The sequence below is a fragment of the Nicotiana sylvestris genome, chromosome 1 (genome assembly GCF_000393655.2).
Source record: "Nicotiana sylvestris chromosome 1, ASM39365v2, whole genome shotgun sequence".
Taxonomy (NCBI): domain Eukaryota; kingdom Viridiplantae; phylum Streptophyta; class Magnoliopsida; order Solanales; family Solanaceae; genus Nicotiana; species Nicotiana sylvestris.
The window spans coordinates 139,883,087-139,955,175 of NC_091057.1; the positions used below are offsets into that span (position 1 = coordinate 139,883,087).

At 36.2% G+C, this 72,089-nt stretch overlaps 3 protein-coding genes across 3 annotated transcripts; 1 reads left to right on the forward strand and 2 right to left on the reverse strand.

The window, feature by feature from the left end:
- The first annotated feature begins 5,542 nt into the window (after positions 1-5,542).
- On the forward strand, positions 5,543-12,909 carry LOC104233086 (serine--tRNA ligase). The gene is made up of 9 exons (XM_009786390.2): positions 5,543-5,841; positions 6,557-6,627; positions 8,290-8,451; positions 8,534-8,639; positions 9,832-10,025; positions 10,608-10,711; positions 10,849-11,032; positions 12,076-12,255; positions 12,456-12,909. Exons 1-9 carry the CDS (start codon positions 5,709-5,711, stop codon positions 12,663-12,665), a joined length of 1,344 nt encoding a protein of 447 aa, XP_009784692.1. The 5' UTR covers positions 5,543-5,708; the 3' UTR covers positions 12,666-12,909.
- A 4,553-nt stretch (positions 12,910-17,462) lies between these two features.
- LOC104233087 (uncharacterized) lies at positions 17,463-21,565 on the reverse strand. Its single transcript, XM_009786391.2, has 6 exons — positions 21,303-21,565; positions 21,170-21,212; positions 20,991-21,071; positions 19,790-19,976; positions 17,956-18,223; positions 17,463-17,826 (listed from the first exon to the last, which is right to left on the reverse strand). The coding sequence occupies exons 1-6, from the start codon at positions 21,357-21,359 to the stop codon at positions 17,620-17,622; spliced, it is 843 nt and encodes a 280-aa protein (XP_009784693.1). The 5' UTR covers positions 21,360-21,565; the 3' UTR covers positions 17,463-17,619.
- A 17,974-nt stretch (positions 21,566-39,539) lies between these two features.
- Positions 39,540-44,201, reverse strand: LOC104224081 (peroxisomal adenine nucleotide carrier 1). Its single transcript, XM_009775647.2, has 5 exons — positions 43,868-44,201; positions 41,489-41,720; positions 40,597-40,743; positions 40,248-40,405; positions 39,540-40,167 (listed from the first exon to the last, which is right to left on the reverse strand). The coding sequence occupies exons 1-5, from the start codon at positions 44,008-44,010 to the stop codon at positions 39,897-39,899; spliced, it is 951 nt and encodes a 316-aa protein (XP_009773949.1). The 5' UTR covers positions 44,011-44,201; the 3' UTR covers positions 39,540-39,896.
- Between the last annotated feature and the right edge of the window lie 27,888 nt (positions 44,202-72,089).

The window sequence follows — 72,089 nt, forward strand, 5'->3', positions numbered from 1 at the left end:
TTTTATAGCTTTTTTATTTTAAAATAATTTAAAAACTCCAACTTGAAACTACTCCCCAATTTGAATTGATAATTTATTATTTTTTAAATTTTATTTTTTATTTTAAATCTCACATTTGAAACTACTCCCGATTTGGATGGATAGTTTTTCTTCTCTTTTTTTCGTTTTTTATAGCTTTTTTTTTGCTTTTTAAAAAAAATAATTTAAAACCTCCAACTTGAAAATACTCCCATCCAATTTGAATGGGTAGTTATTTTTTTATATATTTATATTTTCGTTTTTATATATCTATATATATATATATATATATGGTAGTTTTGTATTTGTTTTATTTTCGTTTTTTATATATATTTAAATTCAAAAATAATAACCAATAACTAATTATTAGTTAAAAATAACTACCAATATGAATGGGTAGTTATTTTCTTATATATTTATATTTTTATTTTTTCTTATTATAGTTAATTATAAGATATCTCTTTTTATTTTTAATTATTTTAAAACTCCAACTTGAAACTATTTTCCGGTTTGAATGAGTAGTTTTTCTTCTGTTTTTTTCTGTAGTTTATAGCTTTTTTTTTTTTTGCGTTTTGATTTTAAAATAATTTAAAAATTCCAACTTGAAACTACTCCCACCCAATTTGAATGGGTAGTTATTTTTTTATATATTTTATTTTTATTTTTTTATTATAGTTAATTATAAGAAATCCATATTTATTAATATATATATATTTAAATTAAAAAGAATAACCAATAACTAATTTAATAACTAATTATGCTATGTGTCATTCTATTGTTCTGCCATTTGGCTTCATGAGGTGCTTTTGTCTTCTGCTTTTAATTTTATATATATACAATATATATACACACACACACACATATATATATATATATGGTAGTTTTGTATTTTTTTTATTTTTGTTTTTTATATATATTTAAATTCAAAAATAATAACCAATAACTAATTATTAATTAAAAATAACTACCAATTTGAATGGGTAGTTATTTTCTTATATATTTGTATTTCATTTTTTATTATAGTTAATTATAAGATATCTTTTTTTATTTTAATTATTTTAAAACTACAACTTGAAACTATTCCCCGATTTGAATGGGTAGTTTTTCTTCTGTTTTTTCCGTTTTTATAGCTTTATTTTTTTTTTGCTTTTTGATTTTAAAATAATTTAAAAATTCCAACTTGAAACTACTCCCACCCAATTTGAATGGGTAGTTATTTTTTTATATATTTTATTTATTTTTTTTTTATAGTTAATTATTAATATAGATATAGATAAGAAATCTATATTTATTAATATAGATATATTTAAATTAAAAAGAATAACCAATAACTAATTTAATAACTAATTATTCCATGTGTCATTCTATTGTTCTCCTATTTGGCTTCATGAGGTGCTTTTGTCTTCTGCTTTTAATTATAGATAGATAAGAAATCTATTAATATAGATATATTTAAATTATAAAGAATAACCAATAACTAATTATGTCATGTGTCATTCTATTGTTCTGCCATTTGGCTTCATGAGGTGCTTCTGTCTTCTGCTTTTAATTATAGATAGATTTTTATTTTTTTATTATAGTTAATTATTAATATAGATATAGATAAGAAATCTATATTTATTAATATAGATATATTTAAATTAAAAAAGAATAACCAATAACTAATTTAATAACTAATTATGTCATGTATCATTCTATTGTTCTGCCATTTGGCTTCATGAGGTGCTTTTGTCTTCTGCTTTTAATTATAGATAAGAAATCTATTAATATAGATATATTTAAATTAAAAAGAATAACCAATAACTAATTTAATAACTAATTATGCCATGTGTCATTCTATTATTCTGCCATTTGGCTTCATGAGGTGCTTTTGTCTTCTGCTTTTAATTATAGATAGATTTTTTTGGATGTAGGAATTTTTTTGTAGATATATATACAATTGGTTAGAGACTCGTGCTAATAACGTGTTATGAAATATAACTCAAAGTAACAATATGGAACAAGGAAATAAAAGCGATTTAGTAAAACATGAACAAGAAATGGAGACAGAGAGAAGGAAGAGATTTTCTTCTTCAATTGTGTGTATTTTCCTATCTATTACAAAACCTTTATATAGGCATGAAAAGTGAAGAAAATATGTCATAAAATATAGAAAATATGTCATTGAATATGTCATTAAGCATTTGAGATGAAGATCATAGAAGAAGAGTAGACATCCACCATATGATATTTATCATAACAGTTCAGACATGTTTGTTTAAATTTTATCGTTTAAGAATGTCTTTCAAAAATTATCTGAACAAAAGAGTTCGGGGCACGAGTGCCAAATTTTCTAAAGTTTCGGTCTTAATTAGGAAATTAATATTTTAATCTTTCTTAAATAATTGTAAACTAGATAAAATAAATAAAATTTCTATATGTTACAACATACTAGCACTAAATATTAAGAAATATATATGAAAAAATTATGATAAACGTAAGAAGTTATTTGATTGGTCAAATCATAATAACAATGTGGAGTATAAAGTAATTTTTTAGTGGTCGTTTGTTACGATGGATACGTAAAAATAATTTTGTAATAAAAACTTAGTATCGCCTTATCCCTTATTTGGTTACTAATCGTGAAGTAAGTTATCCCAAGATATATATATTATATATATATATATATATATATATATATACATTAAAGCTAGAAAGTTATTATATATAATTGACATTATGGTTAAGCCAAGTGGCAAGCTAATAAATATCAATAGTATATGGTAACTTTATTCTAAATTTGATTATTTTAGTTAAATACATACATATATATATATATATAAATTAAAAGATAATTTTGGATTTATAGATGAAGTTCTAAAATTCGAATTTAAATTAAAAATAAAATTTATCTTTTTTATTATGTTATTATACTTAATTTGGTTAATGATCATATGCAACCATGTTAGGAACTTTTGTTATTTTTTATAACTATTTAAATACTACTTCGCCTCTAGCAAAAAAAAAAGTACTGCATATAACTATAAAACTCTTTCACATTTAAAATCCTATATGTATAGTTCTTTGAAACACTGTAGCTAGATTTGAATAAAACGAAATTCTTTTAAAATAAATGTAATATATAGGATACACTTCTATGTTTATCTAAATAACAAAAAATTTACAAAACCAAATAAAACTTTACTTACATATATAATAAAGTAAACATACATGCTAGAGAAAGAAACATCACAAAATCAGTCAATATTAAAAAGAAAAGTTATTTCTTTTTTCTTCTTGAAGAATATTTGTTTGAAGAGTCAATTTGCATAAATGGACATCAAGCAAATAACAAAACTTTGGCTATACAATTGCTATTATTAATTTCAATTTAGCACATTCAAAGACTTGAAGGGTATAAGCTGAAACCCCTTCATTTAGTTGTAGTCAAGCCAATATTGCAAGAGTATAATATTTTTTTCGTTGAAGAATATTAGTTTTGAATCATTAGATTATGTGAAAGTTTTTTTTTTCAAACTCAACAAGAGATTAATTGGTTTCTAATTGATAATTTCTATAGCGACTTTTAAGTGTAACAAAGAGTATATATAAAGAAAAAATTGGTATGACGTGATTTTTTTTTAAATGTAAACAAATTATTTCTAAAAAACTCTTTACTTTTTTATTCAAAGATAAGATATTTTTGAACATTAGTAGAGAGTTTTAAAATTATTATAACAGAAGTTATATCATGGATAAACTCAAAAAACCGAAATCTTATGGAATATATATATAATATCTGGCCATATTTATTATTTACTTGTTATAATATAAATAGATGATATACCGACAATACACGATTATAAATATATTATATATGGATTATATATAAATTACACATCATTTAATTTTTTAATTTAAGCGGTCGAGTGAGCACCTATTTAGGCTGATTAGATAAAGCCAAAAGAAAAATATGAAATAATTTCAATCAAAGACTAAAAATATACTTAAAGTTCATATGTAGACAACTTTTATTAAAACTCATCCTTTTATAGTGAAATAAATTAATTTTTTGTAACAAACGAAATAATGTCATAAAAAATAAAATAAAAGAAAAAAAATATTGAAAAAAAATATTAGAAAGATCTAAAAACGAGTAATAAAATATGAAAACAAATTTCTTCTTATGTTTCATCTTTGTTGAGTACATAGATTATAAGACAAGGATATTTTCGAATATTTTTGTTTAATTTACTTTATGTGTCGTTTTTAAAAATCACTATTACTAACAAACTGATATGACATTCGAATTTGAATTGGAATGCAATTTGAGTAGTTTGCATTGAAGTTAAGCCAAGTATGGTGTCGAAAAATAAACTACTTGACAATTTTAAGACAATATATACAATGTTTTATAGTAATAATAATAAACTAATTTAACATTTAATGATTCAAAGAACAAATTTTTTGTATATATAGGGTATTAAAAATTCAAATTTTTAGGCTAGAGATATCGTTAAACTTAAAGTGAAGTCATACTTAAATAAATTCGGCCAAAGATTTAAATTTTTAAATAGCCGATTAAAGTGAATTTTAAATTAAGGATAATATCTTCACTTGTATCATTATAAAGATAATCATTATTATAATATATATAAAGTTTTAGAAATTGAAATTTCAAAATAGAAATAATTTTTGAAAGATAAAATCATACCAAATAAGAGTTCAAGTCGTAGTATAAGAGTCACGTCGTAATCAAAGAATCATTTATATCGTGTCAACCTTTGTGCTTTGCCATAAATATGTGTTATTATTCTACTTTGTGACTATTTTTAGGTTCCAATGACACTTATGAGAATAGTGCAAAAATAAAATTATCACTACGAGAATTGAGAAAATGTTAGTCTTTTTTCATGTAGTGTTTCTTAATTAATATCTAACGATTATCTATAATTATTTAGAAGGTTTAAATGTTAAGATTATTTACATATAATTCAAATAACTCAGATATTTAACATGATTAATGTCAAATATCAAAATGGAGTAAACAAAATTCACTAGCTAAAGAATTCTTTTATATTTTTAGATAGCCAACTAAAATGAGTTTTGAATTAAGAAAAATATTTTCAATTACATTATTATAAAAATAATTATTATTGAAAAATAATGTTTTAGAAACTGAATTTAAGAAAGAAATATTTTAAAGAGATATCAACACACCAAATAAGAGTTCAAGTAGTGGTAAAAGAGTTAAATCTTATTCAAAGAGTCATTCATTGTCTCAACATTTGATTATTTTTCAATAAATATGAGTTATTATTTTGCTTTCTGACTATTTTTAGGATCCAATGATACCGGCAAAAATGGTATCAAAAAAATAATAGAAGAAATGATTAATTTTTTTTCATATAGTTAATATACAATGATTATCTATATTTATCGAGAAAGTGAAAATTTTAAGATTATTTACATACAATCCAAATAACTTAAATATTTGACATGATTAGTGTCAAATATCTGTAAAATAGTAATACATTATTCCAGCATAAAATATACTACTGAAAGAGTTAAACCTGTAGGCTCTAACCCTCCATTTTGGATTTTGTCAAAGCTCAAAACCCAAGCCCACTGCTACGCCGTCACTCCCCAAGTATCAGCTTAGCTTTTACCCTTCACGCTCTCATCGCTCTTCACTTGTAGGCAAGAAGAAGATGTTGGACATAAATCTGTTCAGAGAAGATAAGGGACATAATCCCGAGATCATTCGTGAATCTCAACGTCGTCGTTTTGCCGACGTCGGTCTCGTCGATCAGGTCATTCAACTCGACAAAGAATGGCGTCAGCGTAATCCATCTGTCCCTCTCTCTTTTCCACTTTGCACTTCGCGATCCAGAAATTTTTTGTGTATCATTTGCTTCTTCGTTTTTCAGTTTGTAGTACAATGTTTTCTAGTGTTTGGTTGGTGAGAGAAAAGTATTACCCGGAGAAAGTATAGTATTAAAGATTAACAGAAATATTAACAAATCGGATAGAGTTTTGATGAAATTTTAATGTCTAAGTGTTGGTTGGAGGAAATTAAAAGTTAAGATAGTTGCAAAGAAAATAAATACCTTCGTGCCAAACACATAATAACCATTTAGTTTTTCCCTTAAAGTTGTTTGGTGCTTGGCTTGTTTAATTAGGAACCCTTTTTTAACCTCAATTTTGTGGTCTCACTGCTTCATATATCCTATAAATAAATTGATGCTTTGTTTGTGTAGTTTGGAGTAAATCCCTTTTCTTAATCTCAATTTGATGTCGATTCTGCTTTGACTCCAAGCGACTTTTTTTGTTTTTTTTTGCTCCACTTTGGCTCAGCCCAGTGTTAAGTTTTGTGCCAATGATCTTAGTTTTATTGTCATATCATTTAGTTTTGAAGTAATATTGCATTTTTTTCTTACTGACACCAAGTGCTGCAAGGACTTGCAAAATATTTTTGTACTTGCTACTGAGATTTAACCGGATAGAGGGATACCCAGTCTACATGCATGATTTTGATGAAGATTTGTGTATTTTTCAGGCCAATTTGAGCTTGATAACTTGAGGAAAGATTTCAACAAGATCAACAAAGAAGTTGCCAGGCTAAAGATTGTGAGTGTTCTATTCGGTTGTTGAATCCAATTGTCCTATCCGTCTGCCATATATTCTTTTCACGTCTTTTAGTGTCTTGTAATAAGAACTTTTAGCACACCTACCGACCTGACTTATGTCTACCATGCGTCATGATTATTATAGTTTGTTATATCATGTATGTTGGACCTAATTGAAAGGAGAACCTAAGAAAATGATCAACTGCAAGTGTAAGCGTGCTTGTTACTGTACCAATTAGACAAATGGTAAGTCTCAAAGATATAGAAGTTTAGATGGTACAATAATCTGTAATATTTACGTCTTGTTAATGTTTATGAGTCGCCAATGACTGTAAAATCCTGTCCCAATGTTAGGCTTGGTCCTTTTTTTTAAGCAAGGTAACTGGTATTTTATTAACAATTAAAGTAGTCCTTAGCACAAAGGTTCTGCTAAGGGAGAAACAAAGTTACAGGACCCCCAAAAGAAAAAAGAAACAAAAAGATAGTCCTGTACTAGTTACAAAGATCCCAAGATGTCAACTACAGAATCTACATCTCCTACTAGAGCTTCTTTGCAACAAAAATGAAACAGAAATATACAATTCATGATGATCTTGTGCTCAGAATTTGCTATCCAAGGCTTGGTCCTTTTCTAACTAAGAAGAGTGTTACTGTCTGAAAATAAAAGCCAATATTATCTTAACCTTCTTTTTTATATGAACAGAATTGTGGAGGGTAAAACTTAATTTCCATGCTAAAAAAGAAAGAGGTTTAATTTAGATTCAGTAGTCAAAAGCAGAAGTGTTAGACAAGCTTTAGCTTTAAGGCTGCAAGATGAGGAAAGAATTCAGAAAGTTATAGAATACTCTCTTTTATGCATTTTGGACAGTCTGGCTAGAAAGCAATCATAGGTGTTTTGAAAATAAAGTAGATTTCTCTTATAAAATATAGATGCTTATATAATTTAATGTGCTGGGGGAAAGGCTATGATATAAACGTTGTAGATAATCTCCACCTTTTTGTATACTTTTGTACTTATCAGTACCTCCTTGGTACTGATTTTGTTAATAAAATTTTATCTTACCTTTCAAAAAAAGTCTACCTTCTTTAGAGCAGTAGACCATCCCTCCTTTGGGTTTGGGGGGGGGGACTTTAAGAGATGGTACATAAGTGATGATTCATGATGTTATGGCTATTTTTATTTTTATGCTGGCTATCAACCTGCCATAGTTCTCCTCCTTTAATAGCACTTACGGCTTTGGGTGAAACTTAAAGGGGTGAAATAGAGCTAAATTGGTTTGAATAGAACTAAAGGGCTTTAAGGATTCATATAGCCGTCCTGACTAGTTTGGGATTTTGGGTAGTAGTTCTGTTTGTCCATATGGTGCAATTAGAGCTTTATGTTTCGTGATGAAAATTTATTTGGGAGGAAATTCTTCTGTTATTCTTGAATATTGTTTGATGTAATGAATGGTTCCAAAATAGTGTATAGACTTTATTATCACCCTATCAAATGATTATGCACCAACCTTTTGGGTTCTTGATTCTTGAGCAATTAAAATTTCTATCTCTTGGATTGGCAACTGATCTTGTTTACTTTTTGTTTATTGCCAAGCATGCGTGTTTTTTTCAAGTTTAATGTTGAAGTTGAAATTGAATCATGTTTTTTTTCCCTTTTGTAAAGTCTGGTGAGGATGCAAGTCACAAGATTAAGGACACTGAAGAGAACAAGCAACTAACTGCAAAGAAAGAGGCAGAAGTGCAGGAGGCTCGAGCCGCTTTATATTCAAAGTTGGAAATCATTGGAAACCTTGTGCACGATTCAGTGCCAGTTAGTAATGATGAGGTATGTAAAGTGTGCTGCCTTTTTTTAGTGACATAGGTTATCTTAAAATGAAACTTCTCCTTTAACCAAAGTTTATTTGTAGGCAAATAATGCTATAGTTCGATCTTGGGGAGAGAAGCGGACTGAGAAGGGTCTTAAAAATCATGTTGATCTCGTTGAGCTTCTTGGAATTGCAGACATTAAAAAGGGTAAGTGCTATATTGAGCTTACAGAACTAGGCCTCTTACTTTTCTTAAGTGCGCTTGTTTTTAGGGTTGTCTTTCTGCATGTTATTTTAAATGACTAGGAAACTTTCCTGGACTCTAGGTAGTAACTGCCTAATTGGCAATCCCCTCGCTAGCTAATCCAGATTATACACTCAATAGCTAACACATTCTAGTAGGAGTGATACCAATGCTGTGGAGAATTGTCTTAATACTGAAAAGCTAATTGTTTCATGTCGTGTTTTTTATATAATGCACTACTGAAGTTCCTATCGTTAAGATAGTTCTGAAAGAGGAAACCAGGTACTATGAGAAGTAGAAGTGGTGGATATTAAGGATTTTTTATGGTGAATTTCTTACTTGTTGCTAGCTATGGCTACATGTCCACATTCCTATTTTTAAATCACAAAGTTTTTTCTCTTAGTTTCTCTATAATTTCTATTTTCATTTTCTGAAAATCCCCCCTGCCAATGCAAGCCTGGAATAAATAAATTAATATTGAATCTTGCGTCTAAGAATACATTACCAAGGCAAATTTGTAGTTAACAGAATAAACGGGACGTCGAGAGTTTTTCATGTACTCTCTCTGTTTCAATTTAAATGGGGTAGTTTGACTCGGCACGCAGTTTAAGAAAAAAAAAAGACTTTTGAAACTTGTAGTCGTAAAAGCTTAAGGGGTAAAAACTTTGTGGGGCCATGACATTTGTGTGGTTATAAAAGCTTCTCATTAAGGGTAAAATGGGTAAGATGAAGAGTTTAAAGTTTAATTATTTCCAAATTTAAGTGTCATTTATTTTGAACAGACTAAAAAGGAAAGTACCTCATCTAATTTGAAACGGAGGGAATATTAAATAAACCATAACAAAAGACTCTTTGGTTGTCTGCTTATTAAAATCTTGATGCTGACTGCTGAGCTGCTCTTCCCCCCCTCTCTCTCTCTCATCTCACTTTTCTATTTTGCCTTTCCCCATTCTACGTTTTCATTTTCTTGGTCTTATTTAGTTATTTTGTGTCTGCGAATTGTTTTTCCATCCTTATTTTTCTGTTAACCCACTATATTCAGGTTAAATTGTTCCTTTTACCCTTTTCCTTTCTGAAAATTTTGTAGTTCGTTTTGTATTCTTTTGTCATTTGTATATGAGTTGCTAGTTAATGCAAGGATATCTGAAATATATAGGTGCAAATGTTGCTGGAGGAAGAGGTTACTATTTGAAAGGGGATGGTGTACTTCTTAATCAAGCTTTAATTAATTTTGCTCTTAATTTCCTAAGGAAGAGGGGATATAATCCATTGCAGACACCATTCTTCATGAGGAAAGAAATCATGGCAAAGTGTGCTCAGTTAGCTCAGTTTGATGAAGAACTTTACAAGGTAATCTCTCATATGTTTTGGTACATGAAGCTGAATGGATTTAATAGACACTGATAGTGCAGTTCGTTCCATGGATTAGCTGCTGTAACTGCAGCAGAAGGCCTTTGATAACAATGTTGGTTTATTTGGCAGGATCTTTCCCGCTGTGTCAGAAGGAAATTTCTCCAGTTTACCGTTTATTAGTGACAGTAACTCTTCATCTTTTAATAGGTTAAAGATATTTCATTAAATAGACAAGATAGTCCCAAAAATATGTACATCAGAATAGAACTTCCTCATCCCGGATGCAGTGGCGAAACCAGGGATTTTCCTAGGGTGTTCAAACCTAAAGAAATGTAAAGATTCTCCTACGAAGGATGTTCAATATATGTTATATACCTCTAAAACCTAATATTTTACTAGTGTAATTTTTCGAAGAAGGACCACCTTTAGGACAATGTGGCTTTGCCCCTGCCTGGATGATTGGAAAAAACATGAATAATACATTCATGCTGTTTTTCTTACAAGATTACAGATGTTTCATGCTTCCTGATTTAAAATTGATGGTGGCAAGACATACCTCACTTATCTTATGTTTGATAGGTCACTGGTGAGGGAGATGACAAATATCTGATTGCCACTGCTGAACAACCTCTATGTGCTTATCATTTGGATGACTGGATTCATCCTTCACAGCTTCCGTTAAGGTATTGTAACACAATTTGGCACCACAGTGTCCTCTATTCCCTCAGTTTCAGTGGTGGTAGAAGTTTTCTTCTCTTCATGGAGAAAAAGAAGAATTCTAGTTGGCCTTTTATGGACTAACATCTATGCCTTTCACCAGGTATGCTGGATACTCGTCATGCTTCCGCAAAGAAGCTGGTTCACATGGACGAGATACTCTGGGAATTTTCAGAGTACATCAATTTGAGAAAGTGGAACAGTTTTGTTTGACCAGTCCAAATGGCAATGACTCCTGGGACATGCATGAGGAGATGATTAAAAATTCGGAGGAATTCTTTCAACTGGTAGGTTTGATTTTCTCTTCCATTTTCTGAGATATTGCCTTCTGCTAGCAGTATCTTTGAAGCTGCTTAAGCAATGTTGATAGGCATGTGATGATTTACTACTCAGTTGCTGTAACAATAGACCTTCTATAAGAGTGCTACACCTCTTCAGACTAATGTACGCCAATTAGAGTATAGCAGCTACTCCTTGGAATCAGATGTCACTTTGTGTTTGTGCCTGTGTGAACATACCACTCGCGCATTATCACATTTAGCCCATGAAGAGTTCTCTTAAAATAATCTTATCTAGTCCAACATCCCGATATATTTGTTAATTGTTTAATGAAATATTATTCTTCATTTAGCTACTTTAACATTGAAGTTGTTTTTATAAGCGACTCTTTCTATCAATCTTCAATGTGATTAAAAATATAATATGAACGAATAAATGAGTAGCTAATTGATCCAGCAACTCTAGAATGAAATTCTTTTGGAGTTTCTGATTCCTAGAGTCCCATCATCTGTTGTGCTGGATAGTCTTTTTTAATCTGGGCCTACGTGCACACAACTTGACTAATTAACCTGAACTTTGTCCACCAAGGTTTAGGCAGATGATAAGAATTCACCTTTTGGTCGCCTTTACTCGGATTGGTTCCTAAGGATGCTATTCCAACTCTTTGATCCCTAGACCACCTGCTTAGGGGCTGTTGGGCTGTAGATTATTAATGGATCAGCGACTTCTCATCTCGTGGTTTAGACCACTCACATTTAAGTCATTTTATGGCGACTTCACTATCAAATAAGTTATGCAAAAAAAAGCTATGAGAGAATAATTGAAGTTGCTTAACCAACAGACCACATCAACAGCTCTCCCCATATAGGGAATTTGGACTTCTGCAGCTCAGGAATGCATTCTGGTTCACTGCATCTTTTAGATGGAGTACTAGATTATACTTGGCATTTACTATTATTTGATCATATTATTTATCATTAGACTTATTTCAATCTTGGCTTGGCATACCCTGGATGCAAGGAAATCTAAACATAGTTCTTTCTTTTCACAGCTAAAGATTCCTTACCAAATTGTATCTATTGTTTCTGGCGCACTGAATGATGCAGCAGCAAAGAAGTATGATCTAGAAGGTTGGTATCCTGCATCTTCGACTTACAGAGAGCTTGTGTCCTGCTCAAACTGCACAGACTATCAGTCGAGGAAATTGGAAATTCGGTTTGGACAGAAGAAGGTATTGTGATCTGCCCCTTCATTCAAATTTATCGCTACAAAAGAAGATATCTCTATTGAAATACTAAGCCAATAATTGTGGATTTATTGCCATCCACTGGTATTCGTTCAGACAATTCAACTTAAGTATCCAATGTTTGTTTTAGATATTTTACTTCACACAAATCTCAACTGCTATTCTGACATAATTGTTTCCTTTAGGGTAATGAGCAAGCAAAACAATACGTGCATTTGTTGAACTCCACTCTTACAGCGACAGAGAGGACTATCTGTTGTATACTTGAGAACTACCAGAGGGAAGATGGAGTTGAGATTCCTGAAGTTCTACGTCCATACATGGATGGGGTGACATTCATGCCTTTCCAGACCCCTCCAGCAAAAGAAGCTAAAGGAAAGAAGTCAAAGGCATGATTATTTTAAGAAACTTGAATATCCATTGTGAAAGAGCTGAAGCATGTATTTTCTTGAACTTGGACCCTCCTTTTAAGGAGCCCGAAGAGGAAGAAGGCAGCGGCGACTAATTTTGAATTTTTAAGTGTAGCAAACAAATTAGAAACAGCTTATTAGGTGGGATCATTGACATAGAAATGCAGATTGCTATTTCCCACTTGATTCCATTATTGGTTTAAGTTAATAGATTGCTTTTGGACTCCTATTTCTGTATTAGCACTTCTTTGAATTTCTCTCCTAATTTTTTTTGTGTGTGTGATCCCTGCTATAGATGCAATTGTCAGTAATGATTTTCTGAACCCAAGGATTTTACAGTATTGGAATGGTTAGTAGTATGAGATATCTCAGGACTATCTTAACCATTATGGTGGCATAGTGTGTGCCTGTTCATTTTCTCAATTGCTTTCAAAGGATTTTGACTTGTTAATCGAAAATGGTTTTAATTGGTCAAACAACTTATTTTTGTAACTTGTTAAAGCAAATGCATATGTTCACTTATTGGAAACTCTATTCACTCATCAGCTAAATTAGTACCGAATTCACCTTTGTTTATTGATCAGAAATTCTAACGACAGTCTGCTAATTGTTGCACTTTGTGGTGGCTTTACATTGCCTTCTTGGACATAGGAGTGAATTTTTCTTCTTAAGCAATAGCTTTTTAAGGATACAACGACATCTTTTTTCCAGAATGTGCATTTATACATGTCCTATCAAATCCTTGGTTCTACCAGTTTTCAGATGGCAAATTATTATACGCAAGGGAGCTAAGCCTAACGTAGAATGTCAGAAAAGTGAGAAACGAACTAATTAACTCAAAGTTGCTTTTTGAAATAATTCAACATAGGACCTAAACTTAACTACTTTAGTCCTTAATCAATGTGATAAAAGGGACCCACAAGTGAGGTTGATTTTAACGCGTGGGCATAATAACCTTTTCTAAAGACTTTGTCATATATCCCCATGGAAATAACATTCATGGACTGCAATTAGTCAAATTAATGAGGAAAAATGGCAATTATATATGTATTACTGAAGTCAATAAATTAAAGGATGCTTTAGACTTATTCTGCAAGCTTCAAAGTCTCATTCAATGTTCATCCATCCATGCACTCCACTAATTAGCCTTCGTATAGGGGCAGAGCTACCAGGTACGGGTTCGACCAATCAATAACTTTAATTTAAATATTTTATTTGTATTAAAAATTCTTTAAATATGTGCAAAAGTTAGATTCATACCTTAGTTACAAACACTTATGCTAGTACTCATAAAACTCAAATCCTGACCCCGCCTCCGCTTGTAACAACAGTGCAACTAAACTTAAACCCATACACATGTGTAAACTACTTCCAACGCAAAGAAAAGCAAGAACGAAGTTGCTACTCCATAAAAGTAGAGTTCAGATTAAAAATTATGTACTCACTATAATATAAAATTTTCGGAAATTCTGTATACTTTTCACTATTGTTAACCTTCACTTGTTTTCTGGCAGTTCACTTTCTTCTTTCCCAATTTTCTTTGCAGTGGCCTGGTTTTTACTATACTGGAGAAAAAAATTAACACTCTGATTTTACCAAACCACAAAGAAAAATAATAGTAGTATATTCTACTGCACAAATGGAACATATATTCTTATGAGTTATGAGTGCCAGAGAAATGGAAGTTGATGTGAATTTAAAAGGAAACGGAAGTGGGTTTCACTAGTCAACGAATGAAAGAATATTACAAAAACGAGAACTGAAACATCTAGGGTTTTCCAGAACTGTTGATTACAGAAAATCAGAAAAAAGAAAAGTAAAATAAGCATTAGAAAAAAAAATAGACATAGGGTTTTCACCATTATTAGCAGAATGACAATGTTGTAGGATTACAAATGTTTCACAACCCCTTCCAGAGCAATGGTTTTTTTCTACCTTTCATGCAAGGGATTGTGAAGCATCTTAATCATACCATTCCTTTTTTCTAACATACAAACGTAAGGATAGCTGCTGGTGGACAAAGTTAACCGATATGTTTGTTGGTGGAAGGCAACATAAGTGAAATAGCCGAAGTGCATGCAAACGAACGAGACCTTATGATTAAAAAGCTTTAGCTTTAGTGATCTATGTACAACTATCTTCTGATATATGTTCTTCCTTGCTCACCAATTAATTGTGCAAGGGATCAGGAGAAGAGGGCACTTCTCTATTGACATATGCAACAAAACCTTCATCCCCATGGCTGCTTCTTCTACTTCCACTTGTAGCGGTAGGACTTTGTGCATTTTCCATGTTTTTATCTTGCAGGTCCCGAGCTCCCAAAGCTTCTTGTTGTACGGATGAAAATGTCAGAAAGATCAACAAAAGACACCATATAATATATACTAATATACTTCTTTTGGCAGGCATGGCCCCTTTCTTCTCACTGTTTAATTCTCTCTTGCCTTTTCTCTAATCTTTTCCAAGAAAAGATTGCTTGATTTTGTGCGAGGTATTGAGAAAAAGATATATATGCCTACTGAACCAAGAGGAAGAAGAATAAATGCTTTGACGGAGCTGAAATAAGTTGCATGGTAGCTAATTTTAAGGTGTGTGCTGAACAGACAAATACTGTTCTCTTTCTCTTCCAGAGTATTTGTGTGTGAAAAGTGAAAAGTTAGTCAATAGAAAGGGCTTTCGGTTTTGTGGGGTTTTTTTTCGCGCGGGGGGGGGGGGGGAGGTGTGGGTTCGGCATTTGGTTGGAAATTGATTTAATAATAATTTTAAAGAAGTAAAAACCTTGGAGAAGTATATATGGAAATATGGATGATGACAAAGTGTAATGTCAGCCAAACAGTGATGTCTAAAATTCTTAGAAATTTCTACCAATAAGCTTTTTTAGGTGAAAAGCCACATACCTTAAATTCAGGATCTAACCTTTGACTCTAGCTTAGGCTGTTTCTGCCTTATTAATCTTTCTGTCTTTCCCTCAAGTCTAAAAAGGACTAAAACCCTAATGTTTGTGCAAATATCTAGGTACCGTACAACTTGGTTTAGCTCTTGTGTTGACTGTGACCTAATTTATGTACAATATATATGGCTTTGATTTCATAATCAAAAGGGTTCTTCCCTTTGAAGAAACAGCACATTTTTCATAAAGGCATCTTTAGTATTTTGTTTTGTTTTATTTTGAGTTAGACTTCTTCCTTGATATAATACTATCTTTGTTTCTTCTTTTGTTCTTACTTGTGGCACCTCTCTTAAAAGTAGAGATCTCTACTTTAATTATATTTGTCTTTGCTTAATTTGAGGCATCCCTTTCTCTCTCTCTCACACACACACTATAAAATCTTGTGACATTGTTTAATTATAAAACGAGTTATTAGTACTGTTTCTTTTGCATCATGTTGATTATGCTTTTCTTTGCAAAAGCTTAACTCTCCAATAGGTCAATTAATTAGCAGAGTACTAAGTTCTTGATAGTTTCTGACTTATATATGAGTACATAGCATTTTCACTTAAAAGTTAACAGACAAAGCTTTCTTGATTTAACATATGAATTTGAGTGTAGTAGATGAAATAAAGAAAAGATATCCTCTAAATTTAAAATTTGAATAGTTAAATGAATTTGGACTCTTAAAAGTTATAAACGTTATATGAAATTCCTGTTAAACCCTTGTCTACTTTCACGATTTTATTACTTGGTGGTCTTGAAAACTGTGGATTCTCAATTTCTCATTTGGAAATAGCTCTACCAAAAGGAATATATACGTCACGGAATTATAAGCGGCAAAACACAACATGTTTTTTCCTATTTCTAATGTCTAATTTTCTTAAAAAGCAAACTAATATCTCTAATGCACTAAATTAAGTATTGGAAAATGAGCACTTAGCCGCCCTCTTGGTTTTTGAAAATCCTGTATACTTTTGAAATATACCTTGAGAAAAATGTCCTTTCTCCTTCCACCCTCGTTGTTTTATTCCCCAATAAAAAAAGAACCTTGACTGTTATATATGTAATGAAGACATCAAATATATATTAGAGCTGTAGCAATTACATGGCCATGGCAATTGCTTTTTCAATGACAAGTATTTCATTTTCCAACAATGACGCTTTATTTGAACTCTAAGATACGATTATTACACGTGTTGTTGCGTTGTGATCTTCGTATATGCTAACTCATAATTTGCTTGCAACAGTCGTTTCCTTCGTTTTAGCCGACTTGGTAATTTACATAGCAAAGCTCCAGAACGAGGATATTTTAAATTCGTCCTACTAATTTGGTTTTCTCAAACATATATTGGCTAATGAAAAACTAATATATTGAATTTGCATTTCAAATAAAAAGAAACTAGCAAAGTCGTAAAACCCAATGTAGAAAACTGAACCACACCACTATAATTTTCTTGCTTTGGTCTGTGCATCTGCCTCTTATACTCACAAGGAATGATCTGAGTATGAAAAGAAGTAGAATAAAGGAGTGCAGCCGCAAGGGTTGAGAAAATTGTAATTAATCATCACAATTTTATTTTGATCGCCAATGGAGCAGGCAAAATAAGAATAGGTAGATACCGAGTTGAAAATTAGGTCATTCAGGGTCATCATGGCAAGCAAAAGTATTTCCGCATGGTTTGATTATCTTCTAAGTGGACTTGTAAGAATTTGCTAACCAATCTTGACACTACAATTAAATCCCCACTAAACACAAATGTTTGAGTAAATCATCGACCCCTGGAACTCGCAGACCACTATTAAAGCTCAAAAGTGTGACATTCTAAAAAAGAAGACACAAGCTGAGAACCTTTTGATGAAACTATATTATTGTATATCGTCAAAAATGAATGAATACAGTTCCGTTTCAATGACCAAGCACACTTACAGTCAAGTTGATACGAAGAACAGTGTCCTTTCTCTGTGATTATATGACATGTGCCTAGTCACATTCCAATAATTTTGTAGTTATACTGTGACGTTGAACAAGTAAACCCTCAGTACCAAAGCAAGTGCAAGTTGCAACAGGAAGATAGCAGCCACAATGAAGAACCACCTTTCACCAGCCGATGCTATGTGGTGTTTCAGATTAAGAGCCACAAATGTGGCAGACATGAAGCCAGCTACACCAGCAACTACCCATCTCACTATCTCCCAGGGAACAAGAGACAGACACTGTAAGCAGGTAATCATAGATTTTAGTATGGATCCTAATGGCAAACTTAAAAATGATAGTGAAAGGATTCATCAAGCAACAGCTTTCCCAAAAGTTCAACAAAGTATACTGCAATTAAATAAACTTACCAATGCCGGAATGAAGACGAAAAGGGAATAGCCGTAAAGGCACAGCAGCTGAACGAGGCCAGATGGTGCAGAGAAGTACTTGAGGACTAGAAACAAGCAAAGAGGAACAATAGTGGAATAACCATAAAATAAACCCGCAGACCAAGTGACAAGGTTGATGTCGTAGTTCCACTCCTTTTTCTGTAGCTTGTGTGCTATATACGTAACAAATGTGCCAATGGAAGCTGCAACAAATACCAAGGTACTGCATATCCAGAACGGGCCATACCTGAAAAGAAAAAATTGAGTAATTACGGTAGAGAAGTTCGCTAATATGGAAATAATTGAAACATACACTCATGACATCTTAAGGGACAAAGAAGTCTAGACACCATCCAGTACAGATAATGGCTGCATAAGCATCTAGCAATAGTTTAAGTTTAGATGCAACGTTTGCAGACATCATATCTGTTCCTGCACTGCAACCTTAAGCAAAACTTCCCTGCAGCCAAGTTCTGAACAAGCTTCTTCTTACTCAGAGAGCATGTAAAGCTGGGCTAAAGATGTACAGAGGGGCAGCAGTGGCAAAACTTCACTTGCTACTAACTGTTCTTTTCTTTTTCAAATTCTTTTAGTAGGTTGTTTGATGATTATTACTTTTTTGTCCTTGAAGGTACAGTTGAAATTTCATATGCGCAGTTCCAACTCCACAAACCAAACCAAGTGTCAATCAAGTTAAAAAAGAGCAAGGACTTAAAAAGCAGTCATAATGTATCATAAGCCCAACAACTGAAATAACTTTTCATGAAACAAATATGCCAATAATCACCATTATGAGCTCTGCCGCTTGCCAATAAACAAACATGTGCTTTTATATCACGGTCATACGTAACACAGGAACATGCATAAAGAAGATGAAACAAGAGGAATGATTAGCTGAATGATTCACACCCCCCACCCCCACCCCAAAAAAAAAGTAATACAAATTTGGAACAGAAACTTAAGAAATAACAGGTTCTGAAGTGTAAACGGAATGTCTAAACAATCCTATATAATAGCAGATAGATATAGGGACAGAAGAAGAAATCAAAATGAAAGCACATAAATTCTAGAAGGGAAATCTGATGGCTTGCACAAAACTCACTAGCTTCAGTACAATGCGCAGGACAAATTCCAACTCGAAAATGACAAAGATACCAACCCAAATTTTTCGTATTGGTTCTTCTGTATGCCTAATGGTAATTTTCAAAATATACCGCCAGAGATTTGAAACAAACTCCATCTAGTTAAATGTAAGAATTGTTCCATATCCATTAGCCTGAATTTACACAACCCCATTACAGCCTGCATTTAATGCATGGAAGTTTCCACAATAAATCACTATTCAATTCGAACAAGTTAAGCATTGGTAGCTCATTGCCTCATTGGCAAGCTCCCAGCAGGTAAATGCCTCTTAGTCGAGGACTAAATAGCTGATCGATGAGAATATTGCAGGATGAAATTGATAGACAGGGATATTAATTAACGGTCATCTCATCCAAAATCATAACAAAAAATTAGAACAATAACATTCAAGAAGAAGAAAGTGTTAGTGGGAGCAAGATATATTCTTGGTCTCCTATAACTGCCAACTTTATTCATCTGTGGTAAACGGGAAAAAACAGGGCAGAGAATTGATAGAAGTGAATGGGATAAGAATTATATAAATGCCATTAATAACAGTAGAAGCCCAAAGGCCTATACTTCCAGGAAATAACTACTCATAATAAGTTTTTATTAGAGTTATACTTCGGATTAAGACACGAGCATAAATGCTAATTCAATAAACATAGAAATAAAAGAGCAGGGAGCATACAAATCTGGTTTATTGGCAGTCTTCTCCGAAAAGGATCCCGTGAAAGGAAAGAGTGAATCTTTAATTCTCTCTAGAACATCAGTGGTATCAACATCAAAATAGGGCTTGTACGCAGCAATAGTGAAAGCGCGAAACCAACCGCTCTGCTGGGGCTCATCAGAACCAGATACTGGTTTAGAGAATGTATCTACAACAAGAAGTCATAATTATTATCTAAAAAGAGAAGTAAATTCAACCTGAGCGTGGAAAGTGGAGAGGGAAAAATAGATCTGCTAATAACTTAATGAAAAGGACGCAATAGCACGACTCACAACTTCCTTCAGTTAAGCTTTGAGAGTTAACTCTTTTTAGAGATAACAAAATAACTCTATGAAGAAGCACCAGATGAAACGTGCAAATTTTTTAGGAGAAGAAAGATACTGTGATCAAACTCAAACACAATTATATATCTTTGCTTAGTTTTTGGTGCAACGTGGCTGTGGAAAATACTTCCTCTGTTCATTACATGACTTGTAATGCACATGCTTTTTTGAATATACAACTAAGCAGCACTTTGCTGTTCGCATCAACAAACTTTACCCTATCAAAAAGACGCACCGGATGAGACAACTTGTACGGAACTAGGTATACCTAGACTAAACATAACCACATTATTGTAATCCCTCGAAACCCATCCTGGGACTTCCTTGTATTTATTTTACCCTGGCAAAATGGTTTCTTCCTCACCTCATTTTGACTTATATGTTTACACAAAATTTTATTCATCTTTCCAATTTTGTACTGGAGAAACAATCTCTTTCTTATGATCCTACTGCCTCATATAGTATCAGATTTGAATTCAAAATCATTGTAGGAAGAATGTATATTTGAATTCAAGATTAGGGTTTGTAGCCTTGAAGTAAAAATTTCAAATTGAAAGAAGCCATAGCATAATTAGCTGTGTGTAAGATTTTAACATCAGCTTAGATGAAATAAAAAATGCTGAAACATGCTGGACAGCCCTTCATAACGCAATTTTAAGCACTACCATTGGTGTGTTTATATCACTATTACAGAGACAAGTGTTGTATCATGAACTTCAAAGATCTAAAGACAAACTTAAAAGCTGCACTAACTCCAATTTAGCTGAAAACCACACGTTAGTTAATAGTAACACACTATTTACGTCGTAACTATATATGAATAAGTTAGGAGGAGATACCGTCAGCATCACGTGGAGGTCCAGAAGCACCAGAGATTTTCCCCTGGGAACTGGAAGGTGGAAATGTCTGCAAATTCGAATCTGCAAACACAAAATAAACCCAAAATTTTCACAAACCAATTCAAAATGATCCACAAAAATACTACTGTATGATTTTGTCGAAAATCTGAAGACATTACCAGTGAATTTGACGGCAACTTGGCCAGGTGGATCTGCGACTGCCTATAATATATAAGAAATTACACAATTAGATCTGAACGACGGCCAGAATAATAATTCAATCAAACCAAAAAAAAATGAGAAAAGAATTACAGGAACAGATCCAGAAACATTCTGATTATCAATTGCGGTGTAATTGCTGGACATCATCTTCGTTTCTTCTCTGTATAAAACTGTATATGCAAATTTATTCTTTCAGCTCAGTTTCGGACACAGATCTGTGATCCTCCTCTTTCTATTTGTTTCCTTAGTTATTTTAATTTTCTTTTCTCCTTTTTTTTTTCGGTTTTTGTTTTTTTCTGGTAAGGGGTTATGGATCTTGTATATTTGGGCTTTGGGTTATGGGTCCCAACTCCGAAGCTTAGACGAGAATCTTTCATTTTTTTGTGTTTTTTTATTGAAAATGTTTTCGAAAGAAAAAGAAAACAATAAGTAAATATTTGAAGTTCAAAAAATAAATTTGTGAAAAGGTAAATTGTTGTTACAGTTCTTATAGGAAAAAAAGAAAAAGCTAAAATACAAAATGAACATGTGGTTTTATTGCTGGACTATGTCTAGAATTTTTTTTAGTTTCCCACCCGGTGTCTTGTATTCATATTGGGACCTGACTAAATTTGAATTCGCGCCGAGAAGTTCCACACTGGGGGAAATCTTTCCTAACAAAGGCGACTCCATACCCAGGGACTCGAACCCGAAATCTCCGGTTAAGGATGAAGGAGTACTTACCGGAGACTACGTCTAGATTTTTCGTGATACGTCTTATACCAATTCTCCTATAAAAGTCTTTTTTATTAAGAAATGAGAGCAAAATAGAATAATATACTAATTGGGACAAAATAAATATGAGGTAGAATATTTTGTTATTTCTTTTCTTGGTATATCTTTCATAGGGTCAAAAGTTCCCTATTTATAAAAGTACAAATTCATTCACTAGTTATAAGTTAATGTACTTCTTAATTGAGTACATGAATACAAAGTACGCTAAATGGACGTACAAATGCATTCATCTCACTCACATGCATTCATCTCATTTATAACACTCCCCTTTGGATGTCCATATAAAAGATAATGTACCTCGTTAAAACCTTACTAGAAAAACTCAGTGGAAAAAAGCCTAGGATAGCTTGAGCTGTATGCATAATGCCACCCAATAAAAGGATATCCCGTTTCATATACTCCAATAATTCTTCCCGTATCTGGACAAGATGAAGGAAAAAGAGTACACATATCTTGTAATACGCATTGAGTGCTGCCTCATTAAAAACCTTACTAGGAAAACCCACTTGGGACAAAACCTTGGTTAAGGGAAAAATAGTACATCGCGTATTATACTCTCCTTGACGAAAGCTTTATTTGATATATTGGAGATGACACATTCCAATCTTATGTCTCAGCTTCTCAAAGGTTGATGTTGTCAATGCCTTAGTGAATAAATCTGCTAGATTGTCACTTGAACGGATTTATTGAATATTTATCTCACCATTTTGCTGAAGATCGTGTGTGAAAAAGAACTTTTAGTGAAATGTGCTTTGTTCTGTCTCCTTTGATATATCCTCCTTTAAGTTGAGCTATGCAAGTAACATTGTCTTCATACAATATCGTTGGAATCTTTATTTTTAAAGAAAGACCACACAATTGTTGAATATGTTGAGTCACTGATCTCAACCATACACATTTTCAACTAGCTTCATGAATAACTATTATCTATGCATGATTGGAAGATGTAGCAACTAAAGTTTGTTTTATTTAACGCCATGAAATAGTTGTACCCCCACAAGTAAATAGATAGCCTGTTTGAGATTAGGCTTTATGTGGGTCAGACAAATAACCTGCATCTGCATAACCAATCAATTGTGAATCAGATTCATACGAATAAAATAATCCCATATCAATAGTCCCTCGGAGGTATCTAAAAATATGCTTAACAACATTTCAGTGTCTTGTTGTTGGAAAGGAACTAAATCTTGCTAATAAACTTACTGCAAAAGTTATATCTGGTCGAGTATTATTTGCAAGATACATTAGTACCCCAATTGCACTAAGATATGGAGTTTCAGCACTAAGAAACTCTCCATCATTTTTATGAGGTCAGAATGGATCTTTATTTATATCAAGTGATCTCACAACCATCGGGGTACTCCATCTTTCATATGCTCAATTTGTAGACCAAGACAAAATTTTGTCTTTCCAAGATCTTTCATTTCAAACTCTTTCTTCAAACAATCTACTGCTTTTGGAAGTTCCCCAGGAGTTCCAATGATATTTAGATCATCAACATACACAACGATTATAACAAATTCAGATCTAGACCTTATTATAAATACACAAGGACAAATTGGATCATTCTTACACCCTTCTTTCAGCAAATACTCACTCAGGCGATTATACCACATTCGCCCTGATTGTTTCAATCCATATAAGGATTTTTGAAGCTTTATTGAACAAGTTTCCCGAAAACTTTTATTAGTTTCAGGAACTTTAAGCCCTTCGGGGATTTTTATATAAATTTCGTTATCTAATGTGCCATACAAATAGGCTGTGAAAACATTCATTTGACGCATATCAAGTTTTTCATGGGCTACCAAATTTATAAGATACCTGAAAATGATTGCATCCACCACAGGAGAATATGTCTCCATATAATCAATGTCAGGTCTTTGCGAAAATCCTTGTGCCACAAGTCGTGCTTTATATCTAACGACTTCATTTTTATCATTTTGTTTTCGCACAAAAACTCATTTGTATCCCACTGGCTTTATTCCTTCAGGTGTTTGGGCTATACGTCTGAATACTTTACGTTTTTCAAGTGACGCTAATTCTGCTTGGATAATATCTTTCCATTTTGGCCAATCATTTCTCTGTCGATATTCATTGACAAATCTTGGTTCAAGATCCTCATCTTGTTGCATTATTTCAATAGCAACATTATAAGCAAAAATATTATCGACAATAATATTATTTCGGTCCCACCTTTTTGCCGTAGAGACATAACTTATTCAGATCTCTTCATTCTTATTATTCAAGTACCTGGACCTCCTCTGAGGTCTTATCATTTGTTATGTCACAGGCTCTTTTTGAGAAATTGCCTCCATATTATAATTTCCTAGATCATTTGCTCCTTTTCGCTATTTTTATCTTTGGAATCAATTAGTCTACCACGTTTCAAGCGTGGCTTAGACTCATTTGTATTTATAGATTGTCCAACCAGGACATCAATTCGAATAGGAGCATTAGCAGTTGGAATATGTGATTTAGTCACCCTTGGTAGGTTAGTGAATGCATCTGTTAGTTGATTTGCAATATTTTGCAAATAAATTATCTTTTGAACCTCATGTTCACATTGCTTTGTTCGAGGATCTAAATGAGATAGTGATAATGTATTCCAATCTATCTCCTTTTGCAATTTTTTATTTTCTCCCCCCAATATTGGGTATACTAATTCATCAAAATGGAAATCAACAAATCCTGCCGTAAATAAATCTCCAATCATAGGTTCCAAATATTTTATAATTGTATTGGGAAAAATTGAATTTATATATGTTGAGACACGTGGACTGGTCAAATAGTCAAAGAATTATAATTAGTCAAGAGGCACGGACAGCAATAGAAACGAGCCAAGGCAAAGGAAGAGGCACGGGAGGATATTTGAAGGATTCAGCGCCCGTACCTATTTAGATCATTTATCAAAAGGAACGAATCTGACCATAATAAAGAGCGCAAATACGGAATTCGACAGGCATTAAATACTAGATACGTTAGAGAATTTGTATTAATTACAATGATTGTGTAACGTAGCATTCAATGTCTTTAATTATTCATAATAGCCTCATTATGATTTGAAGGAAACACATATCTTCAAGATACCTATAAAAGGGAGGTATCTAGTCACTTGTAAGAAAAAGACACAATTGAAATATACTTTGATTCACTTGTTTTTCTCCTGATTACATTCTGGTTACTCCAAATTACTCTCTTTTACATATTCTATTGATTATCAGTAACCCGCGTTCTTCTAAATTCTAGCTTTGACTGAAATTCTATTTTTTGGTTAAACAAATTTGTTCTGTTGCCGGAAATCTGATAATCTATTTTCTTTTCACTTGACCTTCCTTATTACATCAATTATGTCGAATAACAATGACAACACCCCAGGAAACCAAGAGAACCAACAAAATCAGGGAGGCCCACTGAATATTAACATTCAAGTTCCTACTCCACAGGACTCTCCACGGCAATCTCATGAGGGTACTCCTGATGGATCTCAAATAAATGAGTATGCTCAATTTGAAAATGCTGAAGCTGTTGATGAAGCTTTGCAGAATTAATTACTGTTCAGGCCAACAAAGTTGTTTAGGCGTTTGTTAACCAGTTACCTGTTGCAACACCCACACCTTCTCCAAATAATAACGCTATGGAAAACCCTCGTTCCGGGCTTGTTAACTCAGGCAGTGGTGGAACCCCCAGTAAATCGCAGGAGAGAGAACTAGGTAATGTAATTAATTCTGATTTACAAAATTTAGTACTAACCTTGCAGAAACAGCTCAAGGAGCAAAGTGAACGCATAGAGCAGATACCCGGGGTGCCGCCCATAATCAAAGGGGTAGACATGGACAGATATTCGCAACAACCCTGGAAGCTGAGTGTTGCCCCACTCCCAATTCCAAAAAAGTTCAAAATGCCTGATATTTCAAAGTATGATGGAATAACAGACCCACAGGACCACGTGACTGCATTCACAACGGGCGTAAAAGGCAATGATTTGACTAAGCAGGAGATCGAATCGGTATTAGTCAAGAAATTTGGTGAAACACTCACCAAAGGAGCACTAACATGGTATTCCCTTTTACCTAAAAGTTCTATAAATTCTTTTGCTGAGCTTGCAGATTCTTTCATCAAAGCACACTCGGGAGCCCAAAAAGTGGAAAAAAGAATGGAGGATATTTTCAAAGTTAAGCAAGGAGATTCAGAATTGCTTAGAGAATTCGTGGACAGATTTCAACGCGAAAGAATGACATTGTCGCGTGTACCTGATAACTGGGCAGCTATAACTTTCACAAGCAATCTGAATGAAAAAAGCTTGGAAGTTACGAGGAGACTCAAGGAAAGCCTTCGAGAATTTCCAGCTACAACGTGGAACGATGTTTATAACAGGTATAGCACGAAGTTGAGGATTGAGAAAGATACTGTTCCCCGATTTCAAAAAGAAGAAAGTATACATTCAAGACGTGCAGAGAACGAAAAAAGACCCGGTAAAAACAGGTACGAGCCCTATATGGAAACTGAGGGGAAAGACTCACGGTCAAAATAGGATAATCAAAGGCACGATCACAAATCAAGAAACAGAGAATCAGGTTCTTCATCAAGATTTAGGAACGAGTGAAACAACTATGAATCACGGGATGATGATAGAAATTTAAAAGTGAGATTCGGAGGTTACAACTTCAACGTCAGCACCTCTGAGCTCGTAGCTGTTTTGAAAAGCATGAGAGATAAGGTTCGATGGCCAAAGGAAATGAAATCGAATCCAAACAGGCGCAATCTTAACTATTGGTGCGAGTTCTATAATGATCACGAGCATAAAACAGCAGATTGCAGATTTTTACAAAGTGAAGTTGATCATTTATTAAAACAAGGATATCTTATAGAGTTGTTCAGCGAGAAAGGCAAGCAAGCTTACATGAAGAACCGGCAGGAGCCTCCAAAACCACGTTCTCCCAAAAGAACTGTTAACGTTATAAGTGGGGGTGAAAACATTAATGGTGTGTCGTATACTGCAGCTAACAAAACTTCCAAAATAACTATTACACAAGGGAAACGGGTGCGGCATGTTCTAGAAGAAGGCAATATTACATTCAATGATGCAGATACAGATGGCATATTAATCCCTCATAACGATGTACTGGAAATATCTTTAATTGTGCATGATACTAATGTGAAACTAGTTTTAATTGATTCAGGTAGTTCCGTGAACATTATTTTGCTAAGAGTGCTACTTGAGATGCAAGCTGAAGATGGAGTAATACCAAAGCACATACTCTATCTGAATTTGATAATTCCAGTGTCATCACAAAAGGAGAAGTAACACTCACCACTTTTGCTGAAGGGGTCGTCAAAGATACAAAATTCCAGGTAGTAGACATGGAGATGGCTTATAACATGATTCTGGGGAGACCATGGATCCATGAAATGGATGATGTTCCTTCAACCTTGCATCAAGTTATCAAATTCCCATCGCCATGGGGAATTTGTCAAATTCGCGGAGATCAACATACGTCCAGGGCTATTAACTCCGTTGCAGATAAAAGCACGAGAAGTGGAGGCAAATAGCAATCACAAAAGGCAGTTGAGGACACCACAACACAAACCTCAACTGAAAAAGCGCGAACAGATGTAGACTCAAGACCTGATACCATTCAAGAACCAGAAGAGAATGAAGATATCAAAACAACGATAGAGGAATTAGAACCTATCGTGTTATTCACTCATTGGCCGGATAAAAAAGTCTATATCGGAGCTAATCTTGAGCAAGGAATGAAAGGTAAGTTAATAGAATTTTTGAAAACTAACATGGACTGCTTTGCTTGGTCCCACTCCGACATGACAGGAATACCACCGGAGGTGATGATTCATAAACTAAATGAAGATCCGTCATATCCTCCTGTGAAGCAAAAGAAAAGAAAGTAGGGAACTTTCAAGAATGAGGTGATTCAAGAAGAAGTCCAAAAATTGCTAAAAATTGGTTCCATTCGAGAGGTAAAATATCCTAACTGGTTAGCCAATACTGTTGTGGTTCCAAAGAAAAACGGTAAGTGGCAGGTTTGTGTAGATTATACAAATCTTAACAAAGCCTGCCCTAAAGATTCTTTTCCACTACCACACATAGATCAATTGATTGATGCAACTGCAGGTCACGAATTGTTAAGTTTTTTAGATGCATATTCAGGTTATAATCAGATTAAAATGGATCTGGCAGATGAAGAAAAAACTTCATTCATAACAGACAGGGGGACTTATTGTTATAAAGTAATGCCCTTTGGTCTAAAGAATGCAGATGCAACGTATCAGAGGTTAGTTACCAAAATGTTTCAGGAATATTTAGGAAAGACAATGGAAGTATATATAGATGATATGCTTGTTAAAACTCAGTACTCAAAAAATCACATATCACACTTATCTAACACATTTTCAATTTTGCGTAAATTTAATATGAAGTTAAATCCCGAAAAATGTGCATTTGGCGTTGCATCAGGCAAGTTTTTGGGTTTTCTTGTTTCTAACCGTGGAATTAAAGTAAATCCTGCACAGATTAAAGCCATTGAGGAAATCCCTAACATACTTTCAAACAAGAAAGAAGTTCAATGATTATCAGGGAGAATTACGGCATTGGGAAGATTCATCTCTAAATCATCAGAGAAGTGTTTTAAATTCTTCTCAGCTCTTAAGAAGTAGGATCATTTTGAATGGAATGAGGAATGTCAACAAGCACTTAGGAATTTGAAAACGTACTTATCAAATCCACCTTTGTTGGCAAAACCAAAGGCTGAGGAAAAACTACTCCTCTACCTTGCTGTTTCGGAGGTGGCGGTAAGTGTTGTTTTGGTCTGAGAAGAGCAAAGTAAACAATCACCTATCTATTACGTAAGTAAATCTTTGTTAGATGCAGAAACAAGGTATCCTCAGTTAGAAAAACTTGCACTTGCGTTAATCATGGCATCTAGAAAGTTAAGACCTTACTTTCAATGTCATCCTATCGTTGTGGTAACTACCTACCCTTTACGTAACATATTACATAAGTATGAGTTATCAGGTAGGTTAGCTAAGTGGGCAATAGAGTTAAGTGAATACAAAATTGCATACCAACCTAGAACTGCTATAAAATCGCAAGTATTAGCTGATTTCGTGGCTGATTTTAGTCAGGGAATACAGTTAGAAGCAGAAAAAGAATTACAGGTGTTCAATGGAGCCAACCCAGGAACTTGGACTTTATTCACTGATGGCTTATCTAACGTAAGAAGAGCAGGTTTGGGGATAGTATTGGTACCACCTACGGGTGAAATCATTCGGCAAGCTATTAAATGTCATTCCATAACTAACAATGAGGCAGAATATGAGGCTATGATTGCAAGTTTAGAACTGGCACGGGAACTTGGCATAAATCAGATTATAATCAAGAGTGATTCACAACTCGTAGTTAATCAAATGTTGGGGACTTATACAGCCAGGGAAGCAAGGATGCAACAGTACTTAGAAAAGGTACGGGAATTGATAAAACAATTTCAAGATTGGAAGATTAGACAAATACCCAGGGACGAAAATCTTGAAGCAGACGCCCTGGCAAATCTCGCATCAGCGGCCGACGTGGCAAACGATGCAAATGCCTCAGTGATACATTTATTTCATTCAGTTCTTGATCCTGATGCGAATGAGGTAAATTTTAATAATTTAATCTGGGATTGGAGGAACGAAATTGTTGCTTTTTTGCAGTATGGAACCATCCCTGATGACAAGAAAAAGGCTTATGCGTTTCGAAGGTAGGCTGCTCGGTACTGCTTAAAACAAGGCATTCTATATCGTAAAATGTTTGGTGGACCCTTAGCAAGATACCTTGGACCTTCGCAAACAGAGTATGTAATAAGAGAAATACACGAGGGTCATTGCGGGAATCACGCAGGTGGAAGATCACTAGTAAGAACCTTAATTAGGGCAGGTTATTACTGGCCTAAAATGGAAGAGGAGGCAGAAAGTTTCGTAGCCAAATGTGATAAATGCCAGAGGTACGGTAACAATATGCATAGACCTGCGGAATTAATACATCTGGTCATTGTGCCATGGCCATTTATGAAATGAGGAATGGTTATCTTAAGACCATTACCGCAAGCAAAAGGGCAGGTAAAATTTTTGCTTGTTCTCACTGATTATTTTACTAAATGGGTAGAGGCAGGTGCATTCAAACAGGTGCGAGAAAAGGAGGTCAGAGACTTTATTTGGAGGAATATCATATGTCTATTCGGCGTACCAAAGGAGATCGTATGTGATAATGGTCCTCAGTTTATTGGAGCTCAGATCACGGAATTTTTTCAAAGCTGGCAAATTAAAAGGATTACATCAACACCCTATCATCCGGTGGGTAATGGACAGGCAGAATCAACGAACAAAGTCATTATCAACAATTTAAAGAAACGACTAGAGGAATCAAAAGGAAACTGGCCTGAAGTGTTACCTGGAGTTTTATGGGCTTATCGCACAACTGCAAAAACAAGTATAGGGGAAACACCGTTCTCATTGGTTTATGGAGCTGAGGCTTTAATTCCAGTTGAGATAGGGGAACCAAGTACACGGTTCACACAGGCGACACAAGATTCTAATGACGAGGAGATGCGGGTCAACCTGGATTTACTCGAGGGGCGGAGAGAAGCTGCTTTAATAAGAATGGCAGCACAAAAACAAGTCATAGAACGATACTACAATAGAAAAGCACGCCTCAGGTTCTTCAAAATTGGGGACTTCGTGCTTAAAAAGGTTTTTCAGTCTACAAAGGTAGCTAACACAGGGAAATTAAGTCCAACATGGGAAGGACCCTACAGAGTGCGTGATGTTGCAGGAAAAGGAGCATATGAACTGGAGACAATGGATGGTGAGATAATACCTTCACATTTGAATACTGTTCATTTAAAGAGATACTATTTCTAAGGAAAATCTACGGTCAGGTATAACCATTTTAAATCTCATTTTTGAATTGTTAAAATTTTACTAACGATTTTAGATGATAGGCAAAATGCTAACCCATACTAAATGATGAGTCACGACCTGCAAGGCACATGGAGTAACCTAAAATTTCTGGCCTAGGGTTACAATTATTCTGATAGAAATGCAAACGGGTTATGCAGTCTTCATCTATAATCGTCCCTCCAAGTCCCGTATGTTTTTCCTTTTCAGGAAAAGGACCAAATGAGAGTAACTATCAAGTGCTCGAGGCTTCATACTTCAATACTCAAACACTTGGGGGACTACATAATATACACGAACATGTGTATAAAGAAGGCAAAAGAAGATTAAGGAAAAATCAAGCCTGGAAGAGTCAAGTGCAGAGTAAAACTCATAAAGCCATGAGCTAAGGCCAAAGAAAAACCTCACTATAGTTAGGATAAAGGCTATGTACTAAAACGGGTTATAAGGAAAAACCCCGTATCTATTATTCTTCTTTTAAATCTGTTACAAGAAAAACATTTACAAGAAAGTTATAGATGTAATTCAAATACATGTAAAGTTTTATTCGGAACTAGACAAGGTTCAAAAATAAAAACTTGTCCAAGTTATTTCAGAGAAACATGTGTATTCCTATTTCTTTTGTCGTATGATAATACCATTATGAAGTTGAGACGTTTTATTCATTAAGTATTGGAATATAAAAGGGCCCTCTTTTATAAAACTCATGTTTAAATTAATCATGAGGTTAACAAAAACATTTTTCGGAAAACAAAATTCAAATTATTCTGTAAGACCTTAAAAATAAAGGCGAGAATAAAGCAAGCAGAAGTTTAAGATAAAAAACTTCTTAATATGTAAAAAAAAAAATTAAGACTAAGTTCGAACTTAGTTAAAAAACTACGAAATTGTTTAGATTACCCCATTAAAAGACTTGGGGACTGACGTTCCTAAAATCAACCCTCAAATGAAGTTAAGGGTTAGATTACAATCTTCCAAAAACAAAACAAAAATAAAATCATTTAAATGATTAAAACTGGTCACTGAGAAGTTTGTGGTATTGAGGCAGGAACGTCGATAGCAGCAGGCTCAATTTGGGCAGGTGCATTAGCAGGTGCGGCTTCAACTTGACTTGCAGCAACGGGCTCGATCGGGTTTGAAATAGTCATGATACCCGTATCAGCTTCAACATTCATAAGAGCTTTAGCCACAGGAATTTCATCCACAGGAGAAGGGAAGTCCTGAGTCTGTTGAGCCTTTTCAATGGTTTCATTGATTTTAGCTAACTCTAACTCCAGGTTGAAGTTTTCTTGGCCAGCTTCAAGTAGGGTATCACGACGGGAATTCAAAAAAGTCCAACTTGCCTCAACAACAGATTTTTCTTCAAGGATCTCATAATCCTTTTCCCAAGCAGCGATCTCATTTTTTAGCTCTTCATTTTCAGCCAAGGCGGAGCTGTGGGAAGCTTGAAGAGAGGCGTGGGAGCATTCTAAAGCACGCACCTTATCAGCAGATATTCTGAGGTCTTCTTGTGCTTGAGTCAAATTTTGCACAAGCTCCCCAGAGTAAACTTCCTTTTGATTTAAAAGAGCCTTTAATTCTCTGATCTCTTCACTAGCTTTAGATAGCTGCTCTGAGAAGGAGGACTCGAGACGCTCTTTGTCTTTCTCTGCTTGGTGTGAAGAAGCTTTTGTAACCGCTAATTCTGAAGTTAAAGCCCGTACTCGCTGCTCTAAGGTATTCTTGTTCTCTTGTAAGCTCTCTATATCAAGCTGAGCACTATCAGATTACCCCTTCCAATTGGTTGCTTCCAATTGAGAGTCGCATGCTATTTTCTCCAAAGGAGCAATTCTTTTCATCAACTCTGTGCCAATGAGATTAGCCTAAAAAAGAAAAGAGAAGAAATAAGAATCTCAAATATGAAAAAATTTTGCAAAGTAAAAGAGGGAGAGAAGGAAAATACCTTCAGAGTGGCATGCACGATATCATTCATTAAAGTCAAGGAACTGTGGCTCTCCAGCTTTGCTTTTTCAATTGGGCCAATAAGAGGCTCCAACCATATATCCACCTGACCTGATTTTCTCAAAAGGCTATTCTCAGCAGGAATTTCAATAGTTACCCGCCTTATAGCGGCACTCCAACTTGAAGAGCCCGTTTCAGTATGATGAACTATAGGGGGGAATAGCCAAAGGAGGAGCTGGAGAAGAGGTAAGAGCAGTAGAAGGAGGAACGGAAATAGCTGGGGCCGATAAAGAAGGAATCACAGGCACGGGTAATGAAAAAGATGATAAAGGTACTTCGTCTAAAACAGGCCCGACATCTTCACGACCAAATCCACTGACAAAAAGTTGGTCGATAGACTCACGAGTATCGTAGGGAGTGACGTCGTCATCAGGAATTATTATTGGGATTTCAACAAGTTCGGTAAAAGAAACCGAGACTTCAGCTTCGTCATCGGAAACAATGCGTCTCCTAACTCGTGGCCTCGTTACCAACAGACTCTCATTTTCCTCTTCTTCAGAATTTTCCTCTTCAGCAGCCTTCCTTTTCGCAGAAGAGGAACCCAAGACTATTTCTCGGGCTCTCTCTAGAGAGATACGGGTTCCCGGAGGAGTACGAGTCCCCGAAGAGACACGAGAGGCTGTAACTACTTCAGCAGTAACCCCTTGAATAGCAAATCCTGACAAAAAGAAGGATAAAAGTTAAAACAATAAAGGAGAATATAGGCACGAAAAGAACAAAATGTGAACTCTTACCATGAGTCTTAACCTTCCAACCAAAGCGGTTAGAAAGTGTTTTCCAAGATCTACCGTCCATCGGCGCGATCTTCAGCAATTTATCTACCCAACCACGGAAATTGGGAACATCCCCCATAACTCCCATAGTTGCTAAAAAAACAAGGGGGGGGGGGGTAAAATTAGAAAAGCTGATAAACTTGAAAGAAGAAGGTACGAGAGGGATAAAAGACCTACGTGCAAAATTCCACTTGTCAGGGAAGGGAACATTATCTTCACCCACTAAACCAACAGTGGGGGCAGCAACAAATTGGGCATACCAACCCCAATCCTTGTCATCTTCAGAGCTTACCAAAACTCTCTTACTCCTGGCTACTATTGTAAAAATACCATTACGAAAAAGCCTAGGTGAGTAAAGATGAATCAAGTGAGGGAAAGTAAAAGGAGCTTCAGCTCTAGTGGCTAAATGCCTTAAATAGGCAACTGCCCTCCATATGATTGAACCAATTTGACCCAAGCAGACATTGAAGAAATGACAAAATTCAAGAATGACTGGGTCAATTGTGGGTCTAAACCCTAAAGTAAAAGGGTAAGTGTAAACAAAAGAGAACCCCGTTAATTAGGAAGTAATTATCTGATTTGGATTAGGGATAATAATGGGAAAATCATTACTCCAATGACAGTCCTTACGAACCACATGAGTCAAAACCTCTGTAATTTGAGTAAGGTAAGCATCGACAGATCTAATGCGGAAACTTGGTTTCTAAGAGATTCCCTGTCATGGTAAAAAGACAATTCTGAAGGGACTATCTCATCTACTAAAGGTTCGCGTAAAGGTTCAGAATGATCTTTACCCCTAGAAGAAGATTTTTGAGAAAGGGAACCTCTGGTTCTAGAGGAAGGACCAGAACCAGAAGAAGGCATAGACGAACTACCTCCTCGAGTAGATCCTAAACTACGAAGTCTACCTCCCCTTCTGTGCCTAACAGGGGTATTAGGGAAGGAGTCAATAATGGAAACTCTCTCAGGGTTAGGGCTTGGAGAAGACATATCGAAGAGGAATGATCTAAGGAAGAAATCAACAAAGATTTGGAGAAATAAGTGTTCAATAAGCTTTATGTGATAAAAGACAAAGGAAAAAAATATATTTATACCGATAAGCAACCGCAAAAGGTAAAAGTGCAGAGGTGGAAAGACCATAATTATGATAACTGGCACTTCGTAAATAGTGGAACCGTAAAAACCTTGAAAAAGGCTGCAGGGCCAATGGAAAATTGACACGTGCATGAAATATTAAATGGAAGTGACAATTGAAGCGTTAATTTTGTCATAGCATTAATGGTGACAAAAATTCTTGTTTTAATGAAATCCACTTCCCAAATATTCAATTGATGAATAAATGGAAAGTGGGGGGACTATCTGTTTTGGGAAAATTGAATTTATATATGTTGAGACACGTTGACTGATCAAATAGTCAAAGAATTATAATTAGTCAAGAGGCACGAGTAGCAATAGAAACGAGTCAAGGCAAAGGAAGAGGTACGGGAGGATATTTGAAGGATTCAACGCCCGTACCTATTTAGATCATTTATCAAAAGGAACGGATCTGACCATAATAAAGAGCACAGATACGGAATTCGACAGGCATTAAATACCAGATACGTTAGAGAATTTGTATTGATTACAATGATTGTGTAACGTAGCATTCAATGTCTTTAATTATTCATAATAGCCTCATTATGATTTGAAGGAAACACATATCTTCAAGATACCTATAAAAGGGAGGTATCTAGTCACTTGTAAGAAAACGACACAATTGAAATATACTTTGATTCACTTGTTTTTCTCCTGATTACATTCTGGTTACTCCAAATTACTCTCTTCTACATATTCTATTGATTATCAGTAACCCGCGTTCTTCTAAATTCTAGCTTTGACTGAAATATTATTTTTTGGTTAAACAATAATAGAAGGAGATTCATACCCAACATATATCCCCAATCTTCTTTGCGGTCCCATCTTTGTGCGTTGTGGTGGAGCAATTGGAACATATACTGCACATCCAAATATTTTAAGATGGGAAATATTTGGCTCCTGACCAAGAGCCAATTGTATTGGGGAGACTTTGTGATAACTTGTAGGTCTGATCCGCGCAAGAGCTGCTCCATGCAAAATAGCATGGCCCCACGCTGAAATGGAAAGTTTTGTTCTCATAAGCATTGGTCTAGCAATTAATTGGAGATGTTTGATCAATGATTCTGCTAGACCATTTTGAGTATGAACATGAGCAACTGGATGCTCAATTGCTATCCTAGTTGATATGCAATAATCATTAAAGGCCTAGGACATAAATTCACCAGCATTATCAAGACGAAGTGTCTTAATTGCATAATCTGGAAACTGTGTTCTTAATCTTATTAATTGAGCTAGTAACCTCGCAAAGGCCAAATTGCGGGTTGATAACAAGCACACATGTGACCATCTTGTATATGCATCTATCAAAACAATAATATCTAAATGGTCCACATGGAGGGTGTATGGACCCACATATATCACCCTGTATACGTTCCAAAAATGTAGGAGATTCAACTCCAACTTTAATTACTGATGGTCTAATAATCAGTTTTCCTTGAGAACATGCAGCACAAGAGAATTCTTTAGTTTGAAGAATCTTCTGGTTCTTCAATGAATGATCATGTGAATTCTCAATTATTTTGCGCATCATATTATAACCGGGATGGCCCAACCAGTCATGCCAAATAATAAAATCATTAGTAAATTTCTTGTTTACTATGGCATGTGATTCAACTACACTATTAGTGTAGTATAATCCGGAGGAAAATGCGAGAAACACATACTTCTTTTCCGCTTTTATTGTAGTAATATAAAGGTATTCAACCTTCCCTTTATTGGTAGTCTCAATATGATAGTCATTTTGGCGAATATCTTTGAAACTCAACAAGTTTCTTTGAGACCTACTACAATATAATGCATCATTAACAGCCAATATAGTTCCTCATGGTAGTAATACAGTCGCTCTTCTAGAGCCCTCAATTAATTTTGTACTACCAAATATTCTAATTATATTGGCTTCTTTCATAATTAATAAGAGAAATATCTCTTATCTTTTATATGGTGTGCGTTGTAGCACTACTAAAAGACATATTTCTTCTTTATTATTCATACAACCAACTGAAGACTGGGAAGTTTTCATATTCTTCAAGAAGAAAAAAAATACATCATAAGTAATATTGAAAATTTTAAGAACAAAAGAAACTATATTTATGAAATTAAATACCAACAACATAAAAAGTTTTATTCAAAATATGAACTTCATAAAAAGAAATACATTTATTCTTATAATTTTTCCCAATAATAAGTCTTCAGTTATGATGCTCAAAGAAGTCTCTAGCTTCTAAATGAGTAATATTTGCAAGACTTTCAAAAATATCATTTTTATAAGCAAGGTTTGCATCAACTTTATCATGATTATTCATAGGGCCCGCCTCAACATCATTTTGAAAAGTCAAGTAAGTCTCAACTTTATTTTGTTTCCCTTTTATAGATGCTTGATAAAGTTTGACAAAATGTTCAAGTGTACGACAAATTCGTGCCCAATAACTTTTTATACCACTTCGGTGGCAAACTTTACCTTTGCCTTTTGAAGGATTACTCTGAGAACCCTTATTGTTCTCTTGTTTATAATGATCACCACCATGGCGATTATTATTTTGCCACTTGCCACGCTCACGTATATTTATACGACCACGATAATTATTTTATCTTTTTTTAGACTTTGGATCAATCATTCCCAGATTCGCTTCTGGCAATGGAGCTGATCCAGTGGGGCGAGCTTCATGATTTTTCATTAAAAGGGCATTATATTGTTCAGCCACCAAAAGACATGAAATTAACTCAGAATATTTCTTAAAGCCCTTTTCACGGTATTGCTGCTGTAACACCATATTTGAGGCATGAAAACTGGAAAGAGTCTTTTCCAGCATGTCCTCATCATTCATAGGTTCCCCACATCATTTTAGTTGGGAAATTATTCTATATACAACAGAATTATATTCACTTATGGTCTTATAATATTGTAGCCTTAAGTGCATCCACTCACGACGAGCTCTTGGCAATACCATGGCCTTTAGGTGGTCATATCGTTCCTTTAAACTAGTCCATAATTGAAATGGATCTTTCAAGGTTAAATATTCACTTTTTAACCCTTCATCGAGATGATGGCGAAGGAAAATTATGTCTTTCGCCTTATCCTGACTTGATGCTTCATTTCCTCACCATGACCTTTAGCGTCAAGGTGAATTTCAGCATCAAGTACTCATGGTAAATAGTTATTTTCAGAGATGTCAAGTGCCATAAATTCAAGCTTTGACAAATTCGACATAGTGAAAACTATCATAGAAATAAGTGAATTAGAATGACAAGAATTATTATCAATGAAAAATTTAGTGCAGTACATAATTGTGTATTAATATTCTATATGTATATTTATCAAACAAATAATTATGTGCATTGCGATGATAAAGTAGTGTTTAATATTACCCACAAAAACTTTAGACATGTAACTATATTTTCATAGAATAAATAAGTTGAAGTAATATGTACTATTATAATTTTGTTCTACTTAGAATACGTTTCAATAAGCTAAGTAGGTATAAAACTAGATGATATCAATTCTGACAAGTTTCAACATTCAATACGATACATCTAATAGTTAAGTTGTTAATTTTAAAGTCATTAATTAGTTTGTACACTTAGGTGATAAATTTATTGAATGCACATTTAAACCTTTTGAAAATTTTACAAGAATTTCTTCTAAATGCATATTCTGTTAGAATATTTGGATATGGGCTTAATTAGTCTAATTATTTTAATTCAATTTTAATACTTATTTATTTATGTGTATGACTAAACTTCTTCGTAGTAGTTTATATAATGAAATAACAATTTAACTGAAACTTATTGTTTTCATACCAATGCAATTATTATAATCATATTCAAAACAAGTTATGCATATGGTAATTAAATTGCATGTTAAAGAAGATCCTAACAGAAACATTATAAACATAGGAATGTATACCTAAATCGGAAAAGAAACTGACTACCTCTTTTAGGAAGAAGATAAAATTCGGATGAAGCAGATAACCTCAGTTGGTTAGAACCTCGTGCTAATAACGTATTAAGAAATGAGAGCAAAATAGAATAATATATTAATTGAGATAAAATAAATATGAGGGAGAATATTTTGTTATTTCTTTTCTTGGTATATCTTTCATAGGGTCAAAAGTTCCCTATTTATAATGGTACAAATTCATTCACTAGTTATAAGTTAATGTACTTCTTAATTGAATACATGAATACAAAGTACGTTAAATGGACATACAAATGTATTCATCTCACTCACATGCATTCATCTCATTTATAACATTTTTCCTCTTTTTTTTTTTTTTTTGTGGAAAACAATATGGAGAACTGGGAAGTTTCAAAAATAAATAGAATGTTGTAAGAGTTTTGATGGAAAAACGTGCAAAAGCTATAATATATTATCTAGAGCTGGTTTTATTGATGAAATGTATATGGGTAAATTTTTGTTTAACAAATTAAAAGAGTCTTAAACAAACTCTCCTTTGAAAGTCAGTTTTGTTTGGAAAATAAAATGTTTTGAGTTTTTCTTTGATTAATTTGAAGATTAAGTACACGCATATAGAATTTCGTAAACTTGTGATTGTATTTTTCAAAACGGAAATGACTAGTTTTCCATAAAACCAACTACAGTTTTTCATCCTCATATATCCACGAGTTTTAAAAAAGGAAAAAATAAATATAAAATTATCCCCTTGTATACCACGATGAACTTTGAGGAATTAGTTCATTCAGTTTAAACAACAGATCCAAGTTCATATTGAGAAACCAACTAAATAGGGAATAAGAAAATCAAATGTTGATTGTTTCTCTCCTACATTATTGAATAAACAAATGTTTCTTGTCAGATTATTCTCTTCTAATAAGTCTGAAAACTATCATCATATTGTCTTAAATTCAATCATTTGCTCGAGATCTTGCTGCTTGTAATCACATTTGTTGTATGCTCTGGACCTGAATACTGGTTAATAATGAATCTTCTCCACCGTTGAAGCTAAATACTTCGATTGCAACAATCTTTCTTCTGATTTCTCATCAAAGCCATTATCCGCAGATACTTCAGCACAGTTGATCACAAGTAAACGATTTATGTACTTTTTAGCCTTCTCTGCCTGATTAGTAGAATTCTCCTAAGTGCAAGTATGAGGACCCAAGTTGAGGCGGAGATCTTTTCCTTTATCATTAGAAGCAATGCTGAACTTAACACTGTTTTGAGGATTTGAGCATGTAATCCCTTGAAGAAACCCAAGATACCTTCTTTCTTCCAGATAGAGCATATGACACCACTGATTGTCTTACTTGATTTTGGTTCAGCCTTCTTATCCTCGTCGTCCGCTGCTTGAATCATGACCTTACACCTGATTTCAGGTTCATGTTAAAAGGCTTACATTGGATTTGAAATGACGCGAATCCATGATAAAATACAAAAGAGATTCACCTGATGGCTGGATAGGTTAGAACTGTGGCTATGCTCTTTGACAGCGCACCTAATGCAAAAGCTGAGAATGCAGAAAGTACAACAGGCGATGCATCTTTTTCTGTCGTCTTCTCCTTACCTTTCAGCAAGTGTTGTTTAAGTTGATCAAAAACTGTATACTGCATCACATAAACATCTATTTTATCAAATCCCAACATTACTTAGTTGAAAAAAAAAACTGTGCTTCACATATATTGACATTACTTGAATTAACAGCGTTTCAAGTAATCCAATCAAATTTGTATAAACTAATTCAACTATAGTTACTTATTCAATTTACAAGAAAGTAATTCTAAAGAATATTAAATACCTGAATGGCAGGGTTGGATGTCAACAGTAAAGAAATTCCAAGGCCATCAAATGCTTCACTCCAACTACCTTCTGTAAGTGTTTTCCAGAGGCCTTTCGATTTACCAAAGGCACTTGTCTGCATCCTTGAGGAAGCAGTATCTAGTGGCTACAGAAGAATATCAAATAACTTAGCATCAGAATCCAATTGAGCAACGTGATTCTCGGTTACATGAGATTATATTATATAGTATGCTTTTGGCTAGCGAATATCCATGCAATTCTGATGATAAAGAAGTGGAAAAAGAGCTATGGACATTGAGCAATGAGTTTTTGGCTCTTGCACCTACAGTCTTCCATTTTTAAATTCTATCGCACAGAAAACCCTTACCATAAGTCACCCTTACCATAAGTCATGAGTTTATATCATACCATGACCATGGATTAGACATCAGAGATATTTAGTGTTTAGATGGAAACAATCTAAAATTGAGAGAGTTGCACTAATTCTTTTGCATACAGCAGCAGTAATGAGCAAGCAACCTGGAAAGTTGCTCCACTAATATTTTACCGGTCTATGTGCCAGCACTACGAATAGGAGGAGTAAAATGTGCACTACACAAAACTAGTTTCAATGTCCCAACAATTTCTTCTTAGTTCCTTCCCATTTGGGAAAAAAAAACAGATCAGCATTACTGTTAGCCATATTAAACAGACACCAAGCTTGCTTGTCCCTCAAGAAGCATTTGCACTTGTTCATAATAATAAGCCTCAAGCTCACTTGTAGGTCCTACTTCCTCACAACATACACGTGATGAAAAAAAAGGTAGAGCTTCAACACTACTCTTTTTCTTTTTCCATTAAATCTTTAACAAGAAACTAATCAACTTGAAGGCGATTTACGAACTGCTTACCTGAGTTGCTAGGGCCGTACAAGCGCCAGCTGCAGCTGCAATTATCAGATTGGCTCTTGTTCCAATGGATTTGGCACCACTTCTCTCCAAATAGAGTCTCTTAAAGTAGCTATATCCATAGAAATATACAAACTGGGCAATGAAAGATTGCAAGTTCTTGGTTCCCAGACCTTGGTACAGTGACAGTACCTTACCCCTTGATATTGCCTCCAGCAAAACATCAGAGAGATTCCTGCAGAAGGAGAAAATGAATCAGCGACAAATTTAACGTCAGAAAAAGTATAGTACTCGAAGTTCTAACATACATATGGACGAGGTACCGGAGAAGAAACTATATATCAAATATCAATGGATGTGCGGTGTGCGAATTTCAGATGTGCTGTCACTTTCATGAGATAAATAATTGAAAAAGGGGACACTGTTAAAGAAACTAAGAGCATCTCGTACTAGACTTCATTATAAAATCCAAGCCTTTAAAGGAGTGGTCCATCATATAAAATTAGGAAAAGATTTCTTCCTTGCCACCAAGAGAATGAAACATCAGTTGGTTGACAACATCATTTTGATAACCGAGTAGTACGTAATCAGGGATTCAACCGTGTCCCTTTAGGCAGGACTCAGTACATTAGACTCGCAAGTTAACTTATCAATCAATCAGAGAAAAACAAAATTAAAAAGTTCTGAGGTTTTAAGCTCAATGGCGATTTTCTCATCCATATTAATAAATAAATTGTTCAAGTAGATAATCTCTAACCCAAAATATTTATCTTTGACAAAGTGATAATGCTGACACCCTGAGAAATAGTGTTAAAAGTTTTATCTTTGACAAAGTGATAATGCTGATACCCTGAGGAATAGTGTTATTACATGAGGCAAAGGGACCGGACCAAAATTTCCAAGTCTATATACCATGCACTTCATTTGCACGAAAATATACAGGATATTTTAATCCTCATACTAAAGGTTGTAAAATAAAAGAGATGACGACCACCCCACACACACACAAAAAAATAAATTAAATTAACCTTTATTTTACAGTTCAAAGTAATGGTCTACAACCTATAAAAGCCTCTCTAGTGACCCTGAACAGGAGGAGGTATAGCAACCTGTTAATCCTTCTAATATAAGCAGAATATGCAGTAGAAAGCTCCTGCATTGTTTGGCCTACCAGATATTGGAAAATTTTCTTAATCTGGCTAACGAAAGATTGGTTTGGATTGGACTTCTGCAGATCAAGCATCATAGTCACACTGCTTTTTGTACAATAATGACCAAATCTTCTTGCCTGGAAATTCTAAAGTCGAGAAACCTATATGAAGGCAATACCACAATTCCTCACCATTCCAAACAAGTTTCACAAGAGAATACAACATTAGAAGAACAGTAAAATCTTTTAAGGATCCTGGGATCAACAAAAGATATGCAACATATGTAATTATGACTAATAAGGTTAATATAAATAGTGCCAACAGCACAACCAATCTCTCACATTATGAACACGGACCACTGACTCTTACTCGTCAAGAGAAAATGAAGACCGACTCTTATCAATGCAATTCTTCAGAAGAAAAAAAAGCAGACAAATATTCATATCTGTATTTGAAATATTCGCTAAGATAACCAGGTAAACTGAAGCTTTGCAATGGACTTGTCCTTTTACTCAAGCCCTTAGTCTTGAGAGTTGAGACGACACAGTTCTTACAGAAATTTCTCTCTTTTTCTCTTCTAAGAAGTCATTTCTTACAGATGATTTCTCACTATCCTACCCTCTGAGATGCAGTAAATAATGTTACAAATTTTAAGAAAAGGAACAAGTCATTTTTTTACATTAACTCTGATAACTTAGGAAATCCTGAATCATCCATTTATTTCTCTGTAAAACTCAAATACTGGAAACTCTCTTTTTCTTCGTGAAAGAGAAATGCTGCAGAAAGAAAGCCTTTTTCAGCCAAAAGGCAAGAATATAACAAGATAATTTGAAGAACAAACTCTTAATAAAGGTGAATATGTAATTAAGCAATGGCAGCTTTTCCATAATCGAAATTCACTTTTACTCTTGAGTACTAGATTTGGCCACATGAATTTCAATTGACCCGTTAACTAAAACTAAAACACGAATCTGATTCATAAGTCCCTTTTAAAGATCCAAACTTTGATTACCAATCAAGGATTCCCATTGATCCAGTCCCACCCCTTCACAAAAAAATTCATACTCCTTTAATTCAAAAAAAGCGTTGTAGAAAAAGAGGGTCCCATTCAGAAAAAACAACCAAAAAGGTGATCAAACAACAAAAGAATCCAAAAAAGGAAAAAAGAGAGAATTCCATGATCAGATGATCAGAGACATAGGAAGTAATCGGGTGAAGAAATCAAGAGAACCTGTATTTACGGAGACCATGAGCTTGAACCTCAGCTTGGTACTTAGCTTTACAGGTATCAAGAGGGTACAAGATAGTAGTGCTAACTAGAGCTCCTATGGCTCCAGAAGTCGCCTCTGATATGGATTCCAGATCACCTGACATCTCTCTTTCTCTCTCTTCCTTCAACTATATAATCAAGAATTCTATTTACCGCATCACAATTATCAAAAACCCAACTTTATAGTACTACTACTTGAGCACGGATCATTTAACAAACGCGGAAATTCCAACATCTAATAAGTCATTGTCTTATAGGGAGAAAAGTAGGCGGCTTTGTACGCGAATTTGGTTTCCTGCGTTATGAAATACTATGAATTAGCCCAAAGTGTGATTACACGGTGGGTGTGTGTGGGGTCGAGGATGGGTCTTCTTGGGATGTGTAATACATGATATATTAAAAATGACCTTAGTTCATATAAAATATGATGATAATAATAATAATAAAACTAAAAAATTTAGCTCCTATGTGTTTACAATATAAATGCATTTTATACTAGTTATACAATTTTACCCTGTCGTAATAAATTATTATCTGTTTATTTATTAAATTAAAAAATTTATTTTGCAAAAAATTACTTATTTGTAATTATATATTACGTGATAAAAACTTGCCAATAAATAGTTAAGTAGTTGATCTCGGTTGGAAAATGATTTTGGTTTTTTGCGTTGTTTACATTTTCCACGTGACATATCCTAAAGGTGGACTGGAATTGGTGATGGGGTCCGTCTTCGCTACGCGACTCCTTTGACCTTGGCTTGCCAAAAGGGACTTCCTAGTTTCCTCTTCGTGCCCGTTTGGGAAACTTCTTCGTAATTTTTATTTGTAGGGAAATTTATTTATTTGATTTAGACATTTTTTCACAAAATCTGCAGAATTTTATAGGATATGTTTTCTTTTGTTTTTGGGGAAAGGGTCAAATTTGTCCCTTTACTATGCGAAAAGAATAAACTTTACCCTTCGTTATAATATCAGTTTGAAGATACCCCTAATATTATAGAAGTAGATCAAATATGCCCCTCTTCCATTAAAGTTGTCCAAGGTGGACGCTCAATAACGTGTGGCACTAACACGTAGGTGAGGTGGACACATGACATGCCACCTCACCCCTAACCCATTTTACCCCTCCCTCCTCCTCCTTCCACCACTGCATTGCAAGATAAATTGTCCATTGTTCAAGTTTTTTTATATCATCTCTGAACCTATCTCAGGTGACCAAAAGGCAGACTTCTTACCATTCTTTGACCAGGTTTGGTTAGCGTCCATATAGCTGATGTTCCAACTAAAACCAGTGTCATCAACACCTATTAAATGTAGTTTTCTTTTGTCCAATAACTTCTCAACTAGATTCAAAATTTCCCTGTGGCAATTGAACTTTTTGTTTTTAAATTGGCAACCGAGAATCGAGAAAACAACTTTGTCCAAAACGTTGTAACTCAAATCTTTAAAGCAGTCGTGAATGTCTAATGAATAAAAGTTTAATGTTCTTCCCCAAGAAAAAGTCATTACCCCGATTACGAATCAAGAAATAAATAGCTGCTGAGAGATTATCACGTCACTGTCGAAATCGGGTTCGTCCATTATATGACTAGCCAAGGTTGAAACGTGAAGGTCAAAGCTCGAGCTCGGATTATATCGCACCAAGGTGCGAAGTTAAATCGTTGAGCTCGTGACTCCAGGACAGAACAAGATCGAGGGAACTTTGTCGACCCAATTAACGGAAGGCCGAAATATCCGGGATTGGTTGGAGATCACGGCGGAAATCTCGGCACGTATCAAGGAAAGGCTGATCAATTAGCAAATCACGAGATTGATTACCTTTTATAGAATTGTATCAAGAGTATGACTCCCCTACTATATAAAGGGAGGTTTGATCTTTGTAATACGCAACAAAAAGCAATACACTGTTATTTCTAGCTCTTATCATCTTGTTATTCTTTTCTTACATCAGTTGAGGCATTTCTTGGTTCGAGAGTGATCAAACTCAAAGGTCAAGGCTGTTCAATTTGTGTGGTTTACGTTTATTCTCTTATCATCAATTTCAATATTAATCTATTTTCTTAATTTGTATCAAGTTATATCAAGTATCCTTAAAACCGCGTATAAATTCAATTGTTATCCAATTTTAAGGGTAAAGAATTTGGGCGTCTATCACGGGGCTAAAGGTAATAGTGATTACATGGTACAAACTTTCATAACACACACTATTTTACACTTGTTCTTTGAAGTATCTTTGATTCCAGGACCAAAATGTCGAACTCGCAATCAACATCCCTACACGTTGACAATGATTTCGGCCACCACGGTGAAAAATGATAACATAGCACTAGGGAACAACGTACCCCCGATTGGCCTTGATGGAATTTCAGCTGTATATCCAATCGATGTCAGCTCACATATAGCCGTCAACGCAAATTTGGCCGTCGATCCCAAGGGCAGCGTCCGTGGGGATGTTTGATCAGCCGCTCAAAGCATACATGGTGGCGAAGATGGCGGGATCAGCCTGCGGGTGATCTTCGAAATGTTGCAAGCTCAACAGGCAGCGATAGCCCAGCTCCAAAATCAGAATCACCCACCGAGTAGGATCGAGCCCGAGCTGCCCCAAGAAGTTATCCACGGGGTCAAATCGCTTTTGTTATAGCCCGCATTTTTGTAAGTTAAAGTTTCGTCGTAAGTTAATCGACGTAAAGTTTGAGAATGAGATTATTTTGACATTACAAGCATTATGCTATTTCAAACAAGTGATCAGTAAATTCGTGAAGGTGAGAGGTAAGCAAATCGAAGAAATTGAATTTCGTCGAAGTTTGACATTTTGGATAAAATACGGCCCAAGCTAAAATACTCGGTATTTATGGACTAGTGCCATACAAATTACTACATGACCATGATAGTAAGGTGTATAAAGTATGTGAAAAGTGAGTAGTATTTTACGTAAGTGAAAATAATTCTTAATTATGTGGATAATTGGTTAATTATTGGGTAATTGTGCATTACCTAGTTAATTAATAATTAGTAGTGAATTAATTGAAGTCTTTGGATAAAGACTAAAGTAAAACATGGCAGCAAGCCACTTCTTAGACAATGACTCTTAGTCATTTTAGATAGGTGGCAACCTAACATGATTAATTACAAGGCACTTCCCTTCTCATAGTTTCAATACAATCAGATGTGAGCTTTTGTAAAGTTAGCAACGTGATTTCTTTCAAAGTTCTTACCAAATTCCTACAAAAACACATATGGAATTCTTGGTTGTTTCCATTGTTTGGTCTCTTAAATAATAATATAACTTGGAGAAAATGAAGGAAGTTATGGCATTCTTGCTACTTTAATATTGACCCGCAATGTTTGGTGATTAGCACAACAAAAGACTTCTTTAAAATCTCAAGATTGAAGATGGTCATATTCATTAAATGACGGGTGAGCTTCAGCAAACTTTGTACAAGATCCGATTATGCGTGAGAAGTAATTCTAAGAAAGCACGGTACAATCTTTCTCAAGAATATCATGCGAATTTTTCCTACTCCGATCTCGTCGTTACGTGATTTGTTACAATGGACATATATAAAAGGGATTGTCAAGAGAATCAGCTAAGGTATGTTAAGGCTATTCCTTCTTTCTTTTGGCATAATCTGCATGACACAAACGAAATGAGCAAATGCGCAATTTCCATAAATGATTCTATTCGTAGAAATATTAGAGATGTTTATGTTCTTAATTCCCCATGTGTCATATTATTCAATCATTTGTTTATGGGTCTCAGAAAAATACGTTAGTTGAAAAAAAAGTTTACTTTATGATATTACTCAAAGGCATAATGGTCTTATGATATTCCAAGAGATTTTATTAACGTACTTCTCATGCATTGCATTCATGTACATCGACCCATGGCCAGATAGCGTTATATACGCGTATATATGTATATATATGTATATGGGATATGGAAAAAGGTTTCGACGTTATATACACACCACCACCTGATCAGCTGCTATATGTTGATGATTTGCCCACAATGGCCGAGATGATATGATGAGATTCCCTCAGAGGCTTGATGATGTTATGAACGTATATACCCATGCATGGTATGTCATTTATACGCATATGCATGATATTTTAAATATTAAAGGATTTACAGAGCTATTCAGACATACATATCGAGTCTTTTACTCCACGTTTCTCTCATGTCTATTATTTAATAATTTTTATCCCTTACATACTCGGTACATTATTTGTACTGACGTACCTTTTGCCTGGGGACGCTGCGTTTCATGCCCGCAGGTCCTGATAGACAGGTCGAGAGTCCTCCAAGTAGACTATCAACTCAGCAGAAGATATTGGTGCGCTTCATTTGCCATGGAGTTGCTTATTTGGTCAGTATGATTAGTACATGCATTGATTGATATGGCGAGGCTCTGTCCCGACCTTTATGATATTATGTATTCTTAGAGGCTTGTAGACAAATGTCATGTATACGGATTCCTGTATGGCCTTGTCGGCCTATATTTTGAGTATATACAGGATCATGCCAGCCTTATTGCCCCGTACGTCATATGTATAAGTTTGGATTACATGTTGGATCGTCCAATGTCGAGTATTTCCCTATGTTTTACTCTACTTATCCCACGATAGCCTTTCTGGCTCATTTACCTATGATAATATGACACGAAAGATACGTTACATAGGTACTCGGTTGAGTAAGGTACTGGGTGGCCGTTGCGGCCCATCGATTTGGGTCATGACAAAAGTGGTATCAGAGCAGTTCTGTCCTAAGGAGTCTACAAGCCATGTCTAGAAGAGTCTTGTTTATAGGTGTGTCTTGCACCACACTTATAAACAGGAGGATACAGGGCATTTAGGATTGTCACTCTTTCTTCTTACTCTAGATCGTGTGGTAGAGCTCAGTCGTAGAAATTCAAATTCCTAAATTCGATATATTCGTAATACAACGATACCGACATCTAGAAAGATGGTTGGTAAGGTATTGAATATGGTTGTGAAAGGATTGAGTCAGAGGAACTCGATTTTGTATCATGCTTATGATGAGTAAATGTAAGGTCTCCAGCAGAACATGTGGGTACTAAGACGTGCAAGCTTCTTGATAAGGAGCCTTAAGGCAATAAGAGATTTAGAAGATAGATACAAATTTCAACAAGTAAAAGAAGCAATGTGAAAAAGGGTACGAGGTACCCAGTTAGTAAAGATGAACATTATCTACAATTCTGGAAGAGAGAAATGAGCATTTTGAGTTACCTTCAACAGTAACAGAGGTATGTACAATTGGCCACACCCATTTCAGTTATGCCCTATGGGGGCTAACAGGTGTAGTTTACAGGAAGGACGGGATATCAGGTTCCGGCTGGGGTTAGAGTAACCCAAAATGGTGAATGGATTGTTTGCGTTAGTTAACATTTCCGAAGGATATAGCAAATGTGCTAATATATCTCCTTGTGAGACACCCAGATGGTGCACTCTAAAATAGTATAGCTAGATATGAGTACTACAAAGATAGGCACTGGAAGCCTTGAAGGGATGAATATTACCTTAGTGTGGCTCTCGACCCTAGTAAAGCGAGAACGTTGAGCAACCCGAAGAGCCACTGGATGGAGCAAAGGGGAGTTAAAAGCAAAGGAATGTCTTGTTAAAGTTTCCAGAATAAAGTGATAGACATAAATGCTAGGGGAAAATAAGAAGAGATTCAATGAAGCATTATGAGTAATATATGATACATGGATGACAACGGTAGATCAAAAAGATGACAGTATTACAGAGTCTATAGTCAAGTGAAGGAAAAGATGAGAGGTGACAAGCCTTGAGACAACAAAAGAACATAGGCCATAAAGTCATATTCTCATTTTGAAAAATAAGTTCGTGTCTCTAACGTGATTACCAAAAGGAAAAATTAGACCTCAAAATAATAGAAATCAGTATGGACTAATGAACAAGATAAGCTGAACATGAATTAGGTATTGAGTGATTTGATAATAGTCGGTATCGTGAGAATTTCAGATTTTGTTCTGACAATAATAGAATGGACAACAGAAGAAGATTCATGAGAAGTTCAGAGAATGGTAATTTAGGAAGATGCTTCCCCAAAACAAACAATGTGAGCAAAGTTAAGCTTAAGGGACTATATGTGTCAGTAATACTAAGTGTCACCTTCGCGAGTAAGGAATTTTGTTATCCTTGGTACAGAAGGATTACTGCAAGGTAAGTAAGGGTCATCGATAATATGAAAAGACGCCAAAGCTAAAAAGGTAGAACATCTATAGGTAGATCCCCGTGACTCCAACTCTTAGTACTCCCATAAAGGGGGGAATATGGAGTGATGTGGCATTAAGTCAGGATTAAGTGGTTTTAGTAACTATGGAATGGTAAAGGAAGAGTGCGATAAAAATAATAGAGGGATGAGATTTCACTTATTCAAAGCCTACTGATATGCTACGATTCCAGAATATTATGTAGACGAGACGTCAAGGAGAGAAAGTAAGGGTTCCGGCCCGAGATGTTTTTGATAAATAGTGAGCTAGTATGAGAGGTAAGTTAGGATAAAAGAAATAACCCAAGAAGGATTACACAGAATACTGATACGAGAATGGGCCAACGAGTAGTCAGTAGTTAATTCAAGGAAAACCTTGCAAGAATCAGGTGGTCCTCCCTAAGTACTATAACGAAAGACTAGCTGAGGAAATAAGGAAGAAGGCTTCAACCTAAGCATAGTGACCTAAAGAGGCAATGGTCGTGTAACAACAGTCTCACAATAACATTGTAACACTCCAAAAGAAAGCGACACCTACCGTGGCTAATGAACAGGAAGTAAAATCAAAAGTAATATTCGAGATCATATGAGTTGCACGAAAACTCCGGCATGTGTGGGAACTAAGATAAGCTAAGTATGCACGCAACAAAGGGGCAGAAAGACCAGGAAAAGTAATAGCTTACGTTAAAGAAAGCTGAGAAGGAATGAAAGGAATTATTCGATCAATGATCCAGAGTTAGTTACGTTATGAACACACTTAAGAGTTCGAAGTATTATCTATGCAGCATATATGTTGACAATCATACAGCCGTAGAAGATTTCGATATAAGTTAAAAGAAACAATTGAGCCCAGGTCATAGACCAAGGATTAAATTGTTAGAAGATTGTATCATGGATATTCCATAGCGTCCATAAAGGGCTAAAGTAATAACTAATACCATGAGCCGTAGATCAGAAGATAGCTTAAGCCTACATAAAGGTTGATCAGAGGAAAGAGGAAACTAAAGAGTTACACCAACTAAGTAAATCCGGAGTTTGATTATTGGACCCAAAAAATTATGGACATTGTGATTGAGAACATAACAGAATCACTCTTAATATCAGAGGTACAAGAGAGATGGTACAACAACCATATTCTATAACGGCTCTACGAGAAAGCCAGTTAGAAGAGTACCATGCTCATAAAAAGTAGTATGAAGCTCCTACCGGATTGTGTATGTACTAGAGGTGCAAGTATTATAATAGAGATTCAAGTTGTGGATGTAAATTATACCTATGTGGAAGGGAGGTTGTGAAATAATAAAAGATGTGATGCGAGATTTTAAGGCAAGTAAGGTAAAGGTGAACAACGTACGAGATACTCAAGTGCAGAAGATTGTGAATAGTCCATACTTCGGATAGAAGACTTGAAGTGCTGGGATTCAGTATCCAGGAATGATAGCGTCGTCGTCAATGGCATATGATCCATCCTATGGTTTCTAGGTATCGAGAGGACTAGTTAAGAGAGTAAAGAAGAGTTAGACAAGATGCGATGTATCACTTGATGTTCCAGAATAACATAAGGAAATATATGGTACAAGCAAGTTGAAGGAAGGTTGCGAGTAGTATAAATAGATATGTATAGGTCGCAAGCTAATGTATGGTAAAGAGACAAGGTTTTAGGAAGACAGGAGTAAGGATAAGAAACGACAAGTGAGAAGGTAACGAGAAGGGATAAGTCCTCGGGATTAAGCCCATGAGAACAAGAATTATAGAAAGTTCAGTATAGACTAAAATACTCTAGGGAGTCTAAGACTAGATGAATTTAAAAGAGATGGAATGTTGCCTGGTAATAGAATAATGGTGTAATTGTGATAGATAAAGGATGACGTTTGGGCCTTCGATTGAGTAACGATTTAATGATTGTACAAGATTAAAATACCCTCGTAAGAAGAATCACATTAGAATGCTATGAAATATGGTTATTGGAGTATAGTATCGCCCCTAGGCGGATTAGTTTAATCACTTCAGATGTTTCCCCAATAAGACGTGAGCCTAGTGACAATATATTAAATAAGAAATTTTAAGTTATCAGTGGTAAATTGTAGATCAATATTAAGGTGAATCAACAATAGATGAACAAAAGTTACAAAGTATGAGATGGGATTAGGCCACCATTCTTAAGATGAACAGTAGTGAGGAAGCATTAAAGGACTTAGATTTATATATATAGGATAAGCTCAAGAGTAACCTGGAGTTTGGTGGCAGACCTCAGTAACGATAAATCAAAGTAAGAGTTATGACAGTAAATTCATACGGATGGATAAACGGACCTATGAAATAAGGTATAACGATATTCGAAAGTTCAACAAAGTACCCATTGAACAACTTTAGTATACTCATAGACGCCCAGAGGAACATCTTATCAAGCTCTGTATATGTTTACAAAGTGAGGCCTACAGATTGGCAAAAAGCTGAATGAAAAAGAGAGAGAAGATTCGCATAGGCACACTTACAAGGTCATAGTCGTACAAGCTGCATGACAAAAGGTAGCAACAATTACGAGATTGGAAATTCAGACCACAAGTCATGTTGTAAGAAAGAGGCCTAAAGGGGGGAATGCCTTGGCCTTTGGATTTATTCACAAAACAGTTGCCTAGATGACAAGGAGAGTACTAAAGTATTCGGAAGACATAGGTTATAAAAATGATAAGTACATCAGTCAATGTTCGGGGACGAATGTTCCAAAGGGGGGAATGATGTTATATCCCGCATTTTCGTAAGTTAAATTTTCGTCGTAAATTAATCGACGTAAAGTTCAGGAATGAGATTATTTTGAGATTATAAACATTATGCTATTTCAATCAAGTGATCAGTAAATTCGTGAAGGTGAGAGGTAAGCAAATCGAAGAAAATAAATTTCGTCGAAGTTTGATATTTTGGATAAAATACGGCCCTAGCTAAAATACTTGGTATTTATGGACTAGTGCCATACAAGGTACCACATGACCATGATAGTAAGGTATATAAGGTATGTGAAAAGTGAGTAGTATTTTAAGTAAGTAGAAATAATTCTTAATTATGTGGGTAATTGGTTAATTATTAGGTAATGAGATATTGCCTAGTTAATTAATAATTAGTGGTGGATTAACTGAAGTCTTTGGATAAAGACTAAAGTAAAATGTGGCAGCAAGCCACTTTTTAGACAATGACTCTTAGTCATTTTAGATAGGTGGCAACCTAACATGATTAATTGCAAGACACTTCCCTTATCATAGTTTCAATACAATCAGATGTGAGCTTTTGAAAAGTTAGCAACGTGATTTCTTTCAAAGTTCTTACAAAATTCCTACAAAACACGTATGGAATTCTTGGTTTTTTCTATTTCTTGGTCTCTTAGATAATAATATAACTTGGAGAAAATGAAGGAAGTTATGGCATTCTTGCCACTTTAATTACTAACCCACAACGTTGGGTTATTAGCACAATAAAATACTTCTTTAAATTCTCAAGATTGAAGATGGTCATATTCGTTAAATGACGGGTGAGCTTCAGCAAACTTCGTACAAGATCCAATTATGCTTGAGAAGCAATTCTAAGAAAGCACAATACAATCTTTCTCAAGAATATCATGCGAATTTTTCCCTACTCCGATCTCGCCGTTACGTGATTTGTTGCAATTGATGTATATGAAAGGGATTGTCAAGAGAATCGGCTCAGGTATATTAAGGCTATCCCTTCTTTCTTTTGGGATGATCTACACGACACAAACATGAGTAAATGCACAATTTCCATAAATGACTCTATTCGTAGAAATACTAGAGATGCTTATGTTCTTGATTCCCCATGTGTCATATTATTCAATCATCTATTCATGGGTCTCATAAAAATACGTAAGTTGAAAAAAAAAAGTTTACTTTATGATATTACTCAAAGGCATAATGATTTTATGACATTCCAAGATATTTTATTGACTTACTTCTCATGCATTGCATTCATGTACATCGACCCATGACCAGATGGCGTTATATACGTGTATATATGTATATATATGTATATGGAATATGAAAAAAGGTTACGACGTTATATACGCGTCACCACCTGATCAGCTAGTATACGTTGATGATTTGCCCACAGTGGCCGAGATAATATGATGGGATGCCCTTAGAGGCTTGATGCTTTTATGAATGCATATACCCATGCATGGTACGACATTTATATGCATATACAGGACATTTTAAATATTAAAGGTGTCGACGCCCCCTTTTTCCCTCCTAAAAGAAGGCAAAATCGGGTTTACGACATTATGGGCAAAACAACTCTTATTCCATTTTGAGGAATCGGGTTATGGAATTTGAAGAGTCGCCACCTAATAATTATAGTGCATTAGGACACTTTAAGAAGGGTTTTGAGATGAAGAGACCAGAGATTAGGGTAAGGGCTAGAAATTATCCCGAGGGGAAGGTGTTAGTCACCCCTCAAGATCCACTAGTGTGGTTCCCGGTCGTACTTAGTTGTGACTTTAAGAAGAGTAGAAGTAACAAACAATGCTTGCATATAAGGAATACAAATAAATTGAAAGTTTTGAAAGAAAAGAGAGAAAAAATACATAAGTGATTTTTGGAAAGAAAAGATTGATTAAAGAAAACATTACTTCTAAGAATACATCACATCGTATAAATAAAGAAAAAGATCCTAGGTTTAAATACAATATGGATCACCTTGGTGCAATACCTAGCAATCATTCTCACACGAGATATTAGCGCACCGGTCATCATATCTATATTCTACCCTTCCCACCCCGTTAAGGTGTTAAAGCGCATTTAGTCTCGTTTACTTATTGCATGCTAATACCCGTCCTGACCTATCAGTCCCGGGGTATTAGGACTTCTAATCCTAAGAGGGAAGAAAAGGATGGGGCCTTTATGGAGTTTAAAGGATAAAATTCTAGTTTCGACATTCAAAACAAATATCAAATAAAGGGGTGAGTAAACAAGCAAACAAGGCTCAAATAAACCCCTTAAATCAGACAACACTTAGTTTAGCATGTCTTAGCATATACTGATTTGGTCTTAAGTTAAAAATTAAGCAGCGAGCAGACTGGTTCAACACATACATTTAGACAGAAAGTCTACATTAGTCAACTCGGATACAATTGTAAGAGATTAAAGCATTCTAAACGAGTTATTCAGAAAGTACTAATTTCAGAAAAGAATGGCCTAATGCAGAAGAGTTAAAGAAGAAAAAGACTGCAGCAAGTTCAGAAACGAATTTGAAATTAGCGGACTATTTTGAGTAAAACACAGGAGAGTTGTGAAAGAGTTTCAAAGAGAGAATACTTTAAAAAGAAGAACGAGTTGCAGGACTGTTTTTGAAAGATAGTTTCAGGGACTGAGTAAAAACATTTAGGCAGAAGATTTAAAAGAACTGTTTTAGAAGAAAGGTGCAGATTTGAAAAAGTTTAAAAGCATACAGATTTATAAGAGTTCATTGAAAATATGACATTAAAACGTTGAAGACCAGTTGTCATATCATCGCTACTAAAAACAAATCAGGCGAGTTTTAAGAAGAACCCTTATAGGCATGATATCCATATTTGATTTTTTTAGACCTGTTATTGAACTGATAAAGAGTGATTGTTTGATTACCCTATGGTTTGCCTAACACAAATGCACTTCCTATAGGCATGGTTTCTATATGCGACTGATTACATAACATTAAGTCCTATAGGCAGGATTTCTAGGGATTTGCAAGATGATTAAGCGTTAAGCCTATAGACATGGTATCTAGGTGGCTGAATTGAACGTTAAACCTATAGGCATGGTATCTAGTGAGAAAAATTAAAGTCCTAAGGCATGATTTTTTTTTACCCTTTTTGATGCAAGAAAGTAAAACCCTTCTCACACCCTTTTATTATGCTCCCTGTCACACCTCCTTTTTCCTACCCCATATAAGGGAATTTTTCCAATTAAAGGACAATCGAAACGAGATTTGTTTATTTAATTCAGAGTCACCACTTGGGAGATTTATGGTGTCCCAAGTCACCGATTGAATCCCGAATCGAGGAAAATATTCGACTTTCCAAATGAAGTCTGCGAATCAGAAATTCTAAGTAAGGAATTCTGTTGACCCGAGGGAAGGTGTTAGGCACCCCCGGATCCTGTGGTTCTAGCACGGTCGCTTAAACTGTTGTAATGTCTAGATATCTGATTTTAATACATATTATAATTTATGTGCTTTTATCAACTTTAAACCGCTTTTATTATTATTTTTAATAGAATTGCAACGTCGTGAAAATGCGTTTCGAACCACGTCGCAATCAATGCACCCGTGGTTATTGACACATTTTGACTTCGTTGAGATTTGGATTTGGGTCACATCAATGCACACCCGTGTTTAAGAAAGTAAATTATTAAAAGGGGAACTAAAGCGGCTAGCACATTATTATTTTTTGAGAAGGCCATGAAGTCTTGCTGAAACGGCCTATCCGAAGTCTAATTAATTATTAACCATTTATTGAGGGCCTCGCAACTTGCATTTTTTTTGGCGAGGATGTCTCATTTATTTTTAAAGAGCAATCCTAAAGGGTCTACATTTCGCTATTTGAGTTTGTCTCTAAAAATAAAAGAAAATAATCCTAGTTAATTACATGCTTGATAAGGCTATCACTTATTCATCGGATTAAAGCAAACGCAACGGGAAAACTGCAATCAAACTTGCGTAAAAGAAAATTATTTCATGTCTTATTTTATAAGTCAACTACAAAAGCTGAAATTACGAAATGCGTACAAAATTGTCAAGGTGTTCAAAACTAACCATTCTCCAAATTAATTTAAATAAACATTCCTAGAATTGGTTTAAACTGTTGGGATTAAAGGTTAATAAATATTATCAACATGGATTCAAATATTGGCCTATATGCTCCCTAACGGAATCAAACACTGCCTATTTAAAATCTGCCTCAAATACCCAAGAAAGCTAAAGATGAAATATGTCAATTAATCCCTTAACTGATTTTGTTCATTCTACAAATTACACGTTTAACTACATGGAATCTGTAGCTGGCAACCATAAAGTATAGTTTGAAAACCAAACAGTTCCTGTTAAATACAAGACTACGTCATACATTCCAGCTGAGATATAAAACTAGACTATACAAATACACATATCTTATTAAACTATAAATACATCAGTAATTCATCAAAACACCCTAGCATTTCATTTTTTACTTTCACATCTCACAGCCACATCAGTATTGATTCGAAAGTGTACCTGGTATTGAAATAAAAGAAAAGGTAGGTGAGAGAGCAGCAGGGCAGTAATAGTGCAGCAACAACAGCAACAACAACCAACAACCAGGAGATTTAAAACCCAGCAATAAACTCAGAAATCCAGTTGTAGTTTCAGAAATACAAGGCAGCAACACAGATATACCAGAAACAGCAACAACTAAACAGTACAGATCAGAAATAACAAACTCGGAAAACTACTTAGAACCTCAATGAAATCCCAGAAACAAACCAACAATCACAAATAGAACAATAGAACCAGAAGTGCAATAGGACATCAAACTTTAATTTCTATTTTTTAAACCCTCCAAGAAAGAAACACTTTGAACTTTTTATCAAACACTTAAGCCAAACTGATTCTGATTTTCAGAAGTTCAAAAAAAAAAGTCTTTTTTTTGCTTTTAGCTCTCAATTCCTTCCCTCTGAAATTCAGTCCTCAATCTCCTTTTTATACAGCCAAACCCCCTTTCAAACTTAGTGCCCGACCCTTTTCCTTATTCAAATCAGATTTTTTTTTCCACTAAAATCTGATTTTTCACTTTAAATCCCACTAAGACAAACTTTTCCTTATTATCAGCCCCTCCACTCCCTTTGGTTTCCCATTAGTGTATTAATTAATACATCACTAACAAAGCACTAACACTAAAATATAATCCTAACTATTTCATTCCTAAATCATCCCTGAAACCCCTTAATATTACTGCCTAGCAACTGTATTAAAACTTTTAATTCTGCAATTTGTTCCAGCTAACAAAGATTTGAAAACTAAATCTGACTAACAGCTATAACCAAACTTATTGACAGCTAAATGACTAAGGTCGAATCCCAATTGAAACAAACTGAACTGAATTTACAGAACTTAACAGAATCATTTAAACTGAAATTGAAACATTGAATCAATATGCACATGAATGCAGGTAACATGAATGCAGGTTCATTGTCAGCCTAATGACAATGCCCTGAAACTAAGTGGCCACAGATCAAACATACACAACAACATTTGACGAACTTATTGATTTAACAAACAAGAACGAATTATTCGACGAAAACTAATTAACTGATTACCTACAACAAATGATAAAAATCAATCTGAAAATAGATAATCAGACAATTTCAATCAGCATTAACAGGAACATGGGTTTATAATAAAACAACTAATCGACGAACTTAGTCGAATCGATTACACACATTGTAACATCATAACAATTACAACAAACAGAAGCAATGCCAGAATTGGACCAAATAAAAAGGTATATTGAAGATGAAATAGAATTAATTAAAATAAAAGTAGAAAAATCACACAAATTACTAAAACAGGCAACAAGATACACATAGAATACATGAAAAAAAAAGAAAGAAAGGAAAAATACCTCTGAATCTTAAAGACAAAAATGTCCCAGTCTTGAACCGGATTTGACCTCTTTGAGGTCGAACGGACTTTAATCGAAGTATTCTCAATTGAGAATACCTCGATTAAGGTCTATTAGACCCCAACCCTTCATTTAATCGGACAAATTCCATGATTTGAAATTTTAGGGTTCCATTTTTTTTCGGATTTAGGGTTTGAACATTTCTAGGCAGATTCGAACTAAACCAAGCTTGGTTTGGTTACGAGTGAGGTCAAGGGAGTAACTGGTATGATTTTGGGGTAGGTTGGGGTAGGTTTAGGTTTTGCTCGAATCTTCGATTGAAGATTCGAGAAGTTGTAGGATGATTCGAAGTAAAAGGTTAACAGATCCATGATGAGGGTGGTCAGGGGATGCTGTGGTGTTAATTTGGTGGTCATCGGAATAAGTGGAGTTTTAGACGAACTCTTCGATTGAATATTCGAGAAGATTGGTGATGATTCGAAGGAAACTAACACCAGATCTGGAAAGGGGATGTCGTGGGGAAGCTATGGTGTAATTTTGGGGTTGTTTGGACCACCGGAACCGCCGTGAGGCGATTTCCGGTGGGTGGTCAACGGTGGTAAGGGGCGGAGGGTCATCTGGTCTCTAAAGGTTAGAGACGAAGGTGAGATGGGGTGTTTTGGCTTGGGGGGTGGGGTAAGGATTTGGCCTTTATATATGGAGGGGTTATTTCAATCCTAGTCGTTAGATCAATTAAGATCAACGGCCAAGATCAAGGGGGTTAAACCACACGATGTCGTTTGGTTTGAACAGGGGGGGGTCGGGCTTAACCGGGTAATGGGTCAGGGGTCGGGTTCGGTCACAGCTTTGGGACCGTTTGATCATCTGAGATCAACAGTCCAGATTGAGACGCTTGAAACGGCGTCGTTTGATAGAGGCTGGAGACGGGTTGGATTGGACCTGGGCATGGGGTGTGATTTTGGGCCTGACTTTCTTTTAAAACTGGCCCAGTCCGAATTTCTTCACATTTTTGAACCCTTTTCCTTTCCCTTCTTTAATTTTCTAATTTAAACACAATCCCTAATTAATTTGTAGAATCAAAAAAAAAAACTACACAAATATTAATTGAAACTTACAATAATTAACACACAAATTAAAACTTTAAAATAAAATCACAAAATGACAACAAATAGAATAAAACACATATATATTATTTTTTGTGATTTTCCTTTTAGAGCCAAATGATGGTTTAATTAATTCCTAAATGCATAATTAAATCCTAAATATGCACGCAACATGTATTTTTGTATTTTTCAATTAACTACAGCAAGGTAGACATTTACGGACAAAAACACAAATAATTATCAAAACTGCCACGCAAATCCTAAAAATTGTACACCAAGAGAATTTTATTTTATTCCGATTTCTTTTGGAGTAGTTTTGGTGAAGCAAAAATCACGTGCTCACAGCTGCCCCTCTTTGTCCGAAAACACAAAGAGTTTTCGTGCAAAGATAAAGTGAGCGGATACGAGCGATTTTTTTCCGTTGGAATACTCCGTGTGAAGCATTTTTTTGAAAAGGTTTAACCGAACCTTTGCTTCGAAGGTTTCCTACATATCCCTGGCTAAAAGGGAATCAGGTTAATGTAGTTCGGGATGTTTTGGGTAGCTGGGACTACCATGGAACTATAATTTAGTTGTTACTGCTGCTGCATGCTGTTGCTACTGCTTACCGATCTCCTTATTACACCATGCTGAAAGAAAACAAGAAGCTAGAATAAACTATAGTCTATGAATTACAAAATCTTATCTAGATCTTCAGCCACGTTCTTGTTGCCTTGCTTTCTTGTTGGCTTGTGTTTCCTCTGGTGCTTTTCTTTCGAAAACTGCTGGGGATGACACTGGCCTTTTGCCTTTCTGAGCACAAGTTCTATTATTCCGTTCTGTCTGCTGGGGACACTGCTTCCTACATTAAAGCTTGTTATGCTGGGGATTTTTGTTGTACCCCTCCTCATTACTGACTTCTGTTTGATCTTGAAATGTATTCCTATGTTCTGCAGGCGGGCTCCTGACTTCAACAACTTCCTCAAAATAATTCAGCCTTCATTCTCCAAGCGGGCTCCTGACTTCAACAACTTCTTAAATGTAACACCTCCATTCTCCAGGCGGGCTCCTGAATTCAGCAACAACTTAAAATGTAATTCAACCTCCATTCTCCAGGCGGGCTCCTGACTTCAACAACTTCCTCAAAATAATTCAGCCTCCATTCCCCAGGCGGGCTCCTGACTTCAACAACATCCTCAAAATTTTAACACCTCCATTCTCCAGGCGGGCTCTTGACTTCTTCAATTTTCTCAAAATAATTTAGCCTCCATTCTCCAGGCGGGCTCCTGACTTCTTCAACTTAAAAATATAGCAACCTCCGTTCTACAGGCGGGCTCCTGATTTCAACAACTTCTTAAATTTTAACACCTCCATTCTCCAGGCGGGCTCCTGACTTCAACCAACTTAAAATAAACAACCTCCGTTCTACAGGCGGGCTCCTGACTTCAACCACTTAAAATAAACAACCTCCGTTCTACAGGCGGGCTCCTGACTTCAACCACTTAAAAATATAACAACCTCCGTTCTACAGGCGGGCTCCTGACTTCAACAACTTTGTAACACCTCCATTCTTCAGGCGGGCTCCTGACTTCCATAGCAACTTTGAAAATAAATCAGCCTCCATTCTCCATGCGGGCTCCTGACTTCTTCAATTTTCTCAAAAATAATTCGATCTCCATTCTCCAGGCGGGTTCTTGACTTCAACAACAACTTAAATGTAACACCTCCATTCTCCAGGCAGGCTCCTGACTTCACCAACTACTTCCTTCCAAACTGGTGTTTTGTTCCTCTGAAAATTGTTGGGAATAACACCGATATTTTATTTCACAAATATGTCATTTTCCTTCTTCAAAGACTATTTCCTTTAAAGCTTAGTGCTTCCACTTTCCTGAAACCTGTCGGGAATAACACTGCTGGGAAATTATCTTCCTCCTTTTAACAATGGTGGGGATGATATTGATTCAAAGGTCATTGCTTTTACAACTTTGGGTTATCTTGCTTCTTCCAAGATTGCTCTTCTTTTAAAACTTGTATCTCCCTTCTTGCATACTGTTGGGGATTTTATTTTCTTCAAAACTTGTGTTATCTTCTCTCTTTCCCAAATGGCTATCTGATTTCAAGAAAATTTTCGTAATGAGAGAAAATTTTCTGCCCCAGTTTAATAATCCTCTTTGTGACCCTGTCTTCCTGTGGTCAATAATATTTCCTTTCTCTGCTTTAAATCAAAGAAAAATTTGTTAGTTTAAAACGTGGTGAGTGGTCGTGCCACTTCTGCTGGGGATGGTTTTTCCCTTTTTCTTTTCCCTGCTTTGCTACAAAACTTGCTGGGGATGATATTCCTGCTGGGGATGGTTTTTTTCTTTTCTCTTCCTTCCCTGCTCTGTGTTGTCCGACCATTGTGGAACTTGGTCGAGAATCTGGCGGAGTTGTTCCTGTATCTCGCAAATCTGCTGGGGATCCTCATAACCTTTTAACTGTTGCTTTTCCGTTTTTTCTCCAACGTCCCCTGGAAATGTGGTCCTCTTGGGATCTAGACTCATTCATCATTTGGTCTTGCGACCAACTTCTTTTTGCTTTGTCGCCTTATCTTTGGCCTGTCGTATTCGTATTTTGCTTTGCGCCATTTTGGCAACTGGTAGTAAGCTCTGAAAATCCTTTTCAAAAACAAACTGTTGGGGAGGTAAAGTCTTTAAACCAAGAAATGAAAAAGTGATGATTTCAAAAAATTGAAAAAGAAGAAGTCTTTTTGAACAAATGCTGGGGAAAAAGAAAGAAAATAACTTATCTGAAAGATATAACCGATCCCAACGATCATGTCGTGCATTCCGAATTAATCAACCCAATCTATTTGTATCAATCAATCTTTCGGATAGCCTCATCCTGCCGGGGATAAATAAAACACTCAACTCTTTGCCAACCGCGGATCCTTTCTGCCAATCTTGGCTTGTCCCTCATAGTGCCCTTCAAGGGGTTTTCACTAATAAGACTCTCTCATTTCTCTCAACTCCCGTCGCCTTATGGTGCCTGTGAAGGTTTTCACCGATAAGACTCTCTCATTTTATTTCTCTCAACTTCCGTCGCTTTATGGTGCTTGTGAAGGTTTTCACCGATAATTCTCTCTCATTTTATTTTATTTTTTCAGCTGGGGATTGGAGTGCTGCTGATATGACTCTCTCTGTCGGGGATTCTTTCGGCTATCAATTCATTTCTAGTTTATGATCCTCTTCTTTGTTGGGGATCGGGGGGGGGGTTATCCTCGACTTCCGTTTGCCTGACTTTGCACTTCTCGGATACTGATCGGGAGGTCTTTTTTGGGCATTAATATGGGTTTTCGTGTATGGCTAAAAGAAAAAAACTATCAAAAATTCAAAAATAATTTTGATGGATGAAACATTACAACTCTTGGAATCAAACCTCTTTTGAAACTTTAAAACATAACTTCTGCCCCAGTTTTCTTGCTTGGGGGTTTTTATTTTTTGTTACACTATGACTGAGCCGTGAGGCGCCTACGTATCCTTTTTTGAGGAATCAGGTCAAACGTAGTTCCCAATTCCTTTGTTTTTCTTGTGACTTTTCTTCTGTCTTTATTATCATTGTTTTTCTCTTTTTTTTATTATTCTAATTACTGATTCCAAAAGAGGGATATAAAAGAATGAATAAGGCTCAAAAAAGGGGAAGCAAAGGTTAAAGTGTTTGGATAGGAGAAATAATTGCCTCCGTCATTTCATTCTTCGATAAATGCTAACTACAAACAAATAATTTCAATCAAAAGAAATCATACATAATATCTTTTTACTGCATCAGAATTGATAGCCATGTCGACGCATTTCCCGTCGATATCTGTTAAACATAAAGCGCCATTGGACAACACCCTGGTTATAATGAATGGTCCTTGCCAATTCAGGGCGAACTTGCCTTTCGCTTCGGCCTGATGTGGCAGGATCTGTTTCAACACCTGCTGCCCACCTCAAATTTTCTGGGGTATACCTTCTTGTTGTAGGCTCTCGCCATCCTCTTTTGATATAACTGGCCATGACACACAGCTGCCAATCTCTTTTCATCAATCAAGTTTAACTGTTCCAAACGGGTTTTGACCCACTCGTCATCATCAATCTCAGCCTCAGCGACAATCCGAAGGGATGTAATTTTAACTTCTGCCAGTATTACTGCTTCAGTTCCATATACCAACAAATAAGGAGTTGCACCTACTGAAGTCCGAACAGTAGTGCGATAACCCATCAATGCAAATGGTAATTTTTCATGCCATTGTCTGGACCCTTCTACCATCTTCCTCAGTATCTTCTTGATGTTCTTGTTGGCTGCTTCAACTGCTCCATTCGCCTTGGGACGATATGGGGTGGAATTGCGGTGTGCAATCTTAAACTGTTGACATACCTCTTTCATCAAATTGCTATTAAGATTAGCACCATTATCCGTAATGATCACTTTTGGGACCCCAAATCTACAGATGATATGGGAATGAACAAAATCCACCACTGCCTTCTTGGTTACCGATTTGAAAGTTTTAGCTTCAATCCACTTAGTGAAATAGTTGATGGTCACCAGAATGAACCTATGACCGTTGGTAGCTGCCGGCTCAATAGGTCCAATGACATCCATGCCCCATGCAACAAATGGCTATGGCGCTGACATTGTATGCAATTCTGTCAGCGGAGAATGAATCAAATCTCCGTGTATCTGACATTGATGGCATTTCCGCACGAAACTGATACAATCACGCTCCATAGTGAGCCAATAATACCCTGCTCGAAGAATCTTCTTCGCCAATACATATTCGCTCATATGTGGCCCACAAACTCCAGCATGTACCTCTGTCATAACTATCGTGGCTTGACTGGCATCTATACATCTCAGCAATCCCAAATCTGGGGTTCTTTTGTACAACACTCCTCCACTGAGGAAGAATCCATTTGACAATCGCCGAATGGCTCTTTTTTGATCTCCGGTGGCCTGCTCCGGGTATATCCCCATTCCGAGGTACTCTTTGACGTCATAAAACCATGGCTCGCCATCCACTTCTTCCTCTATCATGTTGCAATAAGCATGCTGATCACGAACCTGGATGTACAACGGGTCAACATGAATTTTGTCTGGGTGGTGCAACATCGATGCTAATGTGGCCAATGCATCGGCAACCTCATTGTGAACTCTCGGGATGCGTTTGAACTCCACTGATCAAAATCGCTTGCTCAGATCGTGCAAACATTGTCGATATGGTATGAGTTTCAAATCCCGTGTTTCCCATTCTCCCTGAATCTGAAGCACCAGGAGGTTCGAGTCTCCTAAGACCAAAACGTCCTGGACATCCATGTCTGCAACTAGTCGCAGACCCAAAATACATGCCTCATATTCAACCATGTTATTGGTACAATAGAAACGCAGCTGAGCTGTAACAGGATAATGACGTCCTGTTTCAGAAATAAGTACCGCTCCTATTCTAACACCCTTCGCATTTGCGGCTCCATCAAAGAAAAGCTTCCAACCTGGTTCTTCAGGTAATTCCAACTCATCTATATGCACTACTTCCTCGTCAGGAAAATACGTCCTCAACGGCTCGTATTCTTCATCAACAGGATTCTCAGCCAAGTGATCTGCCAACGTTTGGGCCTTCATGGCTGTCCTCGTCACATAGACGATATCAAACTCCGTGAGTAATATTTGCCATTTCGCCAACCTCCTTGTGGGCATAGGCTTCTGGAAAATATACTTTAGTGGATCCAAGCGGGAAATGCGATAAGTGATATATGAGGACAAATAATGCTTCAATTTCTGGGCCACCCAAGTTAGGGCGCAACATGTCTTCTCGAGTTGAGTGTACTTAACCTCATATACTGTAAACTTCTTGCTGAGATAATAGATGGCTTGCTCTTTTCTTCCTGTAATGTCGTGTTTCCCCAACACGCAGCCAAACGAATTCTCCAAGACCGTTAGATAAAGAATTAACGGTCTCCCTAGCTCAGGTGGAACCAATACAGGTGAATTTGATAAATATCATTTGATCTGGTCAAATGCCTCCTGGCATTCCACCGTCCATTCTACCGCGGCATCCTTCTTCAATAGCCGAAAGATGGGTTCACAGGTTGCTGTGAGTTGTGCAATAAATCTGTTGATGTAATTCAACCTTCCCAACAGACTCATTTCTGTCTTGTTCTTCGGCGGTGGCAAATCTTGGATAGATTTGATCTTTAACGGGTCCAGTTCAATACCTCGCTGACTGACGATAAATCCCCACAGCTTTTTAGATGGAACACCAAATGCACATTTGGTCGGGTTGAGCTTAATATCATACCTTCGAAGCCTTTGGAAAAACTTCCTTAAGTCTGCTACGTGGTCTTCCTGATGCTTGGACTTTATGATCACATCGTCCATGTACACCTCAATCTCTTTGTGGATCATGTCATGAAACACATTGGTCATTGCTCTCATGTACGTTACCCCAACATTCTTCAAACCAAATGGCATTACCCGGTAGCAATAAGTCCCCCATGGCATGATGAATGCCGTATTTTACGCATGTTCTTCATCCATCAGAATCTGATGATACCCAGCATAGCAATCTACAAAAGATCCAATCTCACGTCTGGCGCAATTGTCGATCAAGATATAAATGTTGGGTAAAGGAAAGTTGTCCTTTGGGCTTGCCCTGTTCAGATTGCAGTAATCGACATACACCCTGATCTTCCCATCTTTCTTTGGCACCGACACCACATTAGCCAACCAATCAGGATATCGAGTGACACGAATAACCTTTGCTTGCAGCTGCTTGGTTACTTCCTCTTTAATCTTCACACTCATATCTGTTTTGAACTTCCTCAATTTCTGCTTGACGGGAGGGCATGCCGGGTCAGTGGGCAATTTATGAACCACTAAATCTGTGCTTAACCCCGGCATGTCATCATATGACCATGCAAAAACATCTTTGAACTCAATAAGTGTTTTGATCAATTCCTCCCTGATATTTGGTGCAATGTGGATGCTTATTTTAGTTTCTCTGATATCGCCGGCATCCTCTAAATTGATGGCTTCTGTGTCATTTAAGTTGGGCTTGGATTTTTCTTCAAACTGGCTTAACTCCCTGTTTATCTCCTCGAAGGCTTCATCCTCATCGTATTCCAATTCATTATCATAATAGACCTCTTGTATAGTTAGTTCGGAATCAGATTGATCTTTTAGACTAGGTTGAAGATCTGTTGTGCATGCCATATCGTTAGAACCAGTATGAAAAGAACTGTTCAGAAAAAGAAACGAAGGAAACAAAATTAAAAATAACATATAAAATAAGAAATAAAGAAGAAACTTTTCGTTTTATTGAATTATGGGATAACAAGGTTTCACACTTTATTGAACACAATAAAAAGGAATCTGGATTACAACCCTGGAATAATCCAGAAAACAAGAAGGAAAATCAGAGCCAACTACCAGGACTCCCTCCAAGTAGGAAGAGGAGTAGCTATCCAATTGTTGACCTTGGCCTTAGGACCCACAAACTGTATGTCTGCCTTACTGGAATCCTCTCCAGCTTCTATCATGTTGACATCTGCGAACATTCTTTCAAAGCCCTCATTCAAATCTTCATCTGGCCCTATCAAGGGTCCAAGAACTTCCGGGACTGGCAACTTTCTGCACCCTGCTTTGACAAATGATCTAGACAGGTGTGGGATTGGCTTAGGAAGGACCCAGACTCTTTTCTTCAATTTGCAGGCCCATTTTACATCTGCTGCAGTAGGTTTGAATCCCAACCCAAAAGTATCCAAGTTCTTAGGCAAGGAAACTGGCTGGATCATTCCCTGCATATCAATCCCCAGACCTTTCCCTGGTACAAACCCGCTGTTCAACATCTCTGAGGCTATCATGAAGGTTGCAGCTGTGATTCTGGGAAGTGGAAGGCCCCCACACTCAGGAATTTTGTCTACTGAGACTGTGTCGAAAACCTGATAAACTTATGGGCCCTTGTCATCGTCGGTTTCTATGAAGGGCACAATAGCATCACTGATGGCATGGGTGCCGTCATCCCCGTGTACCACAATCTCTTGTCTATCCTATTCAAATTTGACCATTTGATGCAGTGTAGAAGGCACTGCTTTAGCTGCGTGGATCCAGGGTCGTCCCAACAAAAGATTGTATGACACCGCCACATCTATCACTTGAAATTCCATGGTGAACTCGACTGGACCAATGGTTAATTCCAGTACGATATTACCTACTGTGTCAGTATCGCCCCCATCAAAACCTCGGACGCAGATGATGTTCTTGTGGATCCTATCATCAGCAACCTTTAATTTGTTCAGAGTGGCCAAAGGACAAATATTGGCACTTGACCCATTATCAATTAGGGCTCGAGTGACCACCGATTCTTCACATTTTACCGTCAGGTAGAGTGCTCTGTTGTGTTCAGTACTCTCTACCGGTAACTCATCGTCAGAGAATGTTACTCGGTTTACTTCGAAGATTTTGTGCGCTATTTTCTCCAAATGGTTCACTGAGAGCTTGTCTGGGACATAGGCTTCGTTCAAAATCTTCATTAAGGCCTGACAATGATCGCTTGAATGGATTAACAAAGATAGCAACGAAATCTGGGCCGGGGTCTTCCTCAACTGCTCTATAATTGAGTAGTCCTGTGCCTTCATCTTTTTTAAAAACTCCTATGCTTCTTCCTCCGTTACTGTCTTCTTTATTGTTACAGGATTGACCCTTCTCAATTCTGCGGGAACAAAACACCTTCCCGAACGAGTTAGTCCCTGAGTTTTGCATACTTCTTCCACTACCTCCTTCCCCTTATCATTACTGTCACTTGACTATAGCTCCATGGCACAGCTTTCTCACTTGTTATCGGCAACTGCATGACTGGCCTGATAACAACTGGTTCTACGTGGACCCCCTTTACCACCAACACTGGTGTGCTTGATACTCCCTGCAGTACTGCCTTGGCTGAATCTGGCTTCTTTGCAGCAACAGACGAACCTTTTCCTACTACAACAAATGGCTTGTCATCTACCTTTCCCAACTGCACCACTGCCTTTCCACTGGTCGAATTTTCATTTGGACTGGCACGAATCATCATTACCGTTTGTGAGGGTGTTTTAAGTCTCCCTCCTTCGTACACTAGTTCGATCATGTGGGCCTCATGGTGCACTGGTAACGGGTTTTCATTGATGTTGGGTGCCTCTGGTGCCTGAACCTCGATCGTATTTGTGTCAATAAGATCTTGTATGGCAGTCTTCAACTTCCAACACTTCTCAGTATCATTCCCGGGAGCTCCTGAACAATATTCACAGCTTACTGAATGGTCCAAATTTCTGGGAAGGGGATTTGGCAATTTGGGTTCAACAGGATTTATTAAGCCTATCTGTCTCAACTTGTGGAACAAAGTAGTATAGGTTTCTCCTAACGGAGTGAATGTTCTCGGCTTCTGCATCCTTTCATTCCTGAAAGCCTGATTTCCTCGGAAGCTTGGCCCTGAAGGATTCCTGTATGCTCTCGGTGGTGGATATATGTTTTGTGGAGATAGATATATGTTTTGTGGAGGTGGATATGTATGTTGGGGAGCCGGCTCACATCATTACGGACGAGCCGGCGGTTGGGTGTAAGTTTGGGCGTGATGAACGGAGAAAGGGGGCTCTTGTGGTGGATAATATGGTTGTGGAGGGTTGTATGGATTGTGTGAATAGTTTGGGTAATGGGGTCTAGTTTGATAGCGAGGGGCTGGACCTCTTGATCTGGACCAAGTACCTGCTTCAACTGTTGCGACCTCCTCTCTCTTCTTTTTCCCAAGCGCACCTCCCGTGCCGCTTTGGATAGCCTGAGTTGTGGCCTTGATCACCGAATAACTCATTATCTTATTGGACCTAAGTCCCTCTTCAACCATGACGCCCATTTTTACTACTTCATTGAAAGATTTACCAACTGACGTCACCAGGTGACCAAAGTAAGTTGGCTCCAAAGTTTGTAAGAAGTAGTCCACCATTTCGCCTTCCCTCATTGGTGGATCGACTCTTGCTGCTTGTTCTCTCCAACGGAATCCGAATTCTCTGAAGCTCTCTCCGGGCTTTTTCTCAAGTTTTAACAGTGTGAGACGGTCGGGCACGATCTCAAGGTTATACTGGAAATGACCTGCAAATGCTTGTGCTAGATCGTCCCAGGTATACCACCTGCTAGGATCCTGCCTCGTGTACCATTCTAATGCGAACCCGCTTAAACTTTGACCGAAATAAGCAATCAACAACTCATCCTTTCCACCTGCCCCTCTCATCTTACTATAGAAACCTCGTAGATGCGTCATGGGATCACCATGCCCCTCATATAGATCAAACTTTGGCATCTTAAAACCTGCCGGCAATTGAACATCGGGGAAGGGACACAGATCTTTGTAGGCCACACTAACTTGGCTGCCTAATCCATGCATATTCCTAAAGGATTGCTCCAGGATTTTCACTTTACGGAGCACTTCATCCTGCTCCAGATTCTAAGCTGGCCTCTCAGTTTCTATAGGGAACTGAAGGTGAAGGGTGTAAGTGTATGGCTCGGGTGCTTTGAAGGTGAGTTCAGGAGGATAATATTGATTGTCTTGAACCTGAAACACTGGTTCATCAGGTATTTTTGCAATGTGGCGGGCTGAGGTGCCACGAAAATAGGAACAACTGGTGGAGGAGGGTTTTGTTTGGGTGGTGAGGCTTGGGGATTATAGGAAGTTTCCCCCTGATAGTATTGGGTAATGGGGAAGCTCGCTGATGGACCAGTGGAAGGGTGCTCCGGAGTCCGAGCTGGTGAAAGGGTAGGAGTAGGGGGAAGCATTGGTGGTGTTTGTCCCTTAGCCCAGGCTAGGTGCATCCCAGCAATCTCTTGTCTCAACCTGTCCATTTCCTCCTTCATCATTTGCATCTCCGTCTTTTCCTCCTCAACACTTTTGTCCGAACCAGACATACTTTCCGGAATGGGCCCTTTTGATCTTCTGTGGTAATGGTAGTCTGCCAGAACATTCTAACAAGCTAACTGTTTTGAAATCTCTTTCTCTGGTATAAAAAACAAACTTGTTAGTGTTAGAGCTTAACACATAGTGCAATTTCACATTGGGGAATGCAATGTTCCTAGGCAGTTTAACCATTTATAACATGTTTTTGCTTCGATTGCATGCGTCATTCCGGCTTATTCCCTTTATTTATTCACTATGCCCTTTCTTTTTATCTTTTAGTGGTGGTCGAATCTTATGTGGATTGCCTACGTATCATGTCCCCGCATGAATCAGACCGGGCGTAGTTCTGCCATAAGTAAAAATAAAGACACAATTTTGCATTTTATTACCAAAATATGCTATTACAAGCTACTTATTTGAAAAAGGACAAACAAAATAAAGACTCCACACTATTAACATTGTTTGATATGAAAAGAGAACAAAAGGGTAGACAACAGATTTTTGAAAACAACAAAAACAAACTTGAATTAAGGATACATTAGGGCTTTGAATTTTGGGGCCCGCGAGGCATCGTTCGGCCTTTCTACGGGATTTGGTGCCAGGCCTCTTTGCAAGCTTCTTAATTCTTCCATGATCCGGTGGACATAACCCATGACTGAGGCAAAAAGGGTATCACGGGGCATTTCTTCACATGCTAGGCACTTCGTGGTGATGTAGCGCCCAATCTTATCGATCCTACCCCTGATTCTATCCCTTTCTATGCACGGCTGTTCTATTCGTTGATTCTTTAGTCCCAATACTTGAGTGTTGTCAATGAGCTGATCTTGGAACCTCTCCATTTGTTCTTCCATTCGAGTTATTGAATCATAGCAGCGTTCCTTGTCCGTTCTAGCATCTCGGGCTTGTTTAAAGACCCGATCACTGAGAGTGGAATTTATTTCTCTTAATATTGCAACTCTCCCTTCATAATCCCTTCTCACTTGCCATAGGTGCCTTTTCCACGATGCTGTACCTTTTGCCCATCTGGGCCGTATTCTTGCTATGCTAGCCTTGGATCTTTCCAAGTCTTTTCGGCTTTCAGCGACCTGATTCCTTAACCCTGCTATCAACCTTTTATCGGCCCGACTTCTCCATTGGTTGTCGGCATCCATTTTCATCTTCCGGATCTGAGCTTTGAGGATCTCACTTTCTCTAGCTAGTTTGTTCTTTTCTCCTTCTTTGGCAGCAACCTGCACTTTGTTCTCAAATTTCAGATCCTTAATCTGTTGTTTCAGCTTGAT

What these genes read in the sequence shown, in the direction of transcription:
- LOC104233086 (XM_009786390.2), top strand. Translation starts at nt 5,709, where the DNA reads ATGTTGGACATAAATCTGTTCAGAGAAGATAAGGGACATAATCCCGAG. An exon ending in TGCCAGTTAGTAATGATGAG is followed by an intron (nt 8,452 to 8,533) that starts GTATGTAAAGTG and finishes GTTTATTTGTAG; the next exon opens with GCAAATAATGCTATAGTTCG. An exon ending in TTCGGTTTGGACAGAAGAAG is followed by an intron (nt 12,256 to 12,455) that starts GTATTGTGATCT and finishes TGTTTCCTTTAG; the next exon opens with GGTAATGAGCAAGCAAAACA.
- LOC104233087 (XM_009786391.2), bottom strand. Translation starts at nt 21,359, where the DNA reads ATGATGTCCAGCAATTACACCGCAATTGATAATCAGAATGTTTCTGGA. An exon ending in ACCTCCACGTGATGCTGACG is followed by an intron (nt 19,977 to 20,990) that starts GTATCTCCTCCT and finishes TTCTTGTTGTAG; the next exon opens with ATACATTCTCTAAACCAGTA. An exon ending in TCGTCTTCATTCCGGCATTG is followed by an intron (nt 17,827 to 17,955) that starts GTAAGTTTATTT and finishes ACCTGCTTACAG; the next exon opens with TGTCTGTCTCTTGTTCCCTG.
- LOC104224081 (XM_009775647.2), bottom strand. Translation starts at nt 44,010, where the DNA reads ATGTCAGGTGATCTGGAATCCATATCAGAGGCGACTTCTGGAGCCATA. An exon ending in CATGGTCTCCGTAAATACAG is followed by an intron (nt 41,721 to 43,867) that starts GTTCTCTTGATT and finishes CTCCTTCTGCAG; the next exon opens with GAATCTCTCTGATGTTTTGC. An exon ending in GTACGGCCCTAGCAACTCAG is followed by an intron (nt 40,744 to 41,488) that starts GTAAGCAGTTCG and finishes ATTCTTCTGTAG; the next exon opens with CCACTAGATACTGCTTCCTC.